The sequence below is a fragment of the Aplidium turbinatum genome, chromosome 10, assembly GCF_918807975.1.
Source record: "Aplidium turbinatum chromosome 10, kaAplTurb1.1, whole genome shotgun sequence".
NCBI classification, from domain to species: Eukaryota; Metazoa; Chordata; class Ascidiacea; order Aplousobranchia; family Polyclinidae; genus Aplidium; species Aplidium turbinatum.
Window position 1 is genome coordinate 8,430,438 of NC_137481.1, and position 64,133 is coordinate 8,494,570.

General features: G+C 36.3%; 2 protein-coding genes across 2 annotated transcripts; one reads left to right on the forward strand and one right to left on the reverse strand.

Moving 5' to 3' along the window:
- Window positions 1-16,445: 16,445 nt before the first annotated feature.
- On the forward strand, window positions 16,446-38,197 carry LOC145778217 (uncharacterized). The gene is made up of 10 exons (XM_082589673.1): window positions 16,446-16,647; window positions 22,251-22,507; window positions 22,710-22,827; window positions 25,284-25,385; window positions 29,285-29,347; window positions 31,574-31,672; window positions 33,838-34,032; window positions 34,742-34,858; window positions 35,239-35,361; window positions 35,634-38,197. Exons 1-10 carry the CDS (start codon window positions 16,627-16,629, stop codon window positions 37,329-37,331), a joined length of 2,793 nt encoding a protein of 930 aa, XP_082445799.1. The 5' UTR covers window positions 16,446-16,626; the 3' UTR covers window positions 37,332-38,197.
- Window positions 38,198-53,360: 15,163 nt separating this feature from the next.
- Window positions 53,361-58,891, reverse strand: LOC145778820 (uncharacterized). Its single transcript, XM_082590404.1, has 8 exons — window positions 58,656-58,891; window positions 57,734-58,253; window positions 57,083-57,280; window positions 56,566-56,672; window positions 56,048-56,156; window positions 55,541-55,614; window positions 54,803-54,951; window positions 53,361-53,984 (listed from the first exon to the last, which is right to left on the reverse strand). Exons 1-8 carry the CDS (start codon window positions 58,879-58,881, stop codon window positions 53,763-53,765), a joined length of 1,605 nt encoding a protein of 534 aa, XP_082446530.1. The 5' UTR covers window positions 58,882-58,891; the 3' UTR covers window positions 53,361-53,762.
- Window positions 58,892-64,133: the final 5,242 nt, after the last annotated feature.

Below are 64,133 nucleotides of genomic sequence, written 5' to 3' on the forward strand. Positions count from 1 at the left end.
TTATCTTTAAGTTTATTTCAGCATCTCTATTCTGTAGATTGTAGAAGAAAAGAGATAAACCATGATTAAATGATAAGGAGACGTTTAATTTTAAATTTCACTTTGAAATGTCTTTTTACTTTTATGGTCATGTCTTTGATTTATTTGAATACCTTCGCCATTTTTATCAATTCTTTCCTCTGTGGTCTAGACGGAAAGCTATTAGTTGTCTTGCCACATACCAGGTCAAGGAGCTATGGCATACATACGCCATAGTAACCTCTGGCCCTTTCCTTACTAAATTTAGCTTTTATAACAAAATAGTTCCAAAAATGCGTCCAGCAGGTCCATTGTAAAGCAAAGCTTGCTCTTTTTTTGGTAAGAATCGCTTGATGCTTTGATTCTTTAGTCCGGCAAATTACCAGCATAAATGTTATTTATCGTTTTCAAAAGATTGATTTCTTTTTCCTTACAAACCAAATAATTATTTCTACAAAACTGTTTTAATTCCATAATTAATAGTTTATACATTGCAGTTTCTAAGGAAAGTCAAGCGCATAACTTTAGTAACTACAAGAGTACAAGTTAAATTACTGTAAGTTCAGAAAATCACAAATGAATTACCCCAAAACGTAATGTTAACTGCTTTCCGGAATGCCGTGTTGGCAGAATGATGATGAGGGGATAAAAATCATTGTTGCAGCCGGAGTAAAAATTTCACCATGAAAGACCGAGTTTCCACGATCAAACTTGACTTGTAAACTGTAGCTGAAAAGTTACGTCAACGTCACATAAGTTACGTCAACGTCACATGAAGTTACGTCAACGTCACATACTCAACAATTGAGGATACCATTGAGCTGCAGAAGCCTACAAATTTGCAACAAACAAAAACATATAAAGTTTGTTTATGTTTTCTTACAACTGAAAGGAGTACTTTGATACTATTCTCTGTGTTCGAAGTAAACCTAAAAGGCTGAAAAAAATTAAGTCTAGGACCTTGCAAGAACGTTTGAAATAAATTTTCCCACAAGCTTCTATCTTTATGTAAAGCCATAAGACCAATTTTAATGGCGTAATAATTCTTTGAATGCAACAGATTCAATAAGGTTTCCCTAGCCAGAGTAGTCATAACTGCTTCAATACTATGGAACTTATCAGGTTTTCAAGCCAATTAATTAAAGGATCGGTTATTGGCTTAATTTATTTCAACCGGCAGGTCTTAATCCATATACTCAAGAGCTATCCCATGTGACCGGTTAATCTTACAGAAATAAAAACGAATAGAATGCGAAAACAAGGCAGTTGCTCGGTTGGTATACTAATGAACTGGCAGTAGGGTAGCATTACGCAACACACACACAACGGTCTTATAAAATTTCGAAATTTTGCTGCGTAACTTGAAGAAAGACTGAGTAGAAATAAGAAATACAAAGATATTTTACGATATATAAATGAACGAAATATTTTTTTTTGTTTTACCAAGAGCAAATCAAAAAAATCTGAAGGAAACTAGTCTAGAAATAGTGTAACAAATTAAGGCATATTCAGATTACAGGTGGCCGCCAAACGTGGTACACCTGAACTCGAAGTAAACCTTTTCGCCGAAGACCTGACAATCTCACATCTGCCGAAACATTGCAATATTAGACAAAATTTTAAACCAGAACACATCGACATTTTTGATATACTTCTAGAAATTGAGATTAAAGTTTAGCAAAACTGAAACAGAACTGAATAACCAACTTCTTGTAACTGAAAAGCCAAGCAAAGCGACGAGAACTTAATGCCAATAGTAGGCTAACTAGTCTCTTTCTTCATTAATTTGATAATAAAACAGCACCATATACTTCCTTTGACAAACAAACCAGGTCACCACCTTTGTCTTGGTAAAGTTACTCAACTTTTGGAAAGCAAAGAAGAATCGTTCGTACGATAGCAAAACTGACCTAAAAACTTTTTATATGTATGGTCTTTGCTGCAGCAATATTTACAAGCTAAAAAAGAAGGTTTAACTGTTATGTTTTGAAATAATACCAATTTGTTTTTATTACAAGTCTGAAGTCATCTGGGAAAACACCACCGTAAGAACGTTAGTTAGAAACAGAAAACACAAAAAAATAAAACAAGCTTTAGAGATCCACCTACATCATATGGAACTTTTTTTTATGCTTTGAACAATTTTCGTACGTAATTGTGCAATGTGCAGACATTTGTGGAGAAGTGCAGTGCGCTATAATCCTCCAAAAACAAAACATTTTCAAGGTTTTAGCTGCTCCATTCCGTGAAATCACAAAAGTGCGGTGCATAAAATTTATGCTTAACAGCTTGTTTTCGTTCAGAAATCTTGTTGCTTGGCATAAAAGAATAGCTGGATGTTCGTCGTATCAAACAAAAGCAATCTTTATGAACACTTGGGTGACGCATTAGATCTATTCACATTAATTGAGATTCCACGTACCTTCGTTTAGATTTTAGGGTGTGTGGGTTTGGCCATGGCTATTGGCTACAACAAAAATTGATGCAAGGAATGTAATATTTTTAGTGACGAATGATTCGAGCAAATATTTTCGTGGGTCATTGCAAATCTTGCGCCTGCAAAGAATGATCGACTTTCTCTCCAATGTAAGCTGTAGGCTACTTTAAATACATTGCTATAGCATTGAATCAGCATTTTTAAATGTTAATCCTATGCCACTAACTTTGTTATTGACTCTTTGCGGATGTCCAGCATTCTTCATATGTTTCTGATTTCTGTGTTTTGTCACCTCTTGGTATGCGTTTGAATCAGAAGGAATCGAGCTTGCGGTTCAGCAAAATCACAGATAAAAATGTCAGTTTATTTGACGGTTTTATTTTTTTTAAAGTTGTTTTCCGGCTTTCTTATCATCCGGCAGTTTCACTATGCAAAGAATGCCAGTGTTCTTCAAAAAAGATCTGGTCGATATTTTCAAGCTGCTGCGCTGGCCAACATGAGGACTGAAGAAAGAGAAAATTTAAGATTTCATTTGAAATATTCCTAACTTTAAGGTGGAGTCTCTCTTATAGCACCATCGTTTTTTCTTGAAGGGTATTCTTTTTGGAACATTACAATATGTCTCAACTCACTTCAGTATAAACCTATAATCGCTGCAAAAACGTAGTGCTGCTACAGCGTTTATGAATTTTTCTTGCAAAGGAAACTTTTGAACGTGAGAACAATATCTAACTTACAAACGAGCATACTGTAGTTGAAAAAACTTTGTTTTTGGCGTACGGCACCCAATGAAACAGCTGATGAATTTTTTGTTAATCTAATAGTATAGGTTTTGTTACTGGTATCCAATCAATGAACCTTGGTTCGACAACCGGCTAAGCTGGTTGTTGAAAAAGCACCGCTTATTTTTATAATTATTTTTCTAACCAAGACAATTTAATTTCCTTGTTTGCTTGTAAACAGCTGCGATAACAAAAATCGTGTTTTGAGAAGTCAGATTTTCGGTCGATTCGGTCATTGCCAGGCAACTTGAAAGGTCTGTTTGTCATATATCAATCAGCAGGGCCAACAGAAAGAAATAGGAGAAAGGTTTGCGTTATGCCATTCATAGAGTTATTCTTGCCGTGCTCATGGAACTTTTTAACCGCAATGTTCTCTTAAGTTTTAAGTATGTAATAAAAAACAAAGTGTGCAACTGCAATGCACGACATTTTGAAGCAGGACCGTCATGTATTGATGTGTGGTTGCATTTATATCAGATTAAAATAAGGAAAGAAAATCATCATATGAAACATATTTTGGAATATTTGAAAACAAATTGATTAAGCTTAAGTTTAATTTTACTTGTCAAAATGTAACCTTCCCAAAGCAAAATCTTTTGGTAAACTGACAAATCAGAAATATCGCGTTAAACATTTTTTTAAACATTTTTTTTTTTAAGTTTTAAAATTCTGATGCTAAATTTGTGCCCTACTGAATGTTTGCCAGGTAAAAAGTATTCAAGATTGACTCTCTTGAAAATACTGCAGTCTGGGTGTAGCCTAATTGAAATCGAAAAAATGTTCATAAAACAAAAAATGTGGAAAGCAAAAGTAAATGGATTACAAATATTAACAAAAGAGAGAGAGAGAAATAACTTTATTTGCCAATCAGATTCTATAATAGTACGATACACAATAAGCTTACATCACAATAACAAACAGTTCATGAACATAGAGGAACGCATAAGTATGCTCAGTGAACAATTCAATCTGAATAACCAGGAGCAGCGAAAGACCATTTGGTCGTCTAGTCAGCTGCTCCCAACTGGTCATTAACGTAGACACAAATGGATTGAAGAAAGCACTCGAATTGGCTAATGGCATTAAACAATAAACGGCAATAAATCAGTGTTTGATACAATCAACTTAAACAGCGTAATTGTTTGTAGAGGTAGGCTAAGTTGCTTTTTATGTAGTGAACTGGTTTGTCGTCGTTTTTAAATAATGGAATTTTAGTTTTTTGACGTTGGAAAGTGTGCGTATTTTGTGTGGGATTTCATTCCATACTTTTGGACCTAGTTACTTTTGGTGTTACATAACAAATAGAACTTTAAAAAAGTGTGTTAACAAATGAAATTAAGTAGGCAATATTTTGTAATAGATTTTGTTCACGGCCACCTGGAGGTGGCCGTGAACGGCCATTACAGGTGGCCATGATTTTGTTGTACTGAAACAATACTCGCGGATGGGGAAGCTTATGTCTGCTAACTTTCTACGAGGGCAAGAATATAAAAACGTAACGAAAAGCTAGTAATTAGCAACGTGTGTATGAATGAAAACGATACGGACCACCTCACATTGTAGCCTACCGACAACGACATTCCAGCCAAACGCAATGATGACACCATACGGTTTAATTAAAGATTTAAAACAAACATAATTTACTTTTGAAGGTGACTTCACCAATGAAGTAACCGTTTAATAACCATAAATTATCCTTGTAAGAAAAAGATATATAAATTCCAAACCACATGTCTGAGCAAAAGTCCGACCATCGCACTGAAAGCTCTTGATTGTTGCTTATCGTACAAACGTCTGTTGATAAGACTTGCAATTATTGCAAACTTATTGTCAAAGCTCGGTTCATGAAAATCTTAAACGTTTTTAATTGATTCAAAACATTTACAGATGGAGAATTAATGTAAAAAAGTGATTGGGAAGCTGGGAGTTAGGCGGCATTGAAACATCGTATATTATAGTGCTGGTTCAGATTAGCAAAATTAGTCCTTTTTACATTACAAGACGTTTAATCAACGTAAAAAGAACTATTTTGCCAGCTTGAAGATCGGCAGGATGAACTTAGTGGTTTAGTTAAAAGCTGTTATTAACCTCTTAACGACTTCACTACAAATCTTTTCAATCCTTAGGTTGACCTGAAAAATTATTCTTCAGATCAAAGTCATGTTATTCGAACAGCAATTATATTATTTTACTGTAGACAAAGCTTTAATAGCCTACTTTTTAATGCTGATATCTAAACCGAGAAGTTAGTCAGCTCTTGAAGGGGCCAGGCATTTTAGCGATTGTAAGTTTAACTTTTCCTATTCGCTGGTTGTTTGCGTTGCTTTCTTATTTTGCGTCTTTGAAATCGCTTTTTGTTCAACTACTTGAACACACTTATTGGCTCCTGGTAATTGTGAGTTGTTAAAAGTTTTAAAAATCCCAATATGATGTGGTGATCAGACTGCACATCTGAGTTAGATCACCATAGCTTGTCTATGGTGTTCTAACTCGGATGGTCAGTAACGTAACTCGGACGGATAGTCAGTAACTCGGACTGATACAAAATGTGGTGGATTCTCTATCTCTTGATGCGGTGGATTCTCTATCTCCAAACGTTAAGAATGTCACAATACAAAGCATTTATATTTGCTTTGGCTTGTTGAGGTAAGACTCATCCAAGACGTTGACTATCAATGCAGTGACAATTTCCATTTTAGTTTAGTGCAGTTATGGTGCAGTTCATTTTTATTTGTAAACATCAAAGCAAAAATTAATATTAACGCCACAGCATTTGAGAGATCAAGAAAAAATAGTAGAAGCGACAAAATGCGAAAGATATACCGAGAAAAAACGATTTGGCACGGTCGTGACACCTTTGTTACGTTTCTTGAAAGTAGTTTATGTCAGAGAAAAAGTCTCTTGTCACGTGCCAATCTCATAGAAGTTTCTAAGTTAGCCCATGGTTAGCCCTTCTTCAAAGCCCATTTTTTTATTATGAAAAGCACAGTGTTTGGTTGTTCCTTCTGTCTCGTAGTTAAAGAATTCTATTTTGTAACGAAGGAAAGCAACGAAGCCCTATATTGTCGAACCAACATTTTTTCGAGTTTCGGAAAAACACTCTCACCGATGAACCACGTTTACGAGAATGTTTTGTTTGTCATATTAATCGCATGTCGTATCAGTGTCGTACGTTACATGCTTCGACGTTCCAAACACTCGAATAACTTCTTTGCAGTTTATTTTTCCATTGACTTGTGGCTAATATTTACATTAAACAACAACACTTCGAATTGGCAGTCACGCTTGCTTGAAAGCAAATCCTTGTAGTTTTCAATCATAACTTGACAAATATTTGAACAAATATTTAAAGTTTCTTTCGACAACAAGCAAAGTTGTAGTTGATGAACCACATTATTCTGTATCTCTGTCGCGTGGGATTTTGCAAAGCAGACGTTGGCGCGTGGACTTTAGAATGGGCTTGGCAGACACTCAGTACATATCTCGTCCATGAATTTGTTGATTTTTAAATTCGCCTCCAGTCGCATGACAGTGACAGCTCAGAAGTGTCGAATTCCATCCAGATCTGCTATAGCTCATGCATATTTCAAAATACTCACTCACAATCCTTGTTGCCTGTGTGCATTTGCATTTGTGAAATTAAACTTTTGTTTAGTGTATGCGTTGTTACTTAACTAGTTTGCGAAGAAGATTTATTAGGCAGAGTACTTGAAAAAAGTCCTCATGGTAAGCTAAAAATAGATCTCTTGAAAAAAAACCTACCTCTTTCAGAAAATATTTAAAGTTTATAGCTTTGAGTGTTGACTATTGTTATAACACTGGCTACGCTTAAAAACTATTGTAGTCTATGTAAAATGCGATGTTTGCTGACACGTTCACAGAACAGAATGCTTAAGGTAGTTCGATCCCATGATTCAATTGGATTTCTGCGCAGCTTTCAAACACAACATAGGTCTAGTACTAATTTCAAATCATACTCAGATCAAAGGATACATTAAATTTGAATTGAGTGTTTCCACTATTTTATTCACTTTATGTAGAAAGCGAGCATAGCCTATAGGCTATACCATTGCATTGTGTTTTAAGTTAGCATATCACATACAGTAGCGACAGGTTGACTGCGAGCTAGCACCGAAACAAAAACGAGTTTGGCCACGGTTTGAACGCATACGCATACAATTCGCAGTGAACCACATTGTAGCTCTTGTTCAATGGATGTGTGGGAGTTTCTAGTGGTGATAAACACAAATCTGGCCAGTTTATTTTTATTTTTTGGATCATCAGCATGCAGTGACTAGGTTAATTCGGTGATTGAAATTTCCAGCGGAAACGATTGACCAAACTCTAGATTTTTTAGTTGAATTTTACAATTTTTACGGTCTTATGCATCATTGCAATATTAGACAATGCAAAGAGGGAGACAATTTTCTCAAACATGTACGATTTATAATTGTTTTGTATTTCTTGTTTTGTATTTCTTCTAAGACTATTTCATCTTTGACCTACTGTGCTATCCAAAAGCTAACCTGGGTAGGCTACCCTGCAAGAATGTGATAGTTTTCCTTTTCATACGATTGACGAATTATTTCCAATCGGTTAAAGTTGTCATTCAATTAAAAAAATTAACTTTTAAAGTCCTAAGCCACTTTCACTAAAAACTGCTTTTGCGGTTGTACGAGATAAGATATTTTGAAACTGTAAAATAATAATGTTCTGTTTGGCGCTCATTGCGACAAATTACCTTGCGATCACAGTTGCAACGCAACAGACGACTAGAGAGAGAGAAATAGCTTTATTTGCCAATCAGATTCTATAATGTTACGCAATAAGCTTAGGCTTCATCACAATAACATACAATTCACAAACATAGAAAAACGCTTAAGTACGCTCAGTGGTGAATAATTCAATCTGATTTGCCAGAAGCAGCGAAAGACTATTTGGTCATCCAACCAGCAGCTGCAAATGAAACCTGGAAGCAGCGAAGTTGTCGAGTCAGCTGAGAAGTCATATCGTCATCGAGTCACCATTGTTTTTCATAACATTAAACTCCTCGCCAAGACACAACCGAGTGCTCTGGACCGGCGTCGAACCGACGTCCATGTGAGCGTCGAAAAGTCGTTTTAACCACTCGGCCACAGCCAACAAGTATGAACATTAATTTGGTTTAACTTGGTCCATAAACAAAGTTTTTTAATTTGGTAAATTTTAATCGTCATTTGACACCTCAGCTTTCTGTGACGTCGCTGATAAAAAAAACATCTTAATCATTCGCTTGGTCATCATTAACGATAAAACCCTGTCGTGTTTGACAATGGTTGCGTGAGAAAACTGAAATTGTTTTGAAAGCATTAGCGCAGATATTGCCGGCAAATTACTTATTCATGTTATTTTTGAAAAATCACTTACATTTCTATAACCAAACTAGACAATGTAAACAGAAATACAAGAACATAAGGTCTGGTTACTCACCATGTCAAACAACTCCAAGTGTCATTTAGATATAGCCTACTTTAAATCTTGGTTTATGTTTGTTTTGCCCATTTAACATTTGTTGAAAAGCAATTGACGGAAAGAAGCACATGCTAAACAAGATATAAAAATCACTTCTGGTTTTAAAAAAGAACTTACAGCCTCTGGACCTGCGGTTATACATTAATTTGCCAACCCAAGAGATTATATAAGGCTTTGATCAAGGGCTTGAAGAATTGATTTTTTGTGGTGTGAACAGTCAGGCCTCTCGAGCATCTGCTGCATTAAGGGATAGGAGAATTTGAAACACCAAAATGGAATAACAATCGATGAAAGTTTCCCTTAAATTTCATATAGTTCATTATTTTAGGCTTTCAAACTAAAGGTCTCTAATTTCATTGATTGTTCTGTTTTATACAGATAAACAACTTCTATTAGTGTACTTAACATCTGTGTGAAATATTTTAAAAAGAATCTTGATTTATGCGTTCGCAGTTAGCCCTCAAACGTTCGCATAAACGTTATGAAACGTTCTTGATGGAAAGGGTATTGGCACCTGGACATTTTTGTCTTGTTTCTGTTATTATCACAACGTGACGCAATAATAATGGTTATATGAAGTTTCAGTGCTGCTGAATACTGAGAAAGTTTTCTTGGAAAATGGAAGTATAAGAAGTATTTGTTGAAATTTCAACTTGCAGTGTCAACGTTAATTGCTATTTTCTTTCAGCTAGTTCTTAAAATCCAACGTGGTAAGACGTAGAATCAACCCAACATTAACCAACTACTGCCAACTGAAGCAGCTCCGAGTGACAATTAGTGACTGATTGCCAGACAGCAAATCAACCACTTTTAACATTGATTCAACGTTTGCAGACGCTAAATCAATGTAAAAAATGGTTGATTTGTTGTCTGGATTGCAAAGAAACCAAGTTCAAAACTGTTAACCAAACGACATTCTTGTTTATTTTATCGAATGTTATCACCCGATGACTTGTCAAGATTAGCTGATCCTACATTGGATCTTGTAGTCACAAAATACAAGCAAAGTGACACAGGCTACAAACACTAGAAAAAGCTGATGAAGGTTTTAGTGCAGCTTTGATAACAACTAAAATGCAAGCCAACAAGTATTCAGATGCTTTGTTTTGAGTCATTTTACTATTTTCTTCAATGGAGGCTACTTGTTTCTGTGAAAAGTGAAACCAATTTGACTTCACATGCGCAAATTGTGCAAGACGTCCCAGTTAGTAGCAGATTGCATCAAAATTTGACTAAGTCAATTCAATCTCAGCAAGAAATGCGTTGTCAGTTTAATTGCTGAGAGTGAACTAGGAGAAGTAGCAAAGTTCGTTGTTGAGGCTGAAAAAGGTTATTCGGCTTAGTTAAAAATTGCTATGAGTTATGTGATTTCTAAATTGATATGTGAGTTTGATTCAAACCCACACTTTGGATACAAGTTTATCAAGTCCATACGAGGTCAGTTGCTACATTCTACACGTAAAGCCGTTTTGCTTATTATCACCAGTGCTGTTCGACCCTGGGGAAAGTCTTCTTACCCATCAGCTACTTGCATGTTTGAAGCGGTTAAGATTTCAATGCAAACATTTGTTCAGTTAATTAAACATTAAACCTACTGTAATTTTATGGAAAATATTTAATAATTCATGGTCGAGTTTATGTACAGTTCAACTAGTGTTTAAACGTTTTCTTAAAAAAGCTGGATGCTAACAAACTTGCAATAGCGATAGCTTTACCAAAATAGCTTTTTCAAAACTCTGTACGGCATCGTTCTGCAAAATTCAATCGAGGAGGTTAGCGAAGTGCAAGGCTCTCTGTTCTGTAATGAGGAGGCCTACTCAGACTTGTACTGAAGCGCTCTTTCTACACATAAGTCATACAATTCGTTTTATTAGCACCATATAAAAACAAACAAGTGAATAAAACTTTCAAAATAATACATTATTTATATAACAGAAGGTTAGATTATGGCACAATCAAGATACCCCATAACAAGTCTACTGTAATTCTACATTCATTCACACAGGTAAACAGAGATAACCAACTTCAACAAAGGAAAAAAGATTAGTTAGTGACACTGAGAATAAGCCGTTGGTTAGAAGAAAATTTTGTTCCACATCCATTTGTTCTTGTAACAACTTGTACAGTCAGGGGCGTTGACAGGGGGGTCTAGGTGGTACTTTTGGACCCGGGCCCGGAATATTTAAGGGGCCCGGATTTTAAAAATTCCCCGCGACTTCAAACATAATCAAGATCTTAATATAATCAGATCTGAAGGAATTGCCATCAGAGGTTAAAACTGCTATTTCAGCCGTCAGATGGTAAAGTACCGGGCCCCCTTCTGGGTACTGGGCCCACCACCTCAGGGGGCCTACTAGTAATAGACTTTTGCGTGTCAGTGACAACATGTTTTTCAGCTGCTAAAGTTTACTGTGTGTACTTCCATTGAGAAGATAATTTAGGTCCGGTACCAATGAGATGCTGGGCCCTTATATGAAAATATCTCTAAAATCACCACAAATCACGTTGTTATTTTGTGATAGAATTTCAGGGGGCCCACAGGTAATAGACTTTTGCGTTTCAGTAACAATCTGTTTTTTAGTTGTTAAAGTTTACTGCGTCTGCGTGTAGCCTACTTGTTCATTGACAAGATAATTTAGGCCCGGTACCGGTACCAATGAGATGCTGGGCCCTTATACCAAAACATCTCTAAAAACCACATTATCTTGAAAAGTTAAAATGTGACAACATTAGTAAAATTACCTGTATTTGAAATAAAACAGGTTGGTTGCAATTGAATACTTGAAATCAAGACAGGCCCAATTCCTACAAAGGTGTGTTTAAGATAAATGTGTTTTAATTATTTTGGTTGTTTATTTTTTCGTATTTTGTGGTAAAACTTTGGAATTGACAACTGTTGAACTGAAACCGCTTTATACACTGGTAGTGGTAGGGTCACCATACTTTGTGTGCTACTGTTATAGGTTAAACCACGAAGTAGACAGCTCATTTTAAAATGATTGTCATAAATAGGCAAATTATATAAGACGTTTGCATAACTTAATTGCAATGCCTTGTCTAAATTTTGCAAAAGCATAGATTGAAACCTTTCTTTAGCATAAGGTGAAAGCGTTCATGTTTTGTACGTAGGTTAGCTTCTCGTTAGCATAAACTTTAAGAGTCAGGTACGATTGATTTTGAAGTCTGCCAATAAGTAAACAATACACATGAAATACTTTTTGTAATACTGGACTAGCTTAAAGTTTGGTTGGTCTATTGATATCCCATTTAACAATAAAATATTTTTTCTACATCTACCGGTATAACTTGCAAGGTATATAAAAGTATTTTTTGAAGTGTCAGAAGCTGCATTAAGGCTGTTGCACTTTTAGCTTAACATTTTGGTTTTACAGAGTGTTTTGTTTTCTTAAGCTTTACTTCAAAGTGAATGTTACTGGTTTACAACTGGTAATCTAGTTCTAGAATGGTGTAACCTTGCTATGTACCAAGATTTCATTCAGCATTTCATAAAGAAGATGTCTTGTTTGAACTACCGACATTCTTGCTTTGAACATTTCAGATAAACAAAACTCTCAAAGAGGAATTCTTTGAAATGGCTGAACATGAAGGTTTGTCAGAACCTAGCAAACTTTGCTTTGCCATTATTGCAATTGGAATACATTTGTTTACTATGATTAGCAATGGTGCAGACGTGCTGCAAAAGTTTTGCAGATGTTCCAAACAAGGGAATGTTTTTCTCCAAGCTCTTTGCATAGTTTTTTTTTTCAAAAGTTATGTTGAGCCAAATGTTAAACCTTGAATGTACCAGAAACCATGAAGCATTTAATGCCATCTTTACCCATGTCTTTAATTGCTGTGGTAAGAACCAGATAAAGTGATCAGCAGGCCACAAGCTTAAGGACGACCACCAAAAGTAAGACAAACAATTCAAAAACTGACCTCAAAGTCAAAGGTCAGCAAGTAATAAGCGAACATTGAGTAATGTAATAGGTATTATATATATTATAATCAATTAACCTGCCTTTAACTGTAGGCCATAAAAATGTTTGTCTTATTTGTAGCCTATTCCATTTGTGCAGTCATATTTTGTTTATTGCTAAAAAATTGTGAACAGTAAACAAAATAGCATTTCTCATAGATTAATTAGCATTTCATTTTTAGCATTTACAATCCCGCAATTATAAATATCCCTGACTTTACAGAGGTAGCTATCAGCAAGTGTAACCAGTATAATAAGTATTTTATGACAGTTGCCAGTATTTTGTTTGTGATTTCAAATCGTTGCTGCTTATGTTTCATTTTTTTCATTCCAAGCAAAGATGAAGCTATAACTTGATAGACCTGTGTTTACTATTAGTTATATTTCTGCTGTGTTCTGTACACTGCTGGGTTGATAATTGTTTATGAAGTTATAAAAGTTTAACTAGGTAGTAGTTAGCCGGTATTGTGCAATGTGCAGTAAGCATTATAACATTTCATTAAGCACCAGTAACCTATGAAGGCTTTCTGAGTACTGCAAAGTTGTCAGTGAGTGATGAAGCTGTTAGACCTTACCTAGAAATCTATTAACTAGTGTTACACTGTAAATATTGCTCCGTTTTGTTAAAGATCATAGTAATTTTCTTATGTATGCTGTGATTCCTGTGAAGTATTTGCAACATGTGATGAAGTTATTAAACTTCAGCTACATAAGTCAGCACTCATGCACCATTTCAATAACAACTGTTTTTAGCATGACCAATGGTGTTTGCATATGAAAAAATAATTATATACATGTAGAAAAGTTAATTCAACAGTTAGATTACAGCAACTGCTGCTCATAATAATTGTGCTTCTTAAATTCAGCAACCACAATGTTCCAAAAATAAAGCAATTAATAAAAAAAATGTTTTAGTGAAATATAGCATGATTAACAACAGGTTTCTAATAATAGTGTATCTTGTGTGAGTAGTTAATATACCATGTACGGCTTGTACGCCATTCTGTGCTGTTATAAATTAACACTGTTCTGTTGTGAATTGAAAGTATATCACTAGATTGGTAACTATTGTTTTTATCGTACTTAAGTTCCTGATTATGCACATTTGAGTACACTTGAGTTTTCATGTTAGCATTTTGATTGGGTACTTGTTAGCTTTTTGAAAGTATTTTATAGGTGAGTGGTTTAATCAATCAATCAATCACTGGTTTATTTTTTTCACAAAATATCACATCAAATGCACTGGTACATTACATAAAAGTGAGATAGGAAAGAAGCGAAAGACCTTATGAGGTCACCAAGTCAGCCTCCACCTCGGCGATCCTATAAGACAAAACATAATTACCACTTGGTGAAAGTGTTAAAATGTTGTTTGTTAAGGCATTTGTGAATTCACTTTTTTTTGCACTTCTAAACTGTTTTGCTATGTTATGGCTATACATTTAAAAATAATAGGTTAGTGAAATTTCAAATGCCAATTGTAATTTTTGGAAAAAATTGCTTCCAAATGTAGGTAACCAATTTAAAATTCTCATAATTTTGTCAATTCTTGTCCGATATAAAAAATTGTATGAACTCAATGTGATAAGCATGTCAAATTTTGATACCAGCTTCTACTGTGTGATATAAGATCTGGGTTGAATGACCCATACGCTTCATGACCGTTGCCAGTATGTTTAGAAATCGTTAACACTTTTGGCTTTCATTACAAGCAAAGGTGTAGCTATGACTTGATAGATCTGTGTTTGCTCTTATTTATATTTGTATTGTTTTCTCAACTGGTGAGAAAGTCTAGTGAAGTGAACCACCTTTCCATATCAGTGCAGTTAACATACACACTATATTATCATAAGTCTGCTTGCCAATAAGGGGCTCAAAATTATTTTGGCCCCGGGGGCCCACAAAGGGCTTAACACAGCACTGCACTTCAGCTTTCTGGTGGTCAAATAGCCACTTCAGCCACCAAACAGTAAAATAAGAATTTAGTTTAGTCTAGTATAGTAATTTCCCTAACCATGAAATTTCCCTAACCATGAATAACCATGAATTTCCCTAACCATGATTTCCCTAACCTAACCCGAAACACGAATTTCAAAATAAACAGGTTAATATTTGTTTAAACTCAAACTGAAATGGCACAGGTAAGAAGATTGCTATCCCTGTTTCTGCACTAAAAATTGCATTGCACTGCACTAAAAACTGCACAAAACCGCTTTTCAGATTGCAGCAATCAGCAAATGTTTGATCGAGGCCCAAACACCTTTCCCAAATCAAATTGAAAACTTTCTGACTGTCTGCACTACCTTTGCTGTAAATTCTCTTCTGGTGAGCCTAGAATACTCTAGCGCCATGTGACAAATAAAAGTTCAAAAAAGCAACCGCTAGATAGAGATAGTTAGTTTTGCGGTTCAAGAAATTTTAAGATTGCGCAAGATTTGTTAAATGACCATGCTTAAACGACATCAATAAAAGTTTGTACACAACCTTTATTTTCATAACATAGTCGATGAAGGCCAAAGGGGGCCCGAAAATAAATTGGTACCGGGCCCGAGAAATCCTGTCAACGGCCCTGTGTACAGTATAGTAGTAGGTTACTACAATTTGTATTTTTAGACTTGGCAACATTTTGAATAGAGTCTAACCTTTATTCAAATTTTTGTGTGAAGTTAAGATTTCATTGTGAATTTTAGCCAGCTTCTTGACAAAGTCGAAAAAATTTCAAAACTAATTTCTTTTTCTGCAATTGTTTTAACATCAATCCAACTCTTTTGAAAGTTTGCTTTCTCGATGGTTGCTGCAAAGCAGCTTCATTTGCTATGAGAAAGTTCTTTTTTTACTTGATCAGAATGAGAGAACGAGCGGTTTGCTTTTTTCATGTTTTTTATCTATCGCCTTGTCTTTCGTTTGGATTCGGTCAATAGTTCATCAGTTGGCGATGGCGACTGGCAGCCACAGCAGGGGGAGTCAGCCGTTGGGACCACACTTTGATCCTTTGACTAATAAAGTCGAAGAATGGTGAATTGAAGAGAAATATTTTTGCACAATTTTGCTCCATTTTACAGTGCAGATAACACGTTCATAGTTAATCTTATTTTTCATGCAATGCAACAAAAGATGATGAAAAATATTTTTGAGCGTGGCAAACTTTGAAGACGAAAAAGCATTCTGCGGAAAGGAGTTTAGTGGCTAGTCGACGAAGTAAAAATGCAAGCTAGTGTGCTTTGAATGTTCTAATCAGCTTTTGGAAAGCAAAGCAAGAAAACGAGTAGGCCCACTTGGCCACTTCAGATATCTTTTGGGCGATTTTATAGAAAAAGATTTCCCACAGTTTTATAAACAATAAAACTAATCTATTTAGCAAAGCTGCAGCACGAAAACAATTTTACAAATTGTTGTTAGAACAAAAAGCTTTCAATTCGAAGGAAGTTACACTTGAATTACTGAGGAACTGTGAAGGTAATTGAACTGAACAGAGCGTTTTGGATGGGTGTATGCTGTAATTTCATTTGATCTTTAAGCAGTAATTGAGGGTTTAATCAATAGAATTTGGTTTTCCGGTAATTTGTCGAAATATCGGCCTGAGATATATTTCACTTGACTTGGGTGACACAGCCAAAACCTTGTGACATTATGCAAATCTTGTTTAAAAATTTTCAATAAAGTTCATGTTTGTCTTGTGTTTGTCAATACATAGGTTGTTAAAGTGTCAACACATTACCAGAATTACAATATTTTTTCTGCTTTAATCTACGATTGTTAAAAGTGTTTTTCTGACGCATCTGCTGTGGAATTATTTCTATCCTGCCTGCTCAAAACAAATCCGACTTGAATCAAGGGCTATTCCACAGAAAATGAGGTGTACTGCGGATTTATCATAGAAAACATTGGATACCATCAGAATGAACTTTAAAATACTCACTGTGAGTGTTGTTTGTGTTTATTTTTAATTGTGTCAGTGGTTACTAAAGGCATGCTAGAAAAGCATGAAATATAGGATAACAATATTTGAACGCTAACAACATTTTTTTCTTCTAAAAGCTTACAGTTTTTAACGTCATGTATGATTTTTGTCTCCCCCAAATCTTGAATGGAGAACATTTTAATGATTGCTTCAAAAGACACAAGATTCTATTTAACAATAATGATCAAACAGATATTTTATTTGTTGTCAGTAATTGCTATAGCCGGCTCTATCGAACAAGCCGCTAGTATTATTGAGCAATGAGCAACCATAAAAATCGCTCCACTGTCTACGCATGTCATCGCATTGCTTTTGTTTGTCTAACAATAGAACATCACTTAATCGTCCGATCTGTCAGTCTGCTATTCATTATCTCCCCCTTTCACTTATGCCGCCATTGACATGTTCTTCAAACTGCGGCTTGCAGCAAGCCGAGAAAGCAATTTGATATAAACAATTTCGTCACAAAATTTTTCAAATGTAAGCACGAGTTGGGTCATCTCTTGGTCAATTATTACATTTTGTTGACTGGAAAAAGGAAGACAAAACTTAATTTCCAACGCACTGCCAGTGCTGCTCAACCTCTGGACCATTGAGATATACTAGGTAACCAAAGGTTGGCATGAAACACTTTGTAGACACAATGCTATTTTGTCTGTTTCAACCATGGCGAGAAATCAAATGCATGAAGAAACAGTTTTTATATGATTGTATCTGAATGCCAATGAAGCAACTTGCGAGAGGCATTCAGTGAATGTCTACTAGAAAATTACTTAAATAAAACGCATATTTTAGATTCATAACAATATGCCATATATAGGCTACATAAAATAATACAGTTGACAAAGATTGCATTTTGGTCTTGTGTGGTCATTCAGGTTGTAAAGTGTTGCGGCGTTTAATAAACCCAAACCCACACAGACAAATAAATTCAAGCCTGTATACTGTATTTGCTGCAGTTATCGTACATCACATGTACAGTACAATGCGATGCAAGCAGATCACTGAGTTTTTTTTTCTTTTTTCTTTTTAAAAGGAAGGGTCGGGAACCAAGGAGTATCGGTTTGATGCAAAATTTCGCAATTTATCTGCATTTATAAAGAGCTAGGTAGCAATGGTGGTTGACTAGATCTTACCCCCTGGACCTTGATTGTAGCCTAATTGTCGCAATTATTGGTCACTCATTTTTACAGTAGTTCTTTGCAATGACTTGTGACCAGTGTCCGAACAGCAGCTAGGTTTCAATTTTTCACTGCTTCACTGCTTGTTTCATACAAAAAGGCAAAAATCGTAATGAAATAATTTAATTATCGTTTGGTCCTGACTAAGCCTTACTGAGATTGCTTTGCTGTCTTGTTTGTTGTCTACAGGCTTGACTCATCATAACCTAAAAAGTCAAAAGGTCAACTGTTTATAATTGAACGCTAAAAGGGGGAAGTGCCGGTGCAAGTCAAGCAGCTCAGATAAATCCTTCTATGCACCTGGACCACTTTTACTGTTTTGCAAATTTTGTTTGACGCTTTTGCATGAGCTGCTACATTACCACTGTAGTTTTTTTCTCTTTATTGTGCTATTCGCTCTCTAAAAATCATGAAAAAAAAATCGGTTAAACTTTAGTAAACGTATGGTTTATTTTGGGGAGTACTTGTTTGGTACACTGAACGTAATACAGTAAAGCTGTTTTGGATTACATTGACAACTTAGTGAGCAGGCTAAAAATGCAATTCATATCGTTACGTTTTGTCATTTGCTTTAGTAATTTACAAATTTTGACATTTTGTAGCCTATAACTTATATGATCGATTGATATGTTAGAGAGAGCCTTTGTTATATTTCTAGGAGGTCTTACTTGGTTCTGACCCAAAATTTAACAAACAATTTTGCAGTCTACCAGTGCAGTCAACGGTTATGTAAAGATTTAAATTAATTTGTTTAAAATGAACTTGAAAAATTTGGTCAATTCTTAGAAGACGTCAGAAGGAAACATCTGGAAGATGTGCTTCCTGCGTTAAGTACCTTCTAAAACCTCAAGCCATTAATGAAAAGCGTCAGAGAAACAGCGGTCACTGCCAAAACGGCCGTTCAATGGCTGTCTGCTTTACATGGCTCGAATTTTTAGATTACCAACAATAACAATGGAGACACTGGCGTGTTAGGGGCGCACTTGACGATTAGGACTAGCCCAAGATAACAATAAAAACTACCAAAAATCTCACGCAGTTTAAAACAATCGGTATTTCAAGTAAGTCGCGACTTGCCACTAAAAATTAAATCAGCAGGCAATCGCAAGTTGTACTTTAATTTAAAAGAAAAAAAGTCGAAAGTTGCAAAAGCTTATTCTATCCTCCTTGACCATGGGTTTGTAATGACAGTAATTTACAAAAATAATACATGTATTGTTATATGCGGCAACATTGTAGCCATAAAAGCAATAAATGAAATTAAACAACGTTTGAATAAACAAAAGTGACATTTCTTTCTCCCCAGCTAACAAATTCTGTCCTTTTTAATTTAGTTCAACCTGTGCAGACGTTGAACCAAATTAAAAAAGATGAACTTCCAAACTGGTAAAATCTAACAGCCTCGCTGAGGTTCCGTTCGCATTGCGTAGGCTACATGATGCGCGTATCTATCTAAATGGAATTTTTTTTAGCTCTTTATGTAACGACACTTTCAGTACATTACTAATTAATGACTTCTTACGACTCTACATCTTTTGTGTTGTATTATTAATGCATCTACATTGGCAGGTATGTAATTCTGTACATCCAACTGTCCCCTGAATCGCAAATATCGATCTTGCACTTTCATCAGTATTAAAGTTTTGAGGGTACTTTAGAATCATTATTTATATGTCGCCTTTAGTTGACATTAGACATGCCACATACTACTTGACCCAACACAAAAATCCTTGACGGCGCCTCAGCAAAAATAAAGAACAAACGGAGACAGACCAGCCAGTTTGTGTTTAACCCGTAACGAGAGTTTTTGGCGTGAGAATATTATTGTGAATTCTAGCGGTAAAGCGTTATTTGTGCGAGTGCGGTTGCATCAAAAGCAAGAAGATCTTTAATTGTTGATCAAACATGCAGTGCATTTGCAGCACTCACATTAACACCCTGATATTATGCGCTTGTCAACGACCACCAATGAAAAACAATGACAATAGATTGGCCTCAAAAAAATTGTAAGCCTGATGTTTTAACTTTATATTAGATACTGTGACATAACTTCATCAAAAAGTCTTTTCTATTGGCATGTGTTCACATCAAAATCTAGCGGGTTGTTTGCGCGTGCTGTATTCTCCTACGTATTGTGGCCACTAGCCGCGGAAAACGTTAGCACAAACTACGCTCATGCGCAAATTCTTGCTTTTTGCATTAGTTAGTGTTTTCATAAAACATGGTTAAAGCTCCCACTCCCGTATTTGTAGACAAACTGTTAGTGAAAGACGCGACATGTTTGAGTTACAGCTTCAACGCATTACCTTTATAAATTTGCCTGTCGTGTGGTGAAAAATACATTTTGTAGATTTGGTATGTCACAAATACATTTCCAAGAATGTTTTGAATTGCATAAGAAACCGCAAATGCAGTCTGTGAAGAGACAATTTTCTAAACATGGTTAAGTAAACACAGCAGCATCTCATTGTAGGTATACGAAGCTGGCGTTCATTCAGCTTAAGATCGGGTGATAGTTTGTGTAAATAGGCACGTGTGTGTGTTCTGCATGGAACAAGACCTCTCATTGTGTTAATCTTCTTTACATAATTGACTTCATCGTTTAGTCCGATTAATATGTGATTCGTGTTGCTGACTAAAAAGCAGTCTGATCACTAAAAGTATCACAGGCCTAATAAAGAAATTTACACAAAAGTTGTCCTGAAAAAAGCACGAGTGATCTTTCCATTGTTTAAGTGAGCTATCATTAACTACATAACTCACTGGCATATACAATGTAACAATGTACATAGCAAAGCGTTGCCCATCTTTAAAAAGAAAAGTAAGGTTGTTTGAAGAGCCAAATTTAAGTCAAAAGAAAATGGACTTTGAAGAAAATTGTATCATTGTCAGGTCATCAGGTTGCATTGGAGTTTATTCGCTGAAAAAATTCATGGTTTATATGAAACTTTCATTTAACCCTGCGTCTATCACTGTCTTATCAGCGACGATCTTCTTGCGATTGAGGGCACCGCAGGTCACGTTGTTATATCCAGACACAGCAGCCAATGGATTGTGTGTTCATCGAGCGCTGTTAGGTCCCACTTATCTATTCTCCTGGGGTCGGTATATAGGCAATAAGTGGATGATGTGGTGTGCAGTCTGAAAATATAAGTCAGACTGCACAGATCATACAATCACCAGGAACAGCAACTGAATGACGACGTTCCTGAAGGTAGTCGATGCATCCGTACACAGAGGAAATATGAGACATGCTCGCATGCACTTTAATTAATAGGTCAACCAGATTGTTCTCGCAGTGTTGTCTCAGAGCAAACTTAAAAGCTGTAAACTTCAATTGATATTGCCTAAAAAGTACTGCAAACACTTAGAATTAAAAACAACTCACTTGTTCTTTGACTGGTGGTAGAAAAAAGCTAGATAACGTTGCAAGAGAAAATAATAAGAAAAGCATTGAGACTTGCATGATTTAAAGCTAATTTGTAATGCTAGCTGTCTCATGACTGCAAACATGTTTATTGCCGTTGTGTTTGTTCGTTGTAAATTTAATTTGGTTATCGCGAACAAGCTGTCATTAGAATAAGACGAATACGGAATTCTCTAATGTGTTTTTAAAACTTTACTAAACGTTGCATTGTTTCTGTACATGGCATAACATTAGTGAACTATTTTTGAACTTTTTTTTTAGAACTGTCGTATATCAACGACAATCCAAAGCTACCATTTCCTCGCTGAACTAATTGACTACGTAAACAAAAACGGTCCGGCTGTTTAACTAAACTTCACTGAGTAGTCGACAATGTTCCAAAGCTTCTGCATTGCGGAATTGTATTACGTACTGTACTGGCAACTGCATTCGTCGGGAAGAATCACCAGCGTGCTCTATAGTTTAATGCCCCTTTAGTTCTTATGTAATAACTGATGAGTTTCATCGCTGCTGTTGGATTTTCATCACTTCGCAATGGTGCAGTTTATAAAATACCTTCAGAACTTGGACAACGTGACTTGTTTCATTATGTGCTGTTAGTTGAAGTTTTGTAATTGTGAAGAAAACGACAGTCAAGCTGATCGCTATTATTACGTTTGCAATAAAATAAAGAGTCATGCTATTGCTTGCAATCACTGGAAGTTGCATACATAGGAATAGAAAACTGATGGGTTGTACCTTGCAAGTTCACGAAATTTCAGTGGATTCTGCTTGGATTGTCAAATCGCATTTTGCATTTCGTCATTTTCTTAGTAGCCAAGTTCTCAATAAATTCTGACAAAGCACGGACAATGTCAACTTTTATCAAAGCAGATAAAATCAACTTTTTGAGCCGAAATTGTATAACATTGCTTTCTTTAGGGCTTGTTATAATCAAATCACTTGATGTTTCAGGTAAACGGTCAAGATCTTTCTGGCGTTTCACAAGAAGAAGCGGCCAGGACGTTAGAAAATGCTGCAGAACCTATTTCAGTTGTTTTGGCTCGAAGGGAGAGCAAAGGAACTAAGCCAGCTCGCCACAATAAAGAGGAAAAAAAGCCACCAAACAAGACCTCTGTTTCCACACAAACACAAAGCGAACTTTGCTTTTGCAGATTTTTACTTGAAAACGTTCGAGACGTGTCAGGCCCCTTTTCCGAATTTATACGAAAGTAAGTTCACTAGCTTGTTAAAGCGCGAGTTTATGATGTAAATTGCTAAGGATTTCATCGTCATTACATTGCAACCATAAGTGTTGGTGACCATAAAGGATAGAGGGATGGCCATTTATTTTTGTTTGGATGCAAAACCAAACGTACATAAAAAAAGCAACATTAGAAAATTATTAGTCAAATTCATATTTGTACTAAACAGCGAAATCATGCGCTACCAGGACAGCTATCCAGACCACTTGCTTCATGACGTCAATGATGACGAGTCGTATGACGACAGTAGTCCAATCGAAGATGAATACTACCACGTTGACTATGAGGTATTTTTATCATGATTTTAGTCTAAAATAATAATAAACAAGTTATTTTTTAAAGTAAACATCAATCTTTTGTCCTGAGAAAGCTTCGATGTTTCGTTTGATGACGTAACGCTAGTGTGGTTTCAAAACGTTTCAAGTTTTGAAAGCAGTTACAAACAAAGTATTGAAGTAGGTTATAGCAGCTTGAGCCACAGCATAATTAGTCGTAATAATTTATTCAACAACAGTGCGGTTCAACAATATTGTCTCAACGTCGTAGTGCTGCTCACCCACCTCATGCGCTATCGTACTGTTCTGTTTCATGCCAATGCCGTTTCATAAAGCAATCCTGTAAACAGCTTTTTGTGTTGGAGTTGCCGAATTATAATCTGTAGGAGAAATGAAAAGCTGCTTAAAACAAAATGAAATGAAAATCGGATTTTGGGGAAGATTGGAGGTTCTTTTTTGTGATTAAAAATATTGGATTGTTAAAATTAATTTAGCAGATGTCAAAGAACGGTCCAGTTTTCTTAATTTGAGTAAAAAAGTAACTTCCTTTTACGGTTTTATAAATTAAACTTTGATGGAAATAGTTAGATAGACATTTTGCCGCGAGCGTAAATCAGCCAAAAGATATATTTAGCTATAGCAAGTTCTCACATTCCAAGACAAAAATAAACTTTTTATAACATTGGTTACATATTTGCTTTTTCATACCATACTTGCTTTGTTAGTAGTTGCTTAGAAAATTGATACGGTAAATAAATTTCTTATGCATTAGCTTCTCATTTACATGTCATTTAATCTTTGTCATTGTAAGCATCATTTGCACTTCAAACTTTGCAAGAGTTGAGTTGATACGTTTCGGTTCAGAAACATATCGGTTAGGTTATCAGACAATTGATTTAAAATGGTTTCTTGGCTTGGAAAGTTGACTTACAATCCAAAAACATCCTTTAACATTGATTGATCATAGAATATTCATTCTTGAAGTGAGAAAACTTTGTTGAAAGCGTATTGGTCGCCGTAAATTTAGCGCATTATTAACACGTTACGCTTAAATGATACACTGTCTGAGTGACCTAAACACTTTGATAAATAGTAAGAATTCAGCAAAAGCAATCATAACATGAAGCGACATACCTGTCATTCGTCGACACCATTCAGCAACCCTAATTCCCATGGAAAATTAGGCGCCAATTCTGTTATTATAGCTCATAAATGACTGGTATACCGAGCTCCATGTGTCACGCTCTTGACCAGGTATTTTCTCTACAACACATACAAAATATTGTTCAAGTGGTGCATGGCTTGACAAAATTTCATGATAAAACTTTCAGAGCTCCTCGCGTGAGTGATGACAGCAGCCGAATCCTTGTTGTCTGTAGCCTATTAATGACACTTGGTACAAAGATCTTACTCGCGTTTGACTTTATTTTTTTGAAAATGATTAGTTTGTTGTGTTATGAAAATAGAACTCTATGGATTCGTACACGAATTTCCAATGTTTTCTGTAGAAAAACGGCCAGTTACAGGATATTCCGTATTGCAGGCTTAGTTTCTTTAAATGCAGCACAGTAACGGGTCAATAGTCGTCTTAGTAATTTGGTGTTTTAAAAAATCTTAGTGTTGATTGTTGTTGAACTGGTTGAACTATGGTCAATCACAAGTCAAAACAGATCTTGATGAATGTCTTTGATACTCAATTTCAAAGCAAGAAAAACAAATGGCAATAACCGGTTTGATTTATTTTTTCCGGATTTTGATATGCTTTGCCCAAGACTAATCACATTTATAAACCAAAGTAGCACTTTCTGTGTGGCTATGCTGCTTGTCATTTTATTTTAAAAATGTTACAACTAAAAAGGTGAAAACTTGTCAAATCCATAAAAAAATATTCTGTAAAACGTAAGAATGCGAAGTATGAAACTTGCTTTAATCAGAACTAAAAGAGCAAGCGAGGCGCCCTTTGGAAGGGTTGTATGTCAGTTTTTCATTCTCTTTAACGTGTCCTTATCTCCCTGTTTGTTTAAAGCAAACTCTTAAAGCTGTGACTACAATATTTCCTAGACCACCAAGCTAGATCAACTGTCATTGTAATCAGACGCAATTCTTAGCTAACTTTGAAGTAAGTTATGATAACATAACTTTTGAATATCCGGACATCAAACATTATTGTTTTATTGACTTATTTAAAAAAAAAAGACAAACCATTAAAGAGTTTATGAACAAACACAAGATAGTGTCTGCATTTTTTCATTAATTCTGCTGATCCACTTTTAATTACACCCCGCTTCTTCATAAGTGTTCCAGGGCGAATGTCAAATTTGTGTTGTTTGGATCTAAAACAAAATTAGAGGTATGCTTAGTATTTTATATGGATTCACACAGGTTTGAGAACATGTCTGGATGTGTATTTGAATTCATGCAGAAAGCAGACGTTTTGTTAATCTAACCATGTCAATTTCCTGCCACAGGAAGTCACTCTAAATCGACCGTCGGATGATGAAAAACTTGGCTTAATGCTGTGTGACCACAAAGACGAATACTCCGACCAAACCAAAGTTATCGTGTCAGAAGTGAGTAGCCTAGCGGATGAGATTTTAAAAAGTTGTCAGATTCAAACTCCTACTAATTCAGAATTATTGGTTTTTTGCAAAGATTTGATAATGGATAAATACACACAACCTTTGCCACTGCTTTAAACTGTATTCATTGTAGTTTGTATATTAATTTTTTGTACTTGCCTGCCAAGTGTCATAGAAAAGTTGAGATAGAGCAACAAAAGCAACTGGATTGAACGCGGTTTTCTACAAGGATGTCACTCAAAAAGCATTTTGACTCAACGACCTGCTATTATTTAATGCCAGTGGCCGTAATATGTATGTCAGAGGCTCAATGTTTTTAAACGTAAACAGTGATGCCTCATGACGAGGTCTCCCACCTGCTCCTTTAGATTGCTATCTTCTTAATAGGTAGATGGTCGGCACGCTTAGAGTCAGTGGTTGGGATTACACCTGTCGCTCTTTAGCTAACAATCGTGGTCTTTTTGTCTGGTTTCGACGTAACTAAACATTGTAACGATGTAAAAACGAAAACTTTACTATTTGGGGATCGTGTTGTAAATTTATTTTTTAGCTTTTTCTTTAACAACGTAATTGGATTGTTGAAGCACTTTCTGTATGCTTTTAATCTCATCTAGCATTTTCGGGAATTGGTGCATTAGTGTAATGCTCTTAGGCCTGAAACATGTTTTCTAACAAGCTCAGTGCAAGCGTTCGCCGGGGGACTGCCCCTGTGACTTGAATGACTGATTGCGTCATAATTTAATTATCATCAAAAGATTCAATTTTTTTTTGTCACGACGTTTCTTGCTGCCAAGGGAAACCAATATCTAATACCAGGGTTTTATCCTGTCTGGCTTTCTAACCAAAACAATTTCTACCAATTCAGCATGAGCGACATAATAAAGCAAATTTGGCACTCGGCTTTGTCACATTTGCTTTTCTTTTTTCAATTCAAATAGAGGTGTTGAAACCTGAACAGGCCACTGATTCTATTCTTGGCAACTTGGAATAAGCAATGACGACCGAATCGTCTTCTTGTGCTGAGTGACGGTGTATGACAAGATTATCTTCATTTACAAATACATGTCGCAATACTTCATATTAAACAAACTTCTCACTTCACAATGTTTATTTTCATATTTACTTTGCTTTTTTTAATTTATTTTTAAATTAGCATTTGTTTGTCACGTAAGCATGATTTCAAACAAGTGGTGGCAAAATGACTTCGCTAATTTATTTTAACATTATAATAAATAAGGACTATCTACTGAAATCTGTTGCCGTCAAAAAGAGACAAGTTCTGTTTTATTTGATGCATGAATTACGTTATTGGACAAAGATTGAGGTTCATTTGACAGAATTTCTATTTCCAACCGTATTCAAATCTTTACAAATTTCAATGCAAAGTGCAAGCCCATCATTCAGAATGGGTTTTGATTGCAAAAGCGTTGATAACTTAGTTTTTTGATACTTTTCTCATCACTTATGCGCGTATCATGCTGTAGGTGGTTTTATTAAGCTCCTTAGCGATGGACGTTTGCTGTGTTTACTTCTAAACACCAAAGACAGGTCTATTCATAAGGCTATAAATAAAAGGTTCTTTAAACATCTGAAATCTGGTCAACCTGTTAGTAAGTGCAGGCAATTTTCCATTGGCTGTGAATATGTTTCCATCTTATGTTTAATTGTTTATGCTAAACAAGATATTTTCTATAAAAACTTTTTTGATATCCATTGGTAATTTTCTCCTTGCTAGGCAGTTCATGTAATTCCGAAGAGTTAAGTTGTGTAACAATGTGATGTGGTGCTTTGTGGAAGTTTGAAATAACTTAAAACCTTTTAATTTATGTTCATGCAAACTTACACTTTTACAGGATATTTTAAAAAACAGATGCCTCATGCGAATATTGCATCGTCGCTGTATTGATAGCAACACAATAATTTCATTGTTTTGAGCAAGTAAAAAACTTGATTGGCATGTTGTGCTAAAAAAATTAAAGAGGTTACGCCAATAGGTTTAATTTTACTTACCACATTTGTATTTTCTTCTTAATCGGCTATATCGGATTGCCCAACCATGGCATACAAAGCTGCTCGTTCGCGTTATTGGAATGTGTGATAGGAGAACCATATCACAAGATATACCGCAGTTAGTTTAGTTACAGTATATCACGCATCATGTGCTGATTCACCTGCTAGGTTTGTGGTTTTTAGGCTTAGTGAATAAGCTTTTCCTTTTGCAAGCGAGTTTTTAAAAACATGTTGACAAGCAGCATGATTCCGTAGATTAATCTTTTTAACCTCATCTTTTTCAAGATGTTTTTTCCTCTTTTTTACACCACGTCAGTGGCTGCAGTTGTATTTTGGCTGTTTACTTTTTGATTGTGAATGTTTTTGGTTCAGTGGGAAATACTAATAGTGCTTTGGTGTATTATGTATTAATTGCAGCAGTACAACCGCGTAAGTTTTTCGCAATAGTGATTGTTTCGGTTTGTATCGTATTTATGATGACATATTATAAACCGACTTCTTCCCACTGCGTTATACAACGAAGAGCACGATGTAAACTAATGCGATTTTATCAAGTTCTCTAAACAAGCAAAAAACACAAAAATATGAATAAACTCAACTCCCTGCCAAAAACTAGCCAAGATCTATTTTTCTTTTAATCTTCTGTTTGCAAAAACGCTCATTTACATTGTTTCAACGCCAAAGCTCGGTAACTTTTTCATGTGTGCTATTGGTTGGATGTCAGCAATATGATGTTGACATTTTTTACGTGCTTCTCATTTCGCGAATAATTTCTTTTCCTCTCATTATTATCTTTCATCTAGCTAGCATCTGAATACCAATCTGGTTCCATCGGCACTATGTCTATTTATTTTGTTATTCAGTTGAAGAATTATTTCGCCCGGGCAACTCTGTGAGAAAGCAAGCGTTGGATTGATTTTTAACACTGCTCGGTCGATTGAGAAGCTGAAAAGCACGCTTTCCCACATTGTACCACTTGAGATGAATACCTTTGAACAGAAGACAATGGTTATTTAAATTGTTATTTATCAGTTTGCAATTAGCACCCGTGAGGTTACATAATCACCAAACAAGTTTTACCAAACATACCATTCATTCCATTTCCCAGACAGCTAATCAACCGTTTATCACATTGATTCAACGTCAACGTGATGAATCACTGTAAAAAACGGTTAATTTGTTCTGTTTTCCACTGTAAGAGTTTTAATCCAAGCTTGATTGGTTTGTTTGAAATTACCTATAGACTACATCTGGCAAGTGCCCAGATAGCAAAACCTTTACAATTTTACATTGATTTAACGTCTGAAAACGTTGAATCAATGTAAAAATGACGGATTTTGCGGTCTGGCAAGTGCTCAAATATTTTATGCGCATTTTGCAAAGTCCAGTTTTGCAATACCAAAGTAACAAAATTACACCGTAATACCACCACAATTGGTATTAGTTAATTCGAGTTCAAGTGCGTTTTAAATCGTCAGATAAAATCCCAGTTTAAATTTAAACCGATGTAAAACATTATGGAAATGTTTGACAATGATCATGAAAACCTGATAGAAAAATTTATCTGCTGCCAAGGGTATTCAGTTTACAAATATTCATCTGATACCCAGGCAGTAAAATCGTCATTTTTAGACTGCTCCAACATATGCAGACGTTGAATCAATGTAAAAATGAATTTTGTTTTAACTTGTTGAACGTGTTCACAACTACACTCTTTATACAGTAGCCTACTTGGTATTTGTGCTTTCACAGCATCGACAAATCGGCAAAAGGTGAATCATCGCATTCGGTCTTGTTTTGGAACAACAAAAACTTTTTGAATATAAATTTATTGGTCATTGCTTCTTCTACCTCTTATTAGTTTTTTTTTTCCTTTTCAGGTGGCCTCTGAATCAGTTGCTTCCCGGTGTCAAAAGATTTACCCCGGTGATCAAGTCTTGAAGGTGTGTAAGACTCTTCATTTGATTGTGAATAATTTAATCATACTCAATTTAATTCACTCAGACTCGTGGCATCCTTAGTTAGGTAGTTTCTCCCCACCCTATTTGAGGGTAATTGATGTACCAGGTGCGATTTTAACCAAACTTTATTTACATCAAGTAAAGCAGGCTTTACCTGGAAATACTAATGAGCAATCAATTTGTTGTTATTGGATGTGTCTCACCTCACATAAATCTCTTCCAGAAAATTTTAATCCAATTTGGGAATGATTACGTTATCTGAAAAATGAACTTAATCAGTTGTAACCATTTGGTTAGTAGCATATTCTCATTTTTTATGCATCACTGGAAATTAAAATTATAAACTTGCGGGTGTGCTTCGTTTTTCCATTACAAAACACTAAGACTAACAGATACATAACTCACAGTTGTCATAGACAATTTTCAAGTTTCAATATACAATAATGTGTGTTTTTATATAGCGATGTGTCCATTGCAGTATGCGTTGCTGCTCAGCGCTTTACAAAGCAAACAGTGTCACTGTAGGGCGTAGGCTGTAGCTGTGCAAAAGCGCAAACGTTTTATTCACAAGAGTTGACTCTAGCTTTATTATGGTGAGCAATGCTCCATTAATTAGTTTGATCAGTAGCTTATTTCTACCACTGTGTAAAATTTTTCATCGATAGCAGTCAATCAATATCGGCTGGTTACTAGTATAGTGCCTTTTTTGCTGATTGCCCTGAATTTATCTCAATATCTTTGCAAATTGCTAAGCTTTTGAAAGCTTCACGTTTGATCTGCTGTTATTGAGTGTTAATTGACTACATGAGAGTTGCTTTGGTTATTATGACTCGTTTGCTATTGGTACTACGCTTTGCCGAGAAGAGAGAAGATGAATGGACATATTTCTAAACACCAGTTCTTCTAATTCAATCTCAATTTAAGCCATGTTTTCTGTAAAACACATTTCTTTACAAAAATAATTCATTGCTAAAGGTCATTACAGCGATGAGTAATGGTGGCATATAATTAATAACGATAATGATTGGAAAATTGTGTTTTTTGTTGGGGTAGCAGTTTTTTTATAGTCTTTCTGGTTTGGCTTTCATGGAAGAGTGTTTGATGAATTTTTAAAACATTACTCAGATATGAGTCGTTTACCAGATTCGGTATTTCTGACAAATCTATGCAGTAACAACAAAACTGGTTTATTCGGATGAAATAAATCCCTTTATCTTTGATCTCAATTACTGCATAAATATTATTTTTGCTGTTTACGCTTCGTGACAATAAGAATCCATCTCTTTAACGTAATACTTTTGATGAAAGACGACTCTCTGTAACAATGGCCAAGTAATTTCGCCTAATCCGTTATGGAATGTTGGCCCAGCGTTGTCTGCACTTGATAGCTTACATTAGCGCCCTAAGACAATCTGGAAACATTACGAGATTGTAATCTCCGTGCCTTACGCGGTTAATTTTAATTAATACCATGTGCTAATGGCAAGATGATTGAAGACGGCGCGATTTTTAGTTTACCATTTTATTATCAAGCTAAATTCAAGGGTTTTGCAGTGAGTTGCAGCAAAGATTGAATGCAACGATCAACAAATAACGAAAATTAGAAAGCATTTACGCCATCGAGGATAGGCCTACCATCTTTTTAAGCTGTTTGAGTCAATGAGTCTCTCTGTGTTCCAGACAGTTTGTGTCGGCACTGCACGCTGTGAAGTGCTGAATAAACCACAGCTGCACTGTTTACAACAAATAAACTTAAATCAAGACTGTTTCGCTATTCTAACTGTATGCAAGCACATCTATCATGTTCTGTCAAGCAGCTCGCCACACATGTGCACTGTGCAGTGCACTACGATCTTATGTTTTGATAACATTTGTTCATTATCGCTATTCATGGAAATGGTGCTTAAGTGTCAGCGATTTTCGACGCAAAAATTTTATTTCTCATTTTATCCATTAAACTTTGCCGTGCAATACATACAGTAATGCCTCGATCTCTTGTGTCAAACACATTACACAATTTCCAGAAAGCTGAAGAGATTCTCTGATGTATTTTAACGTTTGTTTTTCTATTTCATTGCAGTTTTATCATTTTTTCAACAAAGTGTTTTCGCATGAAGACTTTGGCGATTTGATGTTTTGGTATATTGCTATTTATAGGTTTGTAGTCCAAATGAGCATGTTTGAAGTGAAATGAACCTATGTGTTTAGATCGATGGCGAACCTGTGCATTGTATGAATGATGCTTCAAGGCTACTTAACAAAGACACTCAGTCGATTTCCTTTCGTATTGGTCATCCTCAAATCATGGTGAGTTTGTAAAACAAGTGCTAACGTGTAATGATACATAGGGACGCTCCGTACTTACTTCAAGCTTTCTGGCAATGAAACAACGTAAAATTACTGCATTTTTTAGCATTTGACTCGATTGTTGTTTATGTAAAGTTACAAAGCAGATCAACGGGCTATAAGTAGATGGCTGCAGTTTTTAACTGTATTTATGTTGGACCTGGTTTGTTTGTGTGCTCGCCAAACGAAAGCAGCTTAAGTTAGAGCTAAGACAGCGTTTGTGGGGTCGATATGCCGTAATGCTTGTTTATGTCTATCTTTCGCTCCTCTTTGATACAGTGTCATCATAATGCCGTTTGCATTTTTTTTTAAAACAGTTTATTTACTGCAGAACACAGCTGAAGTTTTTGAACTTTAAAATCAGACTTTTCTCAATCATATACCATCCCTTATTTATCCACAAGATCATAAAACGTGTTAATCTTAGATTTATACACACTATGAAAAAAAGTGATATATATTTTCTTTCATACAGTAATATTTTTTCACTGCAGCAGATTAAAGCCTTGCCTTTGTACGAATTAGATATTCTCTTAGCACACGACCGAGCCTCACCGTAAACAAATATCTTTATGGTATTTTAACGACTGAGATGCGGTGAACATTTCTTTCTCACAATCTTTGATTTAGCAAAAGTCTGAGTAGCAAAGCTGATGTGCTAAGTCGAAATACTAGCTTCAATCGCTGTGCAATCCAACTGAGCAAGTTGTTTTGCCACTTTTCATGAATCTTACAATAATAGAGTATTTTGGCAAAAGTTCTGGGGTAGGTTGCCAGGTCTTGGGAGTGCAGTGGTATGGGAGTGCAGGAATTGAAGGAGGCTGCGTGGGATCGAGAGATGTGGAGAAAGATAACGTATAGAGTGACCGAGAGTCGTAAACGACTGAACGGATGATGATGACAATAATACAGTACAATGTAAAAAATTGTGCAGATTAAGCTGCATAGTAAATAAAATGTAAAATGCTTCTCACAAAATATAGTTCATAGGCAACTGACTGTTAAAATATCGACGTCATAGTGTTACTTTTCCCAGCAACAAGTTTTTCAAAATCAAGGCAGACGAAAAAGCTCATTTTATGAAATTTTGGCGACAATGAAGATCTGACAGACTATCAATAAACGTTTTGTTCTTGAATAGTGGATGTACAGCATTTTTAATCAAGCTCTGTCACAAGCAAATACGACCATAATCAAATGTTTCTGTCAGTATACAGTCGCCGCGTTCTATTTGCATTGGGTTGTTTATTTTAGCCTAGAAACTAGCTATTGAGCTGAAAAAGCAATAAATTGAAACAGAGACTACATTGAAACTTAACGGTAAGAGTTTGACAGTCAACAACAAGCAGATACAACAAGGCACTGGTCACTATTCCAAACCAGTTAGCAAAATGATGATTTTGCATTGATTCAACGTAGCAGACGTCAAATAAAAAAATCAAGTTTTTCAACTCGAAAGTCGACAGCAACTTGCTGCTCAAGATCTTTCATGATAGTTTTTCTAGCGATTAAAAATCGCGTGAATTTGATGAAGGCAAATTATTTTCAAAACATTATTTCCAGTCAGAAAATCAATGCTTTTTTGCATTGATTAATGTAAAGAGCAATCTTGAACGTCAAAATTGTGCTGGCAGTACTAAAGTATTTCAAAATTTCGATTTTTTTTATATGCAAATTGCTGTTTTGAAACTACTTTTTTTCAAACAAAAGGAAGTTACAAAAGCAAAATAGTGATATATCGAAGACTAAGTGACCGCTGCAGCATTAAATTTCCTTTTGGAATTCATTCAAGACTTTTATTGCTCGGTTGGTTGTAAAATATTTACATTCACGTCTAATTGCGACATACTATTTGTGCTTTGACATACGAAATGTTGTGCGTGCAAGAAAACATGTAACACACGAACTTTAAAAAACTGTCACTGCTCCAGACACTGGACAAACTTTGCAATTTGTGTCGTTTCTGCGACTTAGAAGTAACAATGAAACTTTTCATCTTTTGTAGGGTTAGGATTAGTTTGTTTGTTTGAATCCAATCTGTTTGAATTTAACGTACACACCTTTCAGAACCAAGTAAAATCGACCAGTACAAGTTTATAAAACGAAACGATATTGTTTTGTCACAGGAGGAAACATCATGGGTAGAGGAAGACCGAATGCATTTTGACAGCAGTTTTCAGAACGATGATATAGCGTATGACGTCAGAAATTGCATGAAAAATCAAGCGAACAACGTGACGTCAGATCAACCATGGTCCAGTTTTATTGACGACGTCTCTCAGAACAATTACGCCAAGTATACTGACGAAGTATTGGCAAAGGTAAAAATTTACCTTTCATCTTCGATGATTTCTTAGTGACGTTTATTGCGTTGTAAATACTGTAACACACGTGCCAGATCTCAGCGAGCATAGTGGTTCTTTTTTTTCATTGATTTAAGGTCAGCAGGCGATGAAGCAATGTAAAAAGGAACTATATTGCTGGCTGTGGTGTCGTTTTTGGACAGAACTTTTTAGAAAAACAAGATATGGGCACAATTGCTTTTAGCATGTTGTTCATTATTTATTCTGGATCCACTTCAGCGTCATTCAAAAACTAACCAACAAAGATTCTACTTTGAAGATATTCATTGCGGTTTAAAGAACGTAAAATAGACAAATCATCTCTTTGACTAGTTTTGCATGCGTTTAAAGAAATTTTGCTTGAATTTAACTACAAACGACATTTCTAATCTCTACAAATACGAATGTGACATAACCAACCACTGAAATATTATAACTTATTTCAAAGAAAAAACAAAACTTCGAATTAAATTTTATGGGTATACAAATATTGAAAAAGGGATTCGTTTGAACAGCCTAATAGGATTGAAAATATATGAATATCTCTCATTATTGTCACGAATGAAAATTGTGTGATTGCGTATAATAAATTTAATTTCTTGTCGATGATTTATTATATATACCAAACAATTGGCAGATATCCCAAGACGGGCTTTACAATAATTGTAGCAATTGTCTTGATGTTCAGATGCAACGTGACGCAAGTGCAACACAAGAAAGCAGGTCGTCCAACAGCACAACAGGAAGCAGCAATCAGACTGGCAAAGACAGTGGAATTGAATACACTCTTGAAAGTACTGTACAGGTATGTATTTAACGATTCACATGAAAAACATTTTTTCAATTTTTGTTGCATATGCAAATGTTGAAACTGATTGCTTTTAAATTTAGTTGCTGTCTATAACTATGGCTTGCAAATTTCATTTTTTTCTTTCTGTTTCTTGAAATTTGACAACTTTAAATTATACAAAATTGCACTTCATCCTAATGTAATTAAACGTGCTTTAATAAAGGGACTTACGTTGAAAACCTGTGTTGTTTTCATGCAGTTTTGTATGAAAATAATCGACTACTTAATATCAGAAAATATTGTTCTTCAAACTGATTTTTGCATACTTCTTATCACAAAACCACACTCAACAATATGTACGTAATAGGCTTATTTTTTTTATTTTTTTATCATAGAGTGGTTTCGACAACTGCACCCGAAGAACTTCACTTGACGCTCAAATGTTCCAGCCGAAGGTCAGTGAAGGCAGCAAAAAGTTTTCGTCTTTGAGAAGAGAGCGTGCGCATATTCCACAACAGGTAGAAAACGAACTAGGCCTACGTGCTATGTGGTTATGTATTTGCCAGTAATATTATCTGACCGCTAATCTGTGATGGTATTTTTTAATCACGTCATGCTTTACAGTGGACCAGCGCGAGGTGTTTTGTAGTTGTTTACGTGGCTTTGCCTCGGAAAAATCTAATTTTATAACAGGCAGATCCTAAATACTGTATATGATTCATATTTTGTTAAACATCTCTGTTTGTTTTAAGTTTAATCGGTTACTGTAACAATATCGTTTAACTTTCAGAACCGACCTTTTACGAAGCAAAAGTCGTCACGAGAACAACAGAAAACAAGCACTACGAATAGTCCTGACTCTACCAAGTGTTCAATGGACACATCCGGTGTTGATAAAAATAAAACCCCTTTCATAAACATGAATAACGTTGTTCAAACCACATTATTAAACAACAGAAAAAAAAGCTTGGAAGCATTTCGAACATCTGGTATTAAAGTTTCTGCCGAAAGAACTATTGAAGCTGTGAGTCCTTGGGTTAAAATTGCTCGGCAAGATTACGAGGAAAAAATGAGACAATTTCAAGATAGTGAAGACCTGCGCTATATTCATCCTGCCTTAACATCCAACGATATCGGAAATTTGGACACAATAATAACAACACTGTCTTTGTCTTGTACCACGAGTGACGCAACCGATAATACGTCATCAGCCTATAGCACAGGAGAGAGTCTTCGTAGCTCAAGCACCACTAGTGCTCCTCGTTTAAGCAATGAAACGTCTTCGCCTCCTCTTTCACCAAGTCATACACAAAAGAAAACTCAATTACCTCGCACTGGAGTTACAATGGCGTATTACGTGAGCAGTGATGCAAATAGCGATGACGAAGGGCCGGCCTGTTACCTGACACATGCAGAAGACAGTGAATCGGAAGGTTTTGAAGACGCTGGATTAGAATTCAGTTCAACGTTTCACTCGCCCCCAACACAGTCTCTCCGACCCGTACCATTGCCTCGTTTGTTACATCCACCTCGAGAAGCGACCAACTTCATGTGCCATTCCCTGACTGCATCCACTAAACAATTATGGAAAGCAACTGCCGCCGTTGCTAGAAGTAGACGACAACAAGTGCAAGCGGAATACAAAGTTATGCCGCTCAATGAACAAAGACAATTTCTCAACGAAAAAGAGTCCATTAACAATGATTGTACACAAGATTCGAAAAAACGTACCAACGAAAGTAGCAAACGTGAGACAACCAACGGTATTGTATCTGCTTCAGACTATGGGAACTCTGATGGAAAAAACGGCCCAAATGCTGCTGTTGAAACTGACTCTCAGACTAACCAATGCTCTACCAGCGATCCCGACACGTACAAAACCAAACCAATCCACTGTAGTGAAGGTGCCGGACCTAAAGTTCGACGTTCTTCAGAACATGCTCGGCCGAGTGAGAAACTCATCAAAACCCAGCGATCGTTTTCATGCGTCGATCCCCCCAACTTCGACAAGAAGCACAATAGCGAAACCGGAGATCAGTTCAATGCCGATGTACAAATGGAATGGAAAGTTCGTGTAAGTAAGGACGGCACTCGATACATCACCAAAAGGCCAGTACGAGAAAAGGTACTGCGACATCGCGAGAAGCGACTTTTGGCCGAAAGATGTGGTGTTACAACGGACGATGACGTCACTGAACTTAAACTGGGTCGTCACTGGTCTCGCGATGACCGGAAACGTCATCTACGTCATGCACGCGAAAAGAAACGTCGTCGGGATTTTATGCAACGTTGTCGCCTTGAAGTTTTGAACGAAAATACGCCTGCTGACGGCGAGATTGTTGAACTCAGCCACAAGAAGATGTCAAAGCAAAAGCACAAGCGCATGTTGTTAGACAATTTTGTTACCGTTCAAGAAATACTCGCTCACGGGGACCGTTCTAATGGTCTTGCCAAAGTCAACCCTTTAGTAAGTGTTACGTACATTTAAAAGCTACCTTTTTGCACTTGCACTAAAAAATTGCGGTTTAGCCGGCAACATTCCTGTCGGGCATTTAAAAAGATCGCCCAACGACTCTTGGGTTCAACCGAAAATAATAATACCTCACTTTATCATACGTTTTTAGCATGTACAGCACAAGGTTACGGCTTGAGTTGTCACTGAATGATCTCACCGAAATATGTCGTCATCGACCAGCACGTGACTAAACAAATACTGTCACGTGTTCTGTAGTGGTTGCCTCATGCCCATTGCCCAGTTGGGGAAATTATCACCCTTTCTTTTTTTTAGTCTGCACGTCAAAACATCAATACAATCAAGCAAGTTTGCATTGGGCTACTCTTTCTTGTTGAACTTCTATTTATTTGCGCGAGCGTTTTTGTGCTTTTGCTTTGTATTTTGCTTGATGGAGTATTCATGAAACATGTGAATCAAAGAGAAAAATGTGTTAATTGACAAAGACCCTGTTGTGTCAATAAAAATATGAATTAGTCTTAGTTATTTAATTGTAGCCATTTGACGAAAACCTTATTGCTGGAGTAATAACGATAAGTATATATACATAGTAATAATTTTAGCAATAAATTAGCACAGAAATATAGGCATGTCGCCGATTTTAGTTGCAGTTCGACTTGACAAAGCAGCCATTCTTGCTGGTAAGACATGTTCAAATGAATTTTTAAGATTTTTACCGTAGCATTCTCTTTGTACTGTTTCGAATATGTCAATTTTATTTTTATTTTGCTACTTTTTGTTTTTTGATGTCTGGCAATACTGCGCCGAATAGCTTAAGCGTTTTTGTGCCATAAAAATGTGTATATTAGTTGTGTCGTTCCTTTAATAAAATAATTGTCAATGAAAAATATGAAAAACGTTTTGTTGATTGGCAATTATTGCATAGCAAGTGAAAAGATCAGTATGCAATGCATAACGAAGGACATTAAAAGTTCTCCTAAAAATTAAAGTAAAAGGTGATGCGACAGGGAAGAGCATAGCTGTTGAAAATTTCATCATTTACATATAAATTAATAATTTAAAAAAATTATTGCTAGCATGATATGTAATGGTCCACTGCAGTTAGCGACGGACAGTACAGAAGATATTATTTTGATTAATATGTTGCTGCATATCTCTGCTCAACTGTGTGTTCGCAGCCGAGCTTGGAAGTGTTGTTCTACAATTGAAGGGCTTAGAGCAAAAACGAGATATGTCAAAAATCGCACTTTTGAGAAAATGAAGGTTAAAGTATATCGTTGTACCCTGCTCTTTTTTTGGCATTATACCAAATTTCATGGTTATGTGTCAGTTCCTAATGGTTGTTGAAGTGTGCCAGTACAGTTTATTGTTGTTTGAAAATAAGTTGCCTGTCTTTACTTTGCGCAAGAAATGACATACCACCTTTTTGCACAACAATTTATTCAAATGAAAGGAGACATGTCACACTCAAGATCAGGATTTCAAGAACAAAGCAAAGAGACAATTTATTTCTTGCTTAAGCTGTTTTAAAAAAGTTCGTTTAAGTTGTTTGGATCTTGTACGGCCATCCTATTCTTCAAGTTTTTCTGCATCACGTTGTACGAGACGCTGGTAAAACCAGTGATATTGGTGAGGAACAAAAGGCATTTGCTTCTGGATATCTGCAAATTTTTTGCTGGAAGTTCCACGTGAATAGTTTTGGTGCAACCTAAGGGAATCAATGTTAAAATCAACAATTTTTCTTTTATGCTTAATATCCAAAGCTTTCCATTCTTCATCCTCAAAATTGTTTTTATAGCAAGTTGTGCCGAATTCCTTGATAAACATGACACTAACTTTCTGAATGGAGAATTCTTCCTTACAGGTATTCTTGCTCCTTTTAAGTAGTCCCAGTTGTTCAGGCAGCAGTTTAAAGTCATAAAAACTGTTTGCCATGTCATATACACGGAATTTGTTTTGATGTTTTGTGTCCCGTATGGCAGTTCTATAATGCTCTGGCAAGTACATGTGCTGATGTTTTCTTAGCTGCTTCCCAATGAGACCAAAGTCTCTGTCGCAGTCTATATAGCTATGCCCAACAATCGGAAATTTATGAAAAACTTTTTCGAATCTCCTCGTTTGAACAAGAAAGTGCCAGAAAGCCATCATATAGAAGCATTTGTTCTGACCTCCACAGGAATCCGACCAAGCTATTAGCGTGTCACCGTGTACCTCAGCTTTTAACATAAAAGCGTAGAGAGATGAGATTATCTCGTTCGACCCTCTGCCTCCTTCTTCTCTACCCAAGAGTGCATGAGTCCGTTTTCTTCCACATTACTCGAATCAACATTTTTTCGGATCAAATAAACTCCGAAGTTATATATCCAAAGTTGTCTCAAATAAAATGCAACAGATGTAGATATTTTTGGGAGAGGCATTGCTTGTTGTAGGTCAAAACTTATAAAAACGATTCCGGATTGCTGAAAGATGAGCTGCTTGCAACACTTCATTAAGCACGAGATAGTGTTTCCAATAAAAAAACAAATCATTTCGAGAATGCTTTGCTTGGATAAGCTAGGGTTTGCAGGTTTTATGTTCAATTGTTGTAATCTGTTGCTTGCAGTAAGGATATATGTCAGACAATTTTTTTATCATATCAGCGCAAAAAGGATGTATGTTAAACATATATATTTTTTGCGCTGAAATGATAAAAAAATTATGTGACATATCCCCTTTTTCCTTCGCCTATCTCCTTCATTTCTCAAGATACACATACGGCCTTTTTACACAAGACGCGCAGCAGGCTCATGAACTTCCTGACGTGCTTAACTCAAATTTGATAAAAATTGACATACCTCCCTTTTGCACTAAGCCCTTCAATTCGTTTTTATTGAAATCGGCTTTATTAAAATCAGCTCTTTTACATCACCTCGCGGAAAAAGTAATAGGGTAGTTTTTGCCAACAGAAGTGCTACAGCCATACTTGACTGACCTTGACGCCGCACACTCTATGGGACCTCTTGATTGCTTTTACAGTTTCTTTGATCGGTAGTAAGCATGTCTGTTTTCTGACTGAGAGAAAATACCTAGAAACTTTAATCTATTAGCTTCGCTCTTGCAAAGGTTGTCTATCTATGATCTTGTTCGCCTTCTGAAATCCATTGAATGACGTTTCCAAAGCCTACCGGCACATTAATATTACTGGTAGAAGCGGATAAAGAGTAAAAAATTGGAGTACCAGAATTGCGACGACGCAAAAATTCCAAGCAAAGTGAACAGTGTAAATATTGAAAAGCAAAAAAAGGAAAAAGTTTAGGGGGTCTAGCCGGCTTGCTTCCAGAAAATTTTGTCAGTTTTTAAATTTGTCTTGTTTTTGTCGCTTGCTATAGGATGTATACAATGTATTGCATATTTAATGGAGGTCCGTGAAACACACTGCAAAATATTGTAGTTGTCTATTTTTTTGGGTTTTTGTTTAAAAAGCAATATAAGAAATTACATTAGAACTCACAAGCATTTGAAAAATGCAATCAAAACTGCAAATATATGGTTTAATTTCTTAAAATAGACTCTTAAACTTTTTACTTTTTCAAGGTAACACAAAAATAATAACAATAAAAAAATGATTTAAATGGTGATTTTTCTTTACCTTTGTTTGTATCAAAGGAACGTAATGAAACCTAAACTTGAGTGACAGAACAAACAAAATTCTACTAAAAACTCTAATAAAATGATAACAGATCGTCATAGCTCAAGCTGACATAGCAAACAAAAAATTAAAAAGAGATTTTTTGTACGGAATTTTTTTATTGGCAGTTTTTCTTATCACCAATTACGCTTTTCTACCAAGGTGAACATTTATATAAAACGGATCTGTATTGCAAGATAATAAGACACAGTCAAACATAAATGACTTCTTAAAACTTACAAACGATAATATACAAAAGAATTTAGACATTCTGCACAATTTCCTGATTGAGTTAAAAGAGACTTAACCCACGCAAATACCAAAAAAAGATTTACTTAGGCTACTTCCCAATCAATGCAAGTTCAAATGTTGAAGTCAGGGATGGTTGAAGTACGTACGGTTAATGTTGTCTAAAAGTGTAACGTAAGTGGCTAGTGATTGACTGGTAGCAATGTTGCTGGTAGTACGCTATCTTGCGAAAGTTACTTCATATTCTGACGCTTGTTACCATTTACATGCTATAGGGGTCGGGATATAATACTACGTGTGTAAAGTTAAATATCACCTCATTGTGCAATAACTGTTGAAATACTCAATGCTTAAATGAGCTACCACAAAATGGAAAACGATGAATGACTGATTAGCATGAAATGTAAATCAATAGAGAATCTTACTATGCTAAGTTTCTAGCTAAATTATGCAAAGTTGACCAAAGTTCAACATATTATAGCGATCTATGGTTCAATAAAGATTGATTTTAGAAATAAAAGTTGTGACATTGCAGTATTGCCAAATGATTTTAAAATTGTCAGCCCAATTACCACTAAATATAGCTCAATTGGTTAGAGCGTCACTTATGGAACGAAGAAGCTTCAAGATCAAGCGGCGCTGGTTCGACTCTCGGGGTGTGTGCTTGAGCAACGCACGTTAAGGACTGCTCTCCATTCAGCGGCATCTATTGGATGGAATAATTTCCCGGCAATAAAAACTTCAACAATCGGAAACTTCACTCTGTCAATCTCGGTGACCGGGCCTGCGTCAGTGATTCAAAAACAAGTATGCGAAACTGCCAGGATTAAGCTCTGCAAGAAGCTTTCCCAGTCCGAGGATAAAGATTCAATCAATCAATCAATCAAAAACTAACGTAAAAGTTGCTCAATTGCTACAAGTTGATACAAGTCCAAAAGAAGACTAAAATTTAAAAATTTCGCAGAGTAAAGTTATCCAAAACAAATGTTTACGTGAACACGATGTCTATTTTATAAACGAACTGGCAACCCTACAACATTGACAAACGTATATGACTTTTAACACGTATATATGTGCTATAGCTACGTGATTCAGGCACATAGTTACTGTATTTTCGACAAAACAACATTGTGTTAAAAATAAATTGCATACCGGTCACTATAAAGCTATATTTTCATTTGGGTCGCCGGTAGACTACAATAATTATTGAACAACAACTTGACAACGTCATTTATAAGATCAATTTCATCGTAGAAAATTTTACAGCAAATGTAACGTTGATGTCTGTAATAATTGTTACTCTATGCAAAAACGATGTCATTTCCTAACTAAAGTTGCTATTGTTAACGTCACGAAGGATGTATAAATTATAAACAGGTTAGATTGGTAATAACTGGCTGCATGTCTAGAAGAAAAGGTCAAATGGGGTTGGATCAATGGATCAAGTTTGAAACTCGATTCTTTGCGAGATAAAACGTTGAAAATGCAACAATGAAGGATATTTGGCAGAACTTGAACTGATTGGCAGCGATACTGCTTTTGAAGTAACTGATGTTTTGACAAGACAATTAACTCGACAAGGAAAAATTAAATTTTGTGACGATATTAATAAGCGTAGCACTCCACGATTTCTTTGGTGGAAAATGATGTTCCACTCGCTGCACTTTGTATCATACATAATTTTTTATATCTCTAAGCTTATACATCTACACTACGGTACACACAAACGAACTTGTTTCATGAGAACACTGCAATATTCAATAGCAATAAAACAATACGTTTTCAACTGAAGTGTTTATTTTATATCACCACAAGAAGATATTCTATTGTAGCCTATATCTGATTTTTCCAAGCTTTACAAATTTATAATAAACTTTTTTACCTAATGCAGTGGTTCTCTAACTTTTTTCTGTGCAACGCGACATGCATAGCCATAAAAAAATCTTGTTATTAATTTTTTAGTTAAGAAGCCGAATGTTTGTCACTCTTTGAAATTTTCAATGACGCACCGGGGCGTCGCGTTGCACAGTTTGAGAAACACTGATCAAATGAGTTGATTGGCTAGTTTTTTTTTTACACAAAAAGTTTGTAAATGTTTTTATTCACCTTGCCAAGTATTTGCATAACTTTCATAAAACATTGGGATCATCATAGCTTGTTGAAGCAACAGAGTAAGGCATTGTGCTGTGTTGCGATCCCGGTAATGGAGGACAAGTATCGTTAGGCCACAGCGGTTGACCATAAGGTGAGGGTGAGTGAAAGCTATTTGAGTCCATTTTTAATTGCTCAAAGTTGGATAAATTTGTTTCTTCTTTGTTAATGTGTTCTTCGACTGCAGTAATCGGTTGGTTTAGCACACTGTATTCATTCAAATTGGCTGCATACTGATACTCATTTGTCGGATTAAATGCAGTCGCTTTTTCAGGGTTGTAAGTATTTTGTGCTTCAGGCACAGAGAGTTCAACAGGATAAGTGTGAGCTGCAGCAGGTTCATCACCGGTATATCCATCGACTTTTGGGGTTTCATTTTTCCAATACCCTCGGTTGACAAAAACTTTGTGCACTTGAGCCCTCAACTGCACGTTATCTGCTTCCAATATTTGATGTCGTTGGCGAAGGTCTTTAATTTGTGCTTCAAGGCTGAGCATTTTAGCTTTTTTTCTATCTCTCGCTGCTTGTGCAGACTCCCGATTTTTTAGCTTTTTTCTCATTTCCTTGTCTGTTACGTTGTTAAAAGTTTTTCTACTCAATGTTGGTTGAGGTGGCAAAGGTTTTTGATGCGATGTGAATGACTGTGAATGAGATGATTGCTGCTGTTGAATATTTAGGGTACTCTTTGGGGAAATAGTTTCTTCATTGTACACATCCTCATTTTCTTCGTTTGAGCAGTTTGAGCTATCTCTACTCGTTTCAAGATAAAAAAACGTATTTGGGCAGCTTGTGACTTCTGCGGCTGAAGCAGATGCTTGTTCGTTGCACAATAGTGGTTCAAGAGCTAGTTGGGATTCATAAGAAGGAGAAACAGCTGTTTTTTCACAATTTTTAAATTCGTACAAAGGATTCTTTTTTGAAGGAATAAAACTATCAAAAGATGATGGCGGCGCTGATAATGGTGTTGAAGCAGATAAAGCAGAACAAGAATTTCTAAAGGTTTCGGAGCAACTTTGTTGTTCTTTTTCTGGAGATTTTTTCCTTTCATTTGATCGAAATGAGTCATGAGTTGCTGATATTTCGTGGTAGGATGGGGATACAAGCATGTCATTTGACCACTTCCTCAGTAACAAATTGTAATTTATGAAAACAGTGCATTAGTTTTTGCAATTATGTACCAATTCAATGTCTACTCAAAGTAAACTTGCCACATTTTGTGACTCTAGCTCAAGTCAGGTTTAAAAACAAAACATTTCCACCCCGTTGGCTTATTGGGCGCCCGACTCAACATAACTCGGCGCTGGTTCGGCTCTCTGGGTGTGGGCTTGAGCAACGCATTCTAAGACTGCACTTTATTTAGCGACACCTAGTGGATGGAATAATTCTCCTCCAACAACACTGCAACAATCGAAAACTTCACTTCATCAATATCGGTAACCGGCTCTGCGTCAAAAGCCTCTACAAGTATATGCAAAACTACCAGGAATAACCTATCAAGGCTTTGTCAGTTCGAGGATAAAGATTCAAAATCAATCAACCAACCTAACCAATTATGAGTGAATGAAAGTTAATCTAGTATTTGTGTTGAGTGTAGCCTACAAGCCTGGCAGTCAGCAAATGCTTTTAAGGTAGATCGAATCTAAGTCTACTCTAGCCTATACAATATACATCCATAAAAAAAAATAATAATCCTTCCATGTAGCGTCGGCTGTTACTACCTTATAATTTTTTTTTAAACACAGCCAAAGAAAAGTGAGAACTGCAATTTATTTTTTATGTAATAAAGTAGGCATACTATAAAATCATTAAATTACTATAAAAAAAAGTTTAAAACAAGTTCATAAGCAATTTTACGAAATTAGTTTTGGAACCTATCCTTAAGGCTGGTTTAACCAATAATCCGAATAAGCTTGTATGTAAAACATCAAGGCATGCTGGACAGTAAGGACACCACAGACAATTTTCATAACAGAATTTTCAATGGTGACCAATCTTTTATTCAACTACATGTCTCCAAGTCACGAATAATGACAAAGATGCAATAAGACCCGCTCTGTGGAGGGTTTGTTTTTCATTTCATTGTAAATGTTTTTCAATATTTTTTTTTGGGATGTTTGTAAATTTTCCAGAATTTTAATATTTTGAACTAATTTGACATAGGCTACAGGTCCATCACATCTCACGTTCTCAAAGCCCGAAAAGTGCTAAATCCGGTTATGCCTATTCTACAGGAAGTGATAAGTTATTGTCCTATTCTTTTGTTTCAGACACTTGTATTCTTTCATTATACTAAATCAATCTACCTGCCAAAGTTGCTTTCTAATTGACAAGACAGTGAATAGAAAAAAAACCTGTTGCTTGACTTACCGGTAGGCTACTTCATATAATGTTCATTTCAATTGTAACTAGGTTCTCCGCAAAACATAAGCTACTTCGTTTCTACAGACGAACAGCTTTCTAAAACGACGAAAAACCCTCAGGTTATATTTAAATTCTCGGCCAATGGACCCGTTTTCAATTTGATCGCATTTTAAGCAATCACTGGGTGACATATATAATTATTTTATTGTCTTTTTTTCTAAGTGGACGAAAGCACAATTTATTCACTATGTAGCAACAAAACGTATTTTTTAAATGGTAGCCTACCGTCTACCGAGCTCTTCAGCTAAATTGAAATGCGTAACGCATGATTTTCCCTATAAAAATCTTCTCACTTTGCATTGATTTAAAACAGGGGTTCTCAACGTTTTTTACACCGTGGCCTCCTTTAAAACTTTAAAAAATCAATGGCTCCCCTATTTTTTCAACCTTTTAAAAAATTAAGAAACGTCATTTTAATTAAAAAACTTGTTTATACAATAACCGGTAAAGACAATTTCATGAAGAAGAAGATTGGCAAAGTGTTGAAACAAAAACAAGGCCTACACGTTTATCTTTTTTGAAATTATTTGATCCGGCATCAGTGTTAGGCTGAACCACCCCGGGCGGCACGTCTGGGGGCGGCACTTTCAGACTACGATTTATGATTTTGATTATAGCCTAATGTGATAAAAAAACGCATTTCATTTTCACATGTTTTTTCTTGAAGGGGAGGCAAAAGCTGAATCAGCCCCGGACGGCACATTCCTTAGCTACGCCACTGTCCGGCATTGCTACTTTTTCGACCAGGATTTTCACCAGAAGATGAAATTCAAACTTTTGAATCATCATGCTTTTTCTTTGCAGAATTTGCAAGTCGTTTTAAGGCTAATATTACTACTTTTTTGTTTCGTTTTTCAAAATTTTATTTCATAATTTCGAAACGTTTCATGTTCTTTCGCTTTGAAACAAAATAATTTGTCCTGAATTTGTGTCGATTCGTTGATAAATAAACTGCCCGCCTCTTAGATACACAAACGAATACTGGTAGCTATAGGCCTACTGACTGACTGTGTAGATTGTAGAAGGCCTTGGAAGTCCAAATTAGTGGAAGCAAACAAGTGCGAACAAAGCTAGTTTTTATTGGTTCGATAGTTACGTGATAGTTACGTCTATCATGTCAAACGTATTTAGCCCACTAATGTGTTTACTAAAATTACAGTGACTACTACTGATATTACTTAACTTGAGGTAAAAAAGTTAGTATAAAGTGGGGGCAAAACTTTTCAGTAGGGATGGGGGGGCAATTCCCCTTGAAAGAGGCCCTGGTATCATGCACGTTATAAATTCCGCGTTTTGAGGCGTCTACTTTTTTCTTGACCTCTGTTATGTTTGGCATAGGCCTATAGCTACTGTTTTTTTGTGGTGATGGTCGGCAATAAAAATAAACTGAACTGAACACATACAAAGCTACGGTACCAAATATACTTTATTATCTAAATTGGGTAAAGTAGCCACCAACCAATGTGCAATTTATATTTTTTATCATGAATTTAGCCAACTCTGTAAAATTTCAGCACTGTATTTTTTTATACCACCATTTTGCACAATGTTCGAAAATTTAACATAATTTTAGATTGACAAATGGAAATGCTTGAAACATATTTTTTCAACCGGTTTTAAAGTTAAATAAACTTGAAATAAGTTACATTGTGGCTACACCACAATTTTACAAATTTTCTACTTTCTGAAAAAAAAAAATGAAATAACTCATCTAATCAAAGTTGCTAGGTGGTCTGAAATTTGGACAGAACTCGATCAATTGGCCTAACTTTACATTTTGTTTCCGATGGCTAGCAAATCATTCGGATTTGGACATTTATTTGTGATAATGTTTAATTTTTTATGATATCGGTAAAGTATTGAACTATAAATATCTTTTTGTTATTTGTCTTAAAATGTCTGAATTTTCGACCAATGCTTGAATGCTAAACTAATTTTTTGACTAATTTTGAACTAATGAAGAATTCCTCAAGATCACCTGGCAACTCTGTATCTAACAAAAGTAAAATTTTGCCCATAGCCTACTCTTCATTTTCTTATTATGAAAATGAATAAAATCATTTTATTGTTATTTTAGAACAAAAAAAAGAGTAGGCCTAAGGCTTTAAGTAGGCCTAAGGCGTACAAAAACCAGTTCAATATCTTAAAAACGTAGGCTAATCTTGTTCCTGAGGTTCTCGGTACCGGTACATACTTCTTTTATTTTTGTTGTTCTGACTAAAAAGCTTTTTCTCTTTTCATAAGAACGATACTGACATAACTTGTTGAGGGCAAAGTAGATCCCTGTGGAATATGTGGCAAGAGAGTGATGAGAAATTCAATGCAATGCAAGGAATGGGGAAAGTGGGTACATGCAAGATGTGCTAATGTCAAGAGAGCCGCAACAAGATTGGCGAAGTGTTTTGTTTGTGGGAAATGCAGTAAAGGAAGGAATGAAGTGAAAGGCCATGATGATGAGTTCTGCCATGGCATCGAAACAGTGACAGACTTCTGTTATCTGGGTGATCGGATAAATGGAAGTGGTGGATGTGAAGCAGCGGTGACAACAAGGGCAAGATTGGGCTGGGCAAAGTTCAGGGAACGTGGGGAAATGTTGTATGGCAGAAAATTTTCACTAAGGATGAAAGGAAAAGTATATCGGAGCTGTGTGCGGCCTGCAATGCTATATGGTAGCGAGACATGGGTATTGAGAGAGAGTGAACTGGCAATCCTGAGAAGAACGGAAAGGTCAATGGTGAGAGCAATGTGTGGGGTGAAAACGAGAAGGGAAAAAAGGACTAAAAAATTGTTGGATATGCTAGAGATGAGAGAGACCATAGACCAACTGGCAAGGGCAAATGGAGTAAGATGGTATGGACATGTGATAAGGAGGGAGGAAGGAAGTTTTCTTAGAAAGGCACTAGATCTAAAGGTGGATGGGAAGAGGAAACGCGGTCGTCCAAGAAGAACGTGGAAACAACAAGTGAAGGATGAGTTTAAAAAAGTCGGACTGAAGGAGGAAGATGCAAGGGACAGGGTGAAATGGAGAAAAGGGATTAAAACAATTGCTGCACGGAAACAATCGGCCACCCCCACTAGTGGGGAACAAACCGACGATGGATTATGATGATGATACTGACATAACTTGACGGTGCTGAAGTAAAGTAAATAGGCTCTTCAATGCAGTAAAAAAAGCATTTATGAATCATGCTCTCAAATAAAGTAGCCTACTGTATAAAAAGAAAATGATTTGTGACACATTGCTCTTTGCTGCCCTCTAGCATAAGATAACAATTTATAAACCCTGATTCACATTTTCGTTTGGGTTGCCAGATTGGGAGCTTTTACGCCCAATTGGGCTACTTTTGATTTCTCCAGACGCCAAAAATTCGCGTTGGGCGCGCTTGTTTGCCTGGCGCCCAATTGGGCTACTTTAAAAAAAAAAATACAATATAAATTTTTATGTAAAAATTGTATCATGTTTAGGATTTTTACCTGATTCGTAGTTATTTCATTGAATAGCAGCGTTTTAGGAGGCCTCCGTCAGGCAGGGTTACCAATTTGGTATAAAGATGCCAATTTTCAAAAATGTGAATGTTTAAGCTTTAATATCTTGCAACTTTGGCAACCTAAGTGATCCAGGTTTCCATGAAAATGCAGTCGATATCACTATCAGTTCAGTTTGTTTTTATTTCTAACCTTCACTATGGAAATTAATATATGTCAAACATAGCAGGGGTCTAGAAAAAGGTAGAAGCGACAAAACACGGACGCTATAACGTGCACGATGCCAAAGCAGGACAATCAGTTCAGTGGCGGCTCGTGAGGTGTGAAAGTGGTGGTGCTGCGGATGGGCGCAGCCCGGCCGCGTCTTTGCCGAAGGCGAGTAAAACGGCGGGGGGTCTGAGGGGCCTCCCCCAGAAAAATGACACTTAATTTGGTGCATTCTGTGCGCATCTTCAGCTCTAAATTGTAATGAAAAGTTAAGATAAAACTTTTGCGGTTTGAACTTTTTCCTTTTGTTGGTTTCATTGCTGTGTTTTATTTCCACTATATCGTTTCTTTTGTAAAAAGACAAGAAAAAATAAATTGAATTGGTGTATTGGCTGCAGCCATTATTGTGACAGAAAGCGTTGCTAAACACTTTTGCAATGTATTGTTCTGCAAGTAAGTTAATATAGGTTGGGAAATCGCGAAACACAATTAATTAAACTAAATCGGTTCTAAAAAATAGTTAAAAAATAACCAAACCCCAAATATGTAGTAGACAAACACCTTTGACATTGGGCAATTTCTTTGAATTTGGCGATAAAATCGCCAATATGGCAACCCTAGGCGCGCTGTTCAAGACGGTAGGCACTTTAACATGCAGATATCCAATCCAGCACGAACCAATCAAAAGCTACGCTTTTTATGACGCTTGCGCTTCGGTGCACGGAAAATCGCAGCGCCTCACAGAGTGAAATCAACGAGATATAACACAATGAGTGGAAACTCACTCTTCTCTTAGTGTTTCTCTTTTATCTCTCTCGTTTCTCTACGTCGTACGTTTCATGGTTCACTGCTTGCACATGGAAGGCTACAGACTGCGACCGTACGGGTGTACGGCGTGCTAAGAAAGAGTTTTGCAATGCTTGAAAATATCTGCACATGTCTGTGTGCAGAGAAAATGGTAGAGCAGTACAAACTGCAATTCTATTTTGAAGCACCAATTCTTCTAACGTTGAGAAATTAGAATAGGTGTTAGTCTCCAATGTCCTTTTCTGCGAAGATAACTTGTCCTAAAAAGCTTTAAGTTTTTCAGAAGCGTCCATAGTTGTAACGGCAGGGCCTTGAATAGAACGATTTACCTCATTCATATGATTAAAAACATCCGCCAAGTAAGCTAACCCTTGAATAAATTCTTCACTGTTAAACTACTTTGACAGTTCAATATTTTTATCTCTTAGAAAAAAAAGGAAAAGGGCTTCAAAACTTGTCCCCTTGACAGCCAGCGAACTTCTGTATAATAGAGGAGAACTTTATGTTCCGCTCCCATTTCTTGACATAACCTCTTCAATATTTGATGGTTCAAAGCACACGCTCTGATAAAATTAACGATTTTTACACTACCAAGACCCCCTAAAACTAGTCCGCAGACCCCTTGGGGGTCCACGGACTCCAGTTTAAGAACCCCTGCCGTAGATGAAGATAAGCAGTGGGTACAACGTACAAACTGTATGCAATCGATTAATTATTAAGCTACTTATTGGTAATCCTTTTTTACACTTTTTTGCTTAAAACTGTAATTTTTTGTTTCAAACCTTTGGTACAGTACACGACAAGTATTGTGGAGTTACGGAACAAAACTTATAGGGCATTTAAAAAAAAACAATACGAAACAGAGTTTGGCTTAATTCATAAATATTACTACATAAGCCTACACAAAGTATTGAAGGGCAAGTATTTTAAAACCAGGTGTGGTATAATAAAAACGTGCCGCAGACTCAAAATCACTGCAAAACATGCATCTAGAAAAGTGGTATCTCTGATTAACGAATTTAGTACAAAGTTTGTTGACCAGTAGGCAGAGGTGGGCAGTAACTAGTTAAAAAAGTAACTAGTTACATAACTAGTTACTTTTTGAGTAACTGTAACTGTAACTTCGTTACTTTTTTGAAAAAGTAACGATAAGCGGTAACTAGCTACTATTTTATCGTTTTTCAACAGTTACTAGTTACAGTTACTTGATTTCCCAAACAAAAATTGGTCGTTTGTTTTTCAGTTTATGGCAGTTTTTTTGTAGTGGTCAAATTATTTGTTTGGAAGAGATTATAGGCATTTGGCGACAAGAAGCGAGGTTGTGTACAGAAAGGAGCTGTGTAAACTGCGAGATAGGATTTTGCGGTGTACCAGCGACAGAAAGGAGGCCGCGTAAACTGCGAGGTAGGATTTTACAGTGTTCTATACGGATTGATGTCTGTGACGCCACAATCCGTTGTTTGTTCCCCCACTAAGCTGTCTGTTTTTAGAAATTTCAGCTTCTCCTTTTTTGTAAAGCGATTCTTTTTTTGTAGATTTTGGTTATATAGCTTTGAACACAGGTAGACGCGGTAGTCAGTAGTGGAAAATCAATATGGATTAGTTTTTGTCTAAAGTATCAGAGACTGAAACAAACCCCACTGGTAATGCCACCAATATGCCAATATCTGGACATTCTGCAATCAGAAGAGAAGGCATATATGGGCATGACGAGGAAAAGACTACAAGAACTTCGAAACAGCGACAAGGTGGCTGTCTGCCTGCCATTACAACCCGATTGTTGAAATCTTTGGAAAACAGATTTGGCCATGTTTTTGATGATAGTGACTGCCAGTTAGCTGCTGCTTTTCACCCACAATTCCGACTTTCTTGGCTTTACAAGGGTGAAGAAATTAAGACGCCTCTACATCCCTAAATTGTTAACCTATTACAGAACCACAGCAATTTCAACATCGACGATGCAGCAAGCAACAGCGACACTGATGTTGACAGGCATGCAACAGATGACTTTTTTGCTCTGTTATTTGAAAACACAAAATAAAAGGAAGTTAGTGCCGCAAAAATTTTAAATGAATTTTTTGAACGTAACCCAACAAAGGCAGTTGCGTCTGATGCATTCCCCAATGAAGCCATGAGGCGTTTGTTCTTGCGTCCGCCCCGTTAGCTCAGTGGTTACGCGTCGGGCTCAAGATCACGCGGCGCTGGTTCGACTCTCGGGGTGTGCGCTTGAGCAACGCATTTCAGGACTGCTCTCCATTCAGCGGCACCTAGTGAATGGAATAATTTCTCCGCAACAACACTTCAACAATCGGAAAACTTCACTCTGCCAATCTCGGTAACCGGCCCTGCGTCAAGAGCCTCTACAAGTATGCGAACAAGTACCAGGAATAACCTATCAAGGCTTTGTCAGTCCGAGGATAAAGATTCAAAAACCATTCAAAAACCAAACCATACAATACCCCTATCCCCTCCAGTGCTGCTGTTGCAAGACTGCTCTCCCTTGGAAAGGATATTTTGGAGCCAAAGCAAGCTGGACTTAGCGATCAACATTAATTTTGAAAAAGATCTTTCTGAAAAGAAATTGATGTTGTGACTCTTCGTTCATTTTAGATACCCGTATAAAAATATTGACACGCTCTATTGCTTATCACGGAGTGTCCTGTGCATGTCGTTTTTTTCAATTTTTTATTGTTTTCAATTCGGTTGACGGACGTTTTGGTTTTGGGGTTAGATTATGGATTCTTAGAAGCATTATAGTATGTGGACAGCTAGCAGAGTGGTCGCTGTTTTGCAGTTAGGCAACAGCTACGAACAAAGTATCATCTTGCCCTTTATCATGTATTTTTTATCTTGTACTTCATAGAAAGAAGAATAGTTCTAGATCAGTACTCATATACATCCATTTTCTTTGAAAAGTAACTGTAACTAGTAACTGTAACTGTAACTAGTTACTTTTTAAAAAACGGTAACTGTAACTGAAACTAGTTACTTTTTGAGCGAAGTAACTGTAACTCAGTTACTTTCAAAGTAACTAGTGCCCACCACTGCCAGTAGGCTATAATAATCCAGCAAGACTACAACTGAATTATTCTCTTAAATAAACCCAATTTGATTCAAATAATAGATTAAATATGAAAAGTGGCAAAATTATAGCAGCTAATTGTTATACCACAGTGAAGATCAATCAGTAAATGCAGAGGCTTGTGATAGGCTATCAAAAACGCGACTTTGAACATCGGTTGGCGTGGCTGTGCAGGGAAACTGAAGCTGTTTTTCATTTATTTTATTCAACACAACTTCAAAATAGAAGTATGGGCGGCAATGTTTTCAAGATACTGAAACTTTAAAGTTAAGCCATGATGCACAGTGAACGAATCTGCTTCAACGTCTGTTTGAAAAGAAGTTTTCGATGCAAAGACAAATGTCTCCACTCCCAAGCGAACGACAAAATGAGTAACCTACGTACGGTGGTGATGCATGTTGCAAATGCATTGCAGAATGTTGGCCATGCATTGCTCCGCGTCGTGTTGGCCCATGGCTCTTATTTTGGCCGCTATAAGTTGACCGAAGAGTTCAGCTTCGTCAGGTTTGTTAGATGAAGCTGGTGACCTAACTGCTGAGGCAGACTGCGCCGTTTTAACAGCTAATGTGTGTTTTCCCACTGCTTGTAGCATTTTGTCCTGGTGATATAATAAGACGTTTTAATGAACAATACAAAACATATTTGAAAACGACTTTTGAATACCTTATGTGGCTTCAAAGGGAGCAAAATACTAATACTGTGCAATAAGTGTGCATTGATACATACATGAAGGGCAGTGAGTTAGAAGGTCATCTGGTAATCGCGGATACAAAACACCAACTACATCGCAAAGATGTTTGTGGTTTAATCTTGACTGTTTGTTAACAGATCACTTGCCGTCTCTAATCACTAAAACAAGGGCTGATACATCTCTATAGTCTATATGTTATTATTCCTGAAACGAAAAATAACCGAAAAAATGATAACTAGACAACAAGAGAAAAAAACGTAAAATAGCGAGAATCCGAAAACGAGTTGGGAGTTCCATGAAGAGGCATGTATTGCTATGAAAAAGTGCACGGTAAGTCGGAGTTGGTTTGTCTGGCAATAGTTTGTACACTCTTGATTTTTCGCTATGGACATTATGCAGTCTTATATTTAATTTTATCGTAAGTTGTGTGAAACATTGCAAAAACATACTGGACTGTCGTTAAAATACATTGACATCTTTTATTACAAAAATATGAGATCGTCTATTTTGTTATTTGATCATTTTCAAGTGATGTTTGGGCTTGAAAGAGGCTCCGAACAACTTCACACAATCTCTACAATCAGGTGTTTCTGTACAATAACCTAAACTCTTAAATTTGCGGTTTCGACTTTCAATAGAAAAAGTGCTTTAGAGTTAAAAACAGATTGTGGTTCTAAATCGATCTGGGTGAGAGAATTATAGATGAATTAGTCTATTCCACTCACCAGGTCATCCTGTTGCTCTTCTGTCTCAGAAAGTGGAGTTTCATTGCCCTCTAGCGGCACGTCTGGATTCTCAAATTCTTCTTTTGGAGCAGCATCATTGGTGCAAACGCTCTCTTGTTTCTCCCAAACAAAGTCTACTGTTTCCATATCTGAAATCAAATGGCAAGAAATTAATGTCATGAGCTCCAAACAGAAAAAATAAGTTGTTAATTAAACAAGTTTAAAGTTTAACGGAACATAGCAATCAGCAACTAAGAGTCTGCGGAAAACAAAGTAAATATTAAGCTTTTGGAGGGTTGAAGTACTGATCAACAAAGCGCAGACCATATCAACGATTACATCATCTATCAAATGCAACAGATATAATGTTTATCTTTAATTTCAGCAGCTTTCTAGTTGCCATGAGCAGTGCAGTCGATGGTAACATCATCAACACGGTGGTGAAAGGACAGGATATCGACCTCAAAGCCACCGACAACAACGAAAGTCCATCAAAATATTGAAAACGGAAAAATATTTACCAAGCTTAAACAATGAAAACTATTAATACTACAACAAGTGCTCAATGCCAAGCAAAAAGCAAAGCCGAGCGAATTAAATCAAATATATATAGTTATTATAATACTATCCAAACTTCAAACCCTTAAGGCCTTAACAGCCTGTTTCACCTAAAAGGAGGATCATCAGAAGGTCCTTATTCAAATATAATCAAAAATAATAAGATAAAATAGAATTTACCAAGCTTTACATAATTTAGTTGATCCTCTTCACTTGTTGTAGCCAACCCAGAATAATCACAGTTGTTGGCAGTTCTGAAAACACAAAAGCCCAGTCAGTATCAAAGATAGAATTGTAAATTATGACTGGACAGTTCGATTACTCGCAGTGTGAAAAATAAAAGATATTCTACTTAGCAAGCCACACTCAGCAAAAAAAATTAAGCTTTTTTATGGAATTATTCATTTTTAAAAGTAGCATAATTTATATACTAATGATTTTGTGAAGATAGGCTATACATACAATTGGGCACGTAAGTGCTGGTTCAGAAACGACATCTGGCGAGAATATTTGAATGGTTTAATAGGCTTTCATTAAACTATTAAACTTGAATGGTTTAATAGTTTAATAAACGTCAATCAAATTTAGCATGCTGAAATTTCAGGTTAGCAAATGTTGAATAGAACAGGGCATCCTGTGTAAACCATGTTAGGCTTGGTACGGTGCCTTAACCATAGAAACTATCACCTTATAATTTCTGGATGGTAACGTTCTCCACACTTTTGGGTTTTTTGCAATTTGCATTGTTCTCTCCACAAAATTGAATGGAAATCATCCACATTTTCTTCATTTGTTGCTAATATAAATAATGTAGAAGGAAATTAAACAGACACTTAAGCAATAAGCAAGCATATAGCAATAGTTTCAACCTTAACAACGACATTATCCCCAGTTGTAGAACTTATACGTAGCTATACAATGTCAACCTCTGGGGTTCTATTACATCAATGAAACAAAATCGTTATGGAATAATAATGACTACACAAAAATAAAAAGATAATCAATAATTTTATTCAGAATATTGATTATCTTTTCAAATTACCACATTTTAAAATGATTATATTAAAATTACCTGCTTCATACATTTCAATTTATTAGCCATTACTGTAAACCTCTACAGCTTCCATCACTAGGCCACAGCAATGGTATGGTTTAAATAATATAAATATTATTAGCAATAACAAAACAATTAGCAATGAACAAACCTTTAGTCATAACACTGGTGAAATACGAGGACAGTTCTTCATCAACATGCACATGATTACGTGTGTTACTCAACATATCCTGCACTTGTTCTTCAAGCTCTGATATTCTATACCATTACCAGGTAAGTATTACATGATTAGAAGCAGATAAAATCTTAGAAATATGCAACACTAACAGGTACACCACTAAGTACAAATGCACTAAAATACTTAATGCCTTAACAGTGAAAGTGTTTTAGTGCACGTACCACTAGTGTATCACTATCACTACATAATTCTTATAGGTATATATCATAATAATAATAGAATTTCTATAGCGCCGTAACTATGGTGTAGCACCATGCTATGCCATCATACCATAGTAAATAATCAGAAGTAAGCACATGGCCATATAAGCTAAACCCACCGGAAGCCATTTTTATGGCTATTGACGTTAATTACTTTCCACTGAGGGCAGATTTTACCTAGAGCTCATAACTCTTTCTTTATTTATTATACCATAGTAAACATATATTACCGTTTATCTTTAACTTGTATAGTAGCTTTAATTCTCGAAGGCAGTGCTGTTGCTACTCGCAAACGTTTTAGAGGAATCGCACTGACGTTTTCTTCATATTTCTCTTTTCTCTTGCTCTTCGCTGCTTGTTTGGAATCTTCCCGCTCGCAATTTAAGCATTTTACATGATCGCATGTAAAAATACAGCAGGCAACAGACCTATGCAGAGTATAATGTACATAGAATGAACGTAATATTCACTCAAACGAGTTGAATTTGTTTAAAACTTGTCTATTGGATATTGTAAAAAAAATATGTTTAGTTAGGTGTCCTTTTAAGGTAGTAAGAATTTTGAAAACTGTCTTTTAGCTAAATATTTTACATAGCTTGTTTTCGTTGTAAATTAACTTGTTGGAATACTCAAATCAACATCAAACATGAACAATAAACATAGAAAAATTTATATCAACAACAAAACATTCTTTTAAACTCATCCGGTTCAGTGTTCCCTCTGAGGCGAGAGAAATGCAAAACTTTTTGGGCATTTTCGCACTGCTCAATATAAAGTGAGAAGCCATACAATGCTGGGCATGTTTAGGTTAAAAATTTAGGGCATTTTCTCAGCCACCATTTTGTAGAGGGGATCCTGATGCGGTTCTAGTTTAAAAATACCTTAGTGCCAGTCTGGTTGTTTTTGGGACAGCTTCTTTGCCTGTGGTAAATGCTTCAGCAGATTTTGTGGTAATGTGCGTGAATATGTTATCATTAGGCTGAGCATTTTGACATCCAATGCATACCTTGTATGCTTCTATTGCACTTAATAACTGAGAAATAGTACAGTTTCTGGCACTTAGTGCAGAAGTGGCAGTGAGGGGGACAGCCCACCCAAAAAATATAACACCTATTTCCAAATTTTCATTTACAGTAACGGTGTACTTCGTTTGGTCACAGGGTGCTTTCTTGTAAGTAAAAATAATGTATTTCTCATCATCATCGGCGACAAACTGCCATGGTTGCCGCAAGTGTTGGTTTGCTTGTTTCATTAAGTCTTTCAAATTTGTTGCATAAGTTCTTTCTAAGAGAGGCCGTTTCTTAGGTGAAGGTCTGACTTTGGCTACAGCTTTAGGAATTGACTTCTGTGGCAGCTTTAAAGTTGGCAGGGCACCAATCACTAGCTCTTTACGACTTCCCTCTGAAAGAACATAACATAGAGTGAATGCATTCACTTACAAGTTCTAATGTAAGATGTAGAGACTGGTCTTTACCGACCGACAATTGAATATTTGACCAACATTTCAAAAACTTATATTTGAAACAAGAGCAGTCAAGTTCACAAAATTTCTGCTTAGTTTGTTACTGTAGCTCGATAGCTGTTTATGTGCTTATCTCATACCAGTGTCAGACAAATTTACAGGAGAAGCTTTGCCTCTTGTTAACTTGTGTTGCTGCATCACAATGTCCACTTATTAGAAATATATATACATTATAATACTATCATACAATGTTCACTTTTCACATGAAAACAATTTGGCAACCCTACTTCTGCATAACTGTAATATGTGGCACATTTACTAGTATTTAAATGCATCCTTACTGTTTAAAATGTACTTTTCTTCGAAGTGCTCTTCACAGATTTTCACTTTGTCTTTTTTAAACAAACTCTTGATGTTGTCATCTTGTCTATATGACAACACTATCTTTTCCAGATTATCAGCCCATTCTTTCTTGTTTTCTTTACAATAATTCTTGCTAGGCACACTAAACAAGTGATGGCGTGGTGTGCCATTACTACATTGAGGCATACAGCATATTATCGGCATTATATCTCTGAGCTTGTGATTCGGTGCTCTTCTACAAGACGCCCTGTTGGTCAACCAGACAAAATGATGACGTCATAAAACGTCACACACATTGGAATGGACTATTATGAAGGAGGAAATGCGGGGTGGAAATGCAATGAAACACACCAGAAGGAAATTATCTCCCATTTACTGATTTGTTTTTCAATTTAAACAAATTTGCGATCGTTGAAAAGCACAAGCATAGATCTAACCAACTAAATTGATACCAAGTCCCAAAATACTACTACCTCCATCTGGTGGCCACCTAAACTTGACCAAATTCAAACCATTATCAAAAGTTTATTTGCAATGATAAAAACATTAAACGACAACCAATTAAAAGAACATGTTATTGTTTATTGAAGTGCTAACTTTCATTTTTATATCTTATTCAATATGCGCGCAATCGTTGTTCGAAGACAGCCCCCCAACGAAGCTTTTGCCCAATGCATTTCAATGGCGAATCGATCGTCTTCCAGTTCACGCCCTGCGTGATCACGATAATTAATTGTCTCCCATTTATTCATTTCTTGCTCAATTTCAACAGATTTGCTATCGTTGAAAAGCACAAGCATAGATCTAACCAACTAAATTAATACCAAGTCCCAAAATACTACTAGCTTCATCTGGTGGCCACCTAAACTTGACCAAATTCAAACCATTATCAAAAGTTTATTTGCAATGATAAAAACATTAAACGACAGCCAATTAAAAGAACATGTTACTGTTTATTGAAGGGCTAACTTTCATTTTTATACCTTATTTAATATATGAGCAATCGTTGTTCGAAGACAGCCCCCCAACGAAGCTTTTGCCCAATGCATTTCAATGGCGAATCGATCGTCTTCCAGTTCACGCCCTGCGTGATCACGAAAAATAATTGTCTCCCATTTATTCATTTCTTGCTCAATTTCAACAGATTTGCTATCGTTGAAAAGCACAAGCATAGATCTAACCAACTAAGTTAATACCAAGTCCCAAAATACTACTAGCTCCATCTGGTGGCCACCTAAACTTAACCAAATTCAGACCATTATCAAAAGAAAAGTTTTCAGTAGGGGTACGAAGAGTCATTCCGGGCCCCCCTCTCACTCCTGGCCCCCTTTGTTTTTGGCAAAGCGCGTGATTTTGCTTTGGCGAATTGCACACCATACAACATTTTACTGCAGAATTGGTCATCTGTGCGCAATAATAGCATCAGGCTGCAATAAAACTATTATTTAGTGTTTTGTGTTGTGCATAGCCTATCATGTGATCTGTCCCTCGCCAATTTGCGTAGGCTATCCTGCATTGAATTCGTGTGTCAGTTGTTGATGCCGGTGCTGTTGAGAGGTGTCGCTTGTAGCTTACAGCTTTAATGCAAAATTTTCAAATTTTTTCATTTATTTCTCTTAGATGTAGCCTATAATCAACCCTGATGAGGACACTATGATTTGGTGTCGAAAACGTTGGATCTATTAGTTTTTTTCTTGTTTTTTTGTGTGTTTAATAAAAAATGTTAAATCCACTAACGTTACTGAGTGTTATATGTATCTGGTACTACAAGTCAAGCTCTCTACCAAGGCTCAAACATAACATCTTGTCAAAACATCATCAAATTAATCGTCTGACCAATAAGCTTTCTTCATTAACTTTTGTATTCACCACATGCCTAGCAGAGGTGAACGAAGTTACTTTTTTTTGACTCGGTTCCGTTCCTGCTCCGAAAGTATTGACTCCGGCTCTTGCTCCAACTCCGAAATTCATTTTGAAGTGAAATAAGCGTGAAACTACCTTTTTCAAATAATTTTTAAAAAACACAAAAAAGCCCAAAAACACCCGAGCTTTTTAAAAAAAGCCCGGGTGTTTCTCAACCCTGCTTTTGCTTCCCTATGTCCTCCTCCCCCGAACAGGAGAAAAACCAACTTTTATGATTTAATTTTGGGTGCTTTAAAACGGAACATTTTTGCACGTAAAGCAATAAATTACCACTTTGGGCCCCTAATTTGCGCGCAATGCACTAAATTACTTTTCCGGGCCCTTTTGCTACATTACGGGCCCCCAAGGACTAAAGGATAACAACTTTTATGCTTGAATTTAGTCGTTTAGGGTGGTTTTAACCATCATTTTTTCGCGTAAAGTATAAAATCACAATTTCGGTCCTCCCAACAATCACGGTCCTGGGCCCTCAAGGGTACGCCGTACCCTCAGTACCCCCCTCTCATAGGCCCTGGGTCTCCAAGCAAAATATTCAAACACAAACGGTTTTGGAACAACAAATATTCGTGCTTGTACGAAAGGCATACTATGTGGCTTCAGGCCACACCATCACTATTGATGAACACGAATATTCGCCATTTGTTGATAACGTACAGATCTGTTCGGAGGATTTGTTGAGGAATCAGCATCAAATCGGTGGACCTGGCCACATCGTCGCTATCGATGAGTGCTTGGTGGCCAGATGAAAACGAGGAAATTCACAAGAGCGCCCAGTGCCACAGCAGTGGATTTTTGGCGGGATTGACACCACAACAAAGTAAGTTATATATTATGTGCATGTTTACGCACAACAACTATACCTACGCCTAGTCAACTACGTTCGAGCAGCAGGTGAGCAATATCACTTGGGCTTGGGATTTGAAGGAATATTTGACAACACTTTTATTTAACCCACCCTCCTTAGGGCACGTTCTTTTGCTTCTCAATGCCTGTAGATGTCCCTAGTAAAATTGTGCTATTAGAGAATGCTTCATCGTAATGGTATCGCGGCGGGACAGGGCTACACTGGAGGCAGAAATTCTACGCCACATCGCACCAGGAACAGAGATTCATTTCGATGAATGGGGTGGATACTCCAACTTGTCTAGTGAGTGTTTCTTGTAGTTCTATTTTAAAATGACATACACTAACATGTAAACACTTAACGTAGATTATGTTAAACATTAAATGGATTAGATGAAGTACATACATAAAGTGCATGTAGATTAAACATTTGTGTAGACTAGGTGTACTGAGAGTAAAAATGTGTAGGGGAGATGTGGCACCTATGGGACGAATATGACATTATTTCTAATAAACGTTATTTTAAAGCAAATCATAAACTAAAGCAATTTTATTGCAAAGTTTAGTCATTGTTTCATAACATGAAATCAAAACAGTGATGACTGTAGGCTAATATTCTTTATTGTTTTTTTTTTTCATTATTAAAAAGTGTCAGATAACTGTCCCATAGGTTGCTTACATACATGATCAATGGGACAAGGGGCTATGTCCCAGGGGACACTTTGCTAGATACATCAATTGATTGTCAAGGGTATGATGGAATGAAAGAGACTCAAGAGAAAAAGAAGCAGAACTTGTTTTCTTGGTTTTCATCAATAAATAGACCCGCTTTTCTTTTCAGACATGATGAAATAAGACACTTTAAAGGTTCAATGAATTAAAATCTAAAAAGGTAGCCTATATACTTTTGCCATGATCTATAGCAAAGTGTAGTGTAATAAGGCTTTTCAAGATTGTACAAAATAAAGCAGTAGCTCTTATCTACATCCCTAGTGAAAATAGCCTACTTTTTAAGTGAAAAAAATTCCTTTCAGCCTTAAAATAACGTAGGAATATGTCCCAAAAGTGATTGCTTGCACAGCCCATTGGTCATTCAAACACCAGTTTGTGTTTAGCTTGTCTGAAGACATATCACAGTACAATATGTACTTTTCTGTTGTGATAGCATCAGACCCAACCATATGGCTTAAACTGTCATGCCAGGTCCCACTTGATACAACTTATTCATAGTGTAAAAACTGTTAACAACAGTTAACCATTTAAAGTTACTTTGGGAGCAGAAAAAACAATCAACTGACCTCGCCACTTAACTGCACAGCTCCTTTTCAAAAAGCACGATGGCTCATGTCAAAAGAATTATGCATCCATTAAAAATAAATTTACCAATTTAACATGTTTTTGTTATTTCTATTTGGAAACCGTTGCAGCAAGCATTTTACGCTGAAATTTATTTAAAGTTGCTTTCGTATTTTTTTAGATCTTGGATATCGCCACCAAACGGTCAACAATCACCATCATTATGTTTCGGCCACAGGGGTTCATACGAGCCACATTGAAAACCTGTGGCTGAATTGTAAACGGAAATTTAAAAGAATGGGTGGCACCACAAGGCACATGATACCTGGGTATCTTGATGAATTTATGTGGCGACATCAGTTTCCACGGGGACGACATTTTCCTGAAGTTCTATGCGCCATAAGGGAGTCCTACCCCTTACTGTAGCCGCCACATCGTCCATTTGCCAAAAAAAAAAACAGCCCTTTTCAGGGCTACCTAATGATAAAAAAGAGTTGCTGCCCACATACTTTGTGATATTTATTCTATAACAAACAAATTAGGCTAACAAAAGTGCAATGTCAGATGAAACAAAATAATTTTTTTAACTTACGTTTGTAACATGATTTTTGTGTGTCAACGTTTAAAATTTGGACCCATGAATCATTTTGTTTACACACACGGATGCCTTTGGGAAAATGACTTCGTGTGGTAATGAAAGAACACGAGAATGCAAGCCCAAGTCATTTCATTACGGTTCCGTTACTTTCCTTTGATCCATATTTAAGCCTAGGTTTATTAGGCTTAGCCTATCTGTTGTGAAAAAATTTCTTGGCTAAGCATTGAACAAAACATAAGGATCCGCACTAGGGTGGCTCATTTTCCTTGATGTTCTTTAAATTTTTTGTCAGTTTGGAATAATGTTCCATTTTGCTCACTGATATTTGTAAACCAAAATTTTTTGTTAGGTTTTGACCTTTGACCCTGGTTCACCCAAGGAGAAATTCTGAATTTTTCTGAAAAATTAGTAAATTTCGAAGTGGTTTAGCAATATCTGAAGAGGGGATTTCTCAAAATTTGACCACGTGATTTTGACGTCACTTCCTCTGTTAACTTCCACATGGAACATCTTCACCCTACTCCTAGTCTGAGAGTCACTAATAGTGCATGCTTTTAGTGTCATTTTAGTTGATTTTACAGCCTTTTCGCAGTCAGTGAATTTATAACACAGACCAACAAAAAAAATTTGGCACAAAAGATGAGAGTCATTTTAGAGTATTTCAGGGCACCTGATTCCGAAAATGCACTTAGTTTTTTCGAATTGGCTCTAGTTTTCGAGATATTCGACAAGAAAAATATTTTTGAAATCGTTTCTCAAAAGCTCTCAATTTGCAAATCACTTATTTTCAGCCCTG

Coding starts and splice junctions, on each gene's coding strand:
- LOC145778820 (XM_082590404.1), bottom strand. CDS start 58,881: ATGCCGATAATATGCTGTATGCCTCAATGTAGTAATGGCACACCACGC. Junction 57,281..57,733: donor ACAACCAGACTGGCACTAAG/GTATTTTTAAAC, acceptor TACTCTGCATAG/GTCTGTTGCCTGCTGTATTT. Junction 56,157..56,565: donor CACCAGTGTTATGACTAAAG/GTTTGTTCATTG, acceptor TATTTATATTAG/CAACAAATGAAGAAAATGTG.
- LOC145778217 (XM_082589673.1), top strand. CDS start 16,627: ATGAACTTTAAAATACTCACT. Junction 25,386..29,284: donor CCAAAGTTATCGTGTCAGAA/GTGAGTAGCCTA, acceptor TTTCCTTTTCAG/GTGGCCTCTGAATCAGTTGC. Junction 34,859..35,238: donor CTCTTGAAAGTACTGTACAG/GTATGTATTTAA, acceptor TTTTTATCATAG/AGTGGTTTCGACAACTGCAC.